Source organism: Hibiscus syriacus, unplaced genomic scaffold, assembly GCF_006381635.1.
Source record: "Hibiscus syriacus cultivar Baekdansim isolate YM2019G1 unplaced genomic scaffold, ASM638163v2 tig00110584_pilon, whole genome shotgun sequence".
In the NCBI taxonomy this organism is placed as follows: domain Eukaryota; kingdom Viridiplantae; phylum Streptophyta; class Magnoliopsida; order Malvales; family Malvaceae; genus Hibiscus; species Hibiscus syriacus.
The window spans coordinates 4,580,466-4,652,554 of record NW_024062792.1 but is presented as its reverse complement, the minus strand read 5'-3'; the positions used below and the strand labels follow the sequence as shown (position 1 = coordinate 4,652,554).

Here is a 72,089-nt window from a genome sequence, read left to right as displayed (position 1 = left end):
ACTTCACTTGCCAAAAATATATATATTAAATTAAAAGACCCACAAATTGCAATATATATATATATAATCTGGAGAGCAGTTGGCAATGTTTCCTTACTCTCCTCTCCTTGGAAGCAAAAAAGTCACATTCAACCCTTGCTTTACTGCCACGTGTCAATATACCTTTCTTGGAAGTCGCCTTCTACTCTTCCACTCCTAACAAAAACTAGCCAGCCAGCCGTGTTTTATAACCTAATCTTTGCTTTGATGCCGTTAAACTGTTTATTATTTCTTTCTTCCAAACTCTTTAAAAACTCCTGTGTAACTCTTTCTTCTCTCATGGAATCTTCAAAAGCTTTACAACCCATTTTGTTCACAACTCACTTCTCCACCATGCTTAAACTCTTCAACAAGAGAATAAAGTGCCTCTGTTCCCGCCTCCGGTGGCCTGTTCGCCGCCGGTCCAAGTTTATCATCGTCATCAAAAGGCTTCATAAATCAGACCCCAAGACTCCGACCGATAATGGGTCTTCAAAATTTCACCAAGATGGACAAAACTCGTCGAGGCCCATACGTATAGCGACTTTCAATGCTTCCCTGTTATGGCCCCCGCAATGCCTATAGCAGATAAGTCTTTGAGTTTAGATTATGACAATGGTGGTTCTCCGGAGGGTAGGCGCTCAAAGTCCACGACTGATGGACCAAAAAGTATACTGAAGCAATCTCCCCTACATCCCATGAAAGACATTTAGAATCTCTCCCGCCAGCAAAAATATGCGAAATCCAGACTAAGGGTGTCTATCGACAACTGAACTTTGCAGAAGAACGTGAAAATAATGGTTCTTCAAGTAGAACTTGGAGAGGCAAATCTCTGTTGAGATCAACAGTGAGTTTTTCTGAAGTTATGACAAATCATGGTTGGAATAACACTTGTTGCGTCTCACTATCGGCTCAATCCACCGTTTCCCGCACGACATACAGCTACAGCTATTGGTGTGAATCTGTTATCCACGGTAAAAATCATAAAAACTGGTTGCGGACGGCTACGCTACCGCAATATCACAGCCGCTATCACATTTTCGGTCTGCAATTTGAAACTGTGGAGTGAAGCTTCTCCAGATTCTTGGTTGTTTTCCCCCAGTTTAAACTTTTGGCTTGGTAGTGGTGGAATGGGTGATTTAAGGTTGGATGTTGCAGGATAATGTTCTGATTTGAAAGCTAATACCCTAGGTTCTTTAGGTCTAAAGGAGTCTTTCTCATGCTCATTTATCACAATCACTTGTATAGGCTTCTTTTCCTTCTAATTTTTGCATAGATTTGGCAGTTACCTGTTCAATCTTCTTGGAGGTGTTTTGTTCATATTCAACATCATCCTACGCTAAACTCGGTATTCGTTGTAAATATCCTTGAGTCTCATCCAACCTTTTATCCAAGATTCTCATCATGTTTTTCCACCTCTCTTTATGATCTTCCCACCATTTAGGAATCTGAATTTCATTTCTTATTTCCTCCTGACTGCTTTGTGCAGCTGCTGGTTCAATAATTTCACACATCTGTTGTGATTTCTTTTGCTTATCCAGCTTGACGTTGGATCTTCAAACCGAGAGAATAGATTGAAGAAGAACTTTCATTCAAAATGCCAGATAAGGTTGGGTATTACATTCCATTTCAGATATATCCAGCTAGTAGAAGTTCTAGCAATATTATTTTTATACAGCTGACAGTACTGGCCTGACGATTGCCGGTAACCGTTAAGCATGATTCTGGTTGATATGCTCTATTGAGTCACTCTTCAGTAAGCCGACATCCACCTTCGTTCGCCTTGGTAACTTCAGCCTCCTTTCTTTTCTTCACTTGGTCTATCTTATCTAGTCCAAGCCGAAAAGAGTTTTGTAACTTAGTCCCCATTGATTTCCGATTAGCCTATCCCCTTTCTCTTTGGAAATCCTAATTCATCAGATGTCAACCCTATTTTATTCCCTTTCCATAGAGAGCCGTAACAATTTCCTCCACACATATCGGTCAAAGAGGATCCACATCCCTGAATCTATTAACAAGCTTTTCTTTAGTAAGTAGCTACTTCATTAAAGGCAAACCTTCCAAATAAAACTCTTAATTTTTGGTGCTACCTCGAATCGCCATAACTGCGTCCAACCATCTCTGACAATTCATTAAATTTATGGTGAACGATACAACACTCTTCGACAATATGTTTCGTGTTTTACAAGGAAAGCCAGGTATGATGTCAGAAATGTTAAAAACAAAATGCATTGTTAGGTAAGCTAAAGGCTAAATGTTTAAGAGGGGCATGTGGAAATTTTTGCAAACAAGGGAGAAACTAAAGCCAAATCCATAAGAAATAAAATACGTGGAGCACAAACAGTTGTGAATGGTTGCTGTTTTCAAAAAAGTGATTCTGAACTTTCTACGCGGACCGAACCTTGGACAGTAATGCTTGTTTGATGCAAGTGTCGGCCTTTCCCTTCAGGGCCTTGCACTGTTGTTTCAAACCAAACCATGTAAATCTTATACGTGAGGCCATTTGTTGTTAATTTGTTATCTTTGCAACTTCCGGTAGGTAGAAACAATAAATCAAGGTGAATTTCACTGAGTTTTACTTTTACTGATATTGTATTATTTATGATTTTAAAAATACTTTTCACCTCATTTTTTGATAAATTATGTATTTAGTCAATCACATAGTCCCGCAATTTTGTTTTGGTCACTTAATTATTTATGTTTAAAATCATGCATATTTCTGTTCTGATATGGTCACTCACCGTTAAAAAAATAAACATAACTATTGACGTGAAATTTTTTATTTTTTTAATGATGACGTGTTATTACCTTATGGTGACACGTCAACATCGCCGTTAATTTTTTAAAGGAGGGTGACTAAAATATAACCCAAGCGTAACGTTAGATATAATTTTGAAGCAAAAATAGTTGGATGATCAAAACAAACATGCGGGAATATGTGGGTGACTAAATATGTAGTATAATACCCTTTAAAAAAACATACCAAAAAGGACTTTTTTTTTTCCTTTAAAAACGTTATTGTTTAGGTACTGAACTGACGGGGATGTTAAATGCAAGGGTCAAAATCAACATATAAGCCATCATTAATACATCTTAGCATAATTTTGAAGATTTGTAGTTTGGGTTCATGAATTCAATTTGTAATACAAGTAGAGAAGTTTGGTTGCTCTCTTGGAAAGAAATTATCAACAAACTCAGAATCTAATTAAAACTGGAGGACCAACTGCCTCTAAACATTAGCCTTTCCATGGTGGGAAAGATAGGTTGGTGGTGAATATGTGGAGGTCATAGATACACTCAGCTAGTATATATACTTTGACCACATATTGGCTTATCAAATGGTCCATTTCCAGTTCTCTTGTATGTTGACAACCATGAAGCTTTTCGGTTGGTAACACTGCCTAGTCAAATACATTCATATCAATCTTTCTTTCTCTTAATTTTCTTTTTAAATATTCAACCTCATCAAACTATTGCACAACTTTATTTTTATTTTGTATTTTCTATATATCTACCGAAAGAGACTAGTCTTTTGTATTATTATTATTATTAGGGTAAAGTATAGTAATCGTTACTGAACTTTTCTAAAGCTTTTAGTTAGGTCCCCCAACTTTTAAAACTTGCAATACAATCTTCTAATATTTAGTCTGTTTGCAATATGGTCCCCGACGTAACTGGCTGTTTGACGCCGTTACACTGCCGTTAGTAAGTTTGCAATATGATTACTGAACTTTTCAGGCTCTTGCATTTAGGTTCCCCAACATTTTTAAACTTGCAACACATTCCTTAATTTCCAAAACATGTAAAAAATCCAATTCGTTCACGATATATCAGTCCCATAATCAACATGACCTTATTAAAAAGAATACGAGCTCACAGGACGCCGAAAATCACAGGTCGGATCAATACATTTCCCAGTAAACTAGTACCAACAGTCTCTCGGATTGAGCTTGGCGATTTCACTATGTCAATACTCACAACAAATTCAATGATTTAAAGAAAAACCAAACAAGAAGATCAAAAAAATTTAGCCTAGGACCCTCTTTCACTTTTATTTTGATGGACTAAATATCTTTAATAAGGAGTATTAAAAGTTTTGATTAAGAAAAAAAAAAAGAAAATTAGATGGTTTTGGTTCAAAACTAACATTGAATATCCATATTGTTGACATTCAGTTCCAGAAACATAAAAATTTCAACAAAAAAACACATAATGCAAGCTGAAAATGAGAAATTGCGAAAGAGGAACAACTTACTTTTGGATGGCCCAAAAGAGAAAAAAAATACCTTCTTGCAAGTGAGGGGAGAGGCTAAGAAATAAACGCAATCGGTGTTAAGTTCCAACAATTCTTCCTCCATTTTTTCTTTGTAAATAAAAAGCTGAAAGACATAGCACTGCTTGGGTTTACAATTTTATATGGCGGAAAATTGAAGAACAAAAACCAAACGAAAGTTCATGTGAGTGAAAGAAACTGAGAGGTGAATCCGTTGTTTGGAATTTCAATATATTTGATCATGTATTGGAAAATCTTTAACAACAGGGATTAAACAAAGAAATTATTATATGCCATTTATACAAAATAATTCAGCTTTGTTGGTAACTTTGAACAATGATACTTAGTTCATCTTAGTATTATTTGTCAACTCTGCATTTTTAACCCCATTTTTCTCAAAAGCATTTCATCGAACATCTATGCTTCACCTTAGATGACCTGTATCTAACATTACACCTTGAATCGTTGACGGTCCCGATAGTCCTTGGTCGGGTCTTCTCTCAATGGACTCTTATTCAAGTCAACACCTCTACATAATTCAAAGTTAGATTAGAATTTCCCATGCATCCCTGACTGAAAAGTTACGTTGGGAATGAGAAGAGAGAAGAGAAAAAAGAAATTCAAGTTCGAAAAAGAATTTGGGGTTTAGAATGAAATTGAGGATTGTGTTGCAAGTTTTAAAAGTTAGGGGACCTAAATGCAAGCTCCTGGAAAGTTCAGTGACCATATTGCAAACGTACTAAGGGCAGTGTAACGACGTCAAACGACTAGTTACGACGTCGGGGACCATATTGCAAAAGGACTAAATGTTGGAGGATTGTATTGCAAGTTTTAAAAGTTGGGGACCTAAATGAAAGTTTTAGAAAAGTTCAATGACCATTAGTATACTTTACCCTAAAAATAAACTACATTCAAAACTACACTAATTCTGACTATTTCTTTTTGAAGTCATTTATGATGGTCTTAGGCCTTAGCTTGCATTTGGTCCCCACAATTTGCAGCATGTGAACTGTCCTCTCACCCGCCAAATAATAATAATATACCTCCATCATTTTAAATCAACTCATATAAGATTATTATAATTTAATTAAAATTTTAAAATTTAGATGTTTATTAACATTTTTATAATTTTGTTTAATTTGACAAAATCAGTTACTAAAACAATCATCGAACGAATAAACACAAAATTAATGATTCGTGAGAAAAGAAAATAATAGTATTGTGTATTATTTATTAATCCACGATATCTACGATGTAGGGACCAACTAAGGGAGGTAGGTCAAGATTGTCGTCTCTCTAAAATTTTAAAATTTTATATATTTTATTGATAGTTTTCTTATAAAATTTTATAAATTTAATCTCTTAAAATTTTATAGAATAGGCGAATGTAAAAGTATTAAAAATAAAATTGAAACTAAATAAAAACAATATATACACTAATTCTCAAATTCAGTTCTGACTTGATCAATAATCTAACACCTCAGCTTTTGATTACAAGAAGGCAAGTGTAGGCAATTCCATGCATATTGCGTAATGTAGTTCTGTTATAGAAGCTAACTACCACCCTTCCAACTCTCTCTATAATTAACCCCAACCTAACTTACATCTACTTTTTTCTCTTCTAATAAATACCCTTCACCCTCCTCTCCTACACTTGTATACCATTTCTTCATCTTCTTCATTTTTTTCATCTTCTTCATCTTCATCTTATGCCAATGGCAAGCTCCTCGAATGATGGGAACTCGAGGAACGTTTGCGTAATGGATGCCTCCGGCCACCTCGGCTCCGCCCTTGTCCACTTCCTCTTGCATAGAGGATACACCGTCCATGCAGCACTTCAGCCCCATGGTCATCGTGGTAATTAGCTACCTTCTTTATCTCCTTTTTTTTATTTGATTTTCTTTGTGCATTTTGACAATTTTTTTGCTGGTAATATCAGGTGAATTCCAATCAGCTGAGGAGCTTCTCCCTTGTGATAGTGAAAAATTGAGGATATTCGATGCAGACCCTTTTGATTATCATAGCATAACGAATGCATTGAAGGGATGTTGTGGCTTGTTTTACTGCTTCGAGCCTCCTTCTGATCATTCTACCTATGACGTATGTTTCTTTGTATCTCTTTCCCTATTATTTAGTTTATCTGTATTATTTTTCTTGATAGGTTCAATTATTTGTATCTTTTCTAGTTTGCAAAAAGAAAAAAAAATTAAAGTTCATTGCATGTTGTACACCTAAAATGGTAGAAGAATTACATCTTTATAAAGAGATGGGAAGAATCAACCATGTGGGCTTGTTTGGTGCAGGAATTCATGGCGGAAATTGAGGTGAGAGCTGCACACAATGTGTTAGAAGCATGTGCTCAAACAGACACAATGGAGAAGGTCGTCTTCACTTCCTCCGTGACTGCCGTCGTATGGAATGAAGGTCGGTCCACAGCCTCGTCCGACCTCGACGAAAAGAACTGGACCGACATCGATTTTTGCAAGAAGTTCAAGGTAACCTACATAATCTTTATCTTCCATTTGAAACCATATTTAGTTTCTTGGGACATCAATTGATCCTAGACTTGAATTTCGAGCAGCTATGGCATGCGCTATCGAAAACTCTTGCTGAAAAGTCGGCATGGGCGCTGGCAATGGACCGAGACATAAACATGGTGACCATTAATGGAGGATTGTTGATGACTCCCGACCTAAACATCACCAACCCTTATCTAAAAGGAGCAGCTGAGATGTATGAAGATGGGATTTTTGTTACTGCGGATCTGAGGTTCATTACCAATGCTCACATTTGTGTGTTCGAAGATGTCTCATCCTACGGCCGATATATATGCTTCAACCATGTGATCAATTGCAGTCATGATGCTGATAAACTTGCTCAGATGCTATTACCTTCCTCTGATTCTTCACCTCCTCAAAGGTTAGCAATTTCCTTCTGGGGTTTTCATCAAAATAAAAATTCATTGAAAGCTTATAAACAGAGATTTAAATAGCAATCCACTATTGGAATAGCAACAATTATATAGTGGTAAAAGTACCATCCGAAATCATTATTATATGCAGGGATGGACCGATCCTCCCCCACTCTCCTAAAATTTTCAAATTATTTTAGATTTTAGATTTTTTCTGTATATTTTTTATTGATAATATGTTTTCGTCCTCTAAAATTTTATAAGTTTGCTCCCCACTAAAATTTTATAAGTTTGCCCCTAGAATAAAATCATGTATCTGTCCCTGACTGCATGATCGCGATACCCGTAATGGCCACAATAACACTCATTTTATCCACAATCACGATGGAAAACACAATCCATACGCAGTTTAAATCTCTGCTTATAAGAGACATAATGGAGCTTTATATTTGTGTGTATAGACTTGTCTGGTGGCATATGGATAGGTGGAATTAATTATTGTTATTAATTTATTGATTATATAAGTACTTTGTGCCCGCAGTTGGGAGAAAACAAGAGTGTATCAACAAAGAATAAGCAATAGGAAGCTGAATAATTTGATGGAGTTAGAGAATGACAAAGTTTTGAGCAATTGAGACTTGGATTGCTGCCTTTGTTATTTTTTAGATGTTTTCAATGTTATGTTATGTTATGAAGAATTGAGTATTTTTTTTCTTTAAAAAAAAGAAGTTTCTGTAAGGTAGGCTATATATTTAGCATCATGTACCCTCCCATTTATATATTCTTTAAAGGAATAGGGAATGGCAACATTTTTTAAAAGAAGTTTGCTTGGTCTTAAGGCTTCTGATTATATTATATTATATATCTCCAGTTGGGAATATCAATATATCTTTAAGCATGATTTATTATTTTATTCATTGAATCCTTTCGCCTGCAAACATACATACAATAAGGCTTTCTATCTGTAACCCAATTCTTTAATCAAATTGTCACTTTTCATTAAAAAAAATGGTGACGTTCTTTTGCCGGCAAATCAGTTAACTAATGAAATCGGAAAAAAAAAAATAGAAATCATTAGAGTTTGTTATTTCAAGTAAGTTTTTTTCTACAAAGATGCCGGAATTACAAGGTGACTTAAGGGAAGACGTCAGAATGACAGGACGACTTCAGGGAAGATGTCGAAATTGCAAGACGACTTGAGGAAAAATGATTAAACAACATGACAGCTCGACGACTTCAGGAAAAACAATTAAACAACACGACATCTTCTACGAAAAACCTTTGTTCACAATCTTGCTGGGTTATGCATAGAGATTAAGAGATGTAGTGTCGTTCAACCGTCTTCCTCAAACACCGTAAATTTCTCCCTAGTTGAAAAAATAAAAGATTTACTGCAACAAAAAGGAAATTTTGTTTTCAATGCCTTATCTGGGCATTTTTACCATTTTCGCTAGTTTGATTTTTACTGTTGCGCATCACAAACAACGGAATCTGCAAAATTATCTAATTCTAAGCAGTTTTTGAAAAAGAAAATCTAATATTTACATCCACTTTCAGGATTAGTTCCTCTTAACAACTAGCTCTATGAATTTCCCAGTATGACATATAAATTCCATAAAAACAAAAAATCGATTCATTACAGAACTGGTTGTCATTAACTGAACAATAGATTACATCTATATGTTCGAAGGAATCATCCTCAGGCACTTGGAGACAGAGACGTGATCGAAGAGATCTTGAACTTGCAGACTTTAGTAGAATTTTGAGGCCGGAATACGACCTCTGTACTCGATCTTACAGTTACTTCCTTCCACTCAGAAGCCGAAGCTCCTCCACTTCGATAATCTCGAGGAGAGTACAAAACCTGAAGCTTTGAATGAGCTGCTGCATCAACAAGAAAAATATAAGATGACTGCACAAGTATATGGCAATACAGCTTAGTAGATAATGACTATACACATCAAGTTCAATGCCTACGAATAATCTTTATGGTACTCCAAATTTTTAGTCTTGTAGGAAACAAGGGAAAAAACAATATCCATAATAATTTCATTGGCAGTTTACCATTTCCAGTATCACAATTTCATTGGTAGTATCTAATTAGAATCTTTCTTAACCATTAACAACGCACGCATGCCCTGCAAACTCAACTGCTCAAACCCAAGATCTCTAGGGAGAACAACACTCCCTTTAAGAAATCTTAAAGATTTTCTAGTCCATAAGAAACAATATATATTTTAAAAGAATCAAACGGGGCAAAATTGCAAGATGACAACAAAATTATGGGGATTACCTAATCCAAACATGCTAATCTTTTGGATGATGAGGCGACTAACTTTCGATCTTTTGATAATTCTCAAAGCTACAACATCCTCTTGCTTCCCTTTAAATTCCAGAAATTCTCCAAGAACATACTTGTTATATTTAAGCTCCATCCTGCACATATCAAGGGAAATCAAGTTCTCTCACGCTTAAATTGGGGATGATCAGAATATAACATTCAAAAGAATCCGAAATCCACTCGTATAACAAATAATTTCATCTTCCTATATGACTGCAAAAGAACCTAATTCCTACCTAATCCCTAACGCTTAATTCAAAATCTCTCGAGTTAGATATTCTTTGCATTATAATTTTATTTACAAGTGTCTGAAAGATTGAAAATCTTGCAATTAGTTAGGAGAACAAAATGAAATTACATAACAGAGTTTTAGTGTCACATAGCAAGGTACATTGTCAAAATTATAGACCGAAAATGACATAATATGAATAAATATAAGGACGAACACAGAATATTATGCTGGGGCAAACTTCTAAAATTTTAGAATGGGACGAACATATAAAATTCTGAGGGAGAGAGGCAAAAACAGATTATCATTAAAAAATACAAAGAAAATATCTAAAACCATCTATATATAATCCACTATGTTAATGAAGTTATGATCAGAATTACTGGTTCCTTAAGTTAAAATCCTGTCCCACATCGGAGCTGTGCTGAGAATAAAGTTATGTTGTTCATGAAAAGATTCCTGCATCTCCTTCTTCCCACCACGAAAGGCACTTTTAATCCATCCAGGAAACATGCTTTTTGGTTCTGGTTTTAATTGCACCCACTGGTCATAAGTGATAACCTCGGATGGAAAATTTTTGTAAAAGGTACTGCAAACAAAATCTATTTAGTACATAATCTTAGAAGGAATTTCCTTTAAAGGGGGCTGGGGAGTTCATCAGTAAATGCCGGAATTCTGGATTTGGAATTACAGTTTTGTACGAAAAATATCCTTCTGGTACAAGAACTCCCCTTTGTTCAATATATTATTCAAGTACTGAAGCTTGTTCTTTAGCCTCTGAAACCTGAAACAACAGATAGTTTATAATCTATCTTCACTTCCCTCTAAAGTTAGAATGCTTTTCTATTGGCAGAAAATAGAAAGAGAATTTTTTTCTCATCAGTGGCAGTAGAAAAGTTTGGCACTCATATTAAGTCTTTCCTTGAACCTATAAGACAACATATATACATTCATAAATGAAGTTAATGAGCATCATGACACTGAGAATATAACCCATCCAGAATAGCTTTTATTGCCAACAAACAATCACATTCCTCACAATAAGTATGTGAACATGCTAGGACTGTAAATGAAAAGAACGACCATTTTGATTTCTATCTGTTTATCAAACTAAATAAACAAATATGATCAAGATTTTGTGAGTTGTTTACTAAACAAACCAAACACAAACAATGCATGTTCAGTTCATTTATGTTCATGAACAAACTCATTTATATTCATGAACAAACTCATTTATGTTCGTTTAATGCTTGTTTAATAACTCATTTACGACTTGTATATTATTTGATTGTTATATAATCAATAATATTGTTGTTTTGTGTTTATTTTATTTATTATGTGATATAATTATTAGCATTTATGTTTGGATATTCTATTTCTAAAATATGCATATTTATGCTTTGTGTCACAGACCGCCAGCCCAAGACCGAGCCCAGTTCGTTCAAGGCTGCCAGAGACTACCTTTGCCACGTTTTGGGCCTTCTAGAAGACCCAGCAGAGCTGGCCCATCCACCTTGGAGAGAGAAGAGGCATGATAATTATTTGAAATTATCTTAGAGATAATTCCCACTAATTATTATTTAATTTAGAGTTATAGATAGAGTAGGGCTCTTTTCTGACCGTTGATGTAATTTAATCTTAACCGTTGATTGTAGGGGGCTCCAACTATAAAAGGAGGCTCACCCCCACCTCATTTACTCACTTCAGATTGAGGAATACAAGTTAGCATTCACTCTAAACTCTCTCTTCTCCATTTGAGCGCCCATCTCTCTATTTTTCCCATTTCCTTTATTTTTGCAACGTTCTAAGCATTCTCGCTTAGTGAAGGTTTGGGTTACTTAGCCGATTTTCGACCTCGAAAACGACTAAGGCCGCACGAGCTTGCTAGCAGCAGTCTAGCCCCGTGACAAGTGGTATCAGAGCCTATTTCTTTTTTATTTTCGTTAGTTCGAGATGGCACCACAACATGGTGAAGCGACGGGTTCTGATGGGAATGAAACCCGCAATGCTGGAAAGAAGAGAGCACCCTCGAAAGATGTTCTCACGTCCATCCAGGAGAAGGTTACCAGGCTCGAGGGTTCCATGACGGAAGCCAAGGTAGTGCTGGATGTGCTAGAGTCCGTAGACCTTGAAAAGCTGGGGTCGTTGGATCTCGATAAGCTGGAGTCCTTGGAGAGTATCAGGGAGGAGGTTCAGGATTCACTCAACGATTTGGATGTGAAGGCAACTGATCGAGGCGATTCCTTAGAAGCCATGGTAGTGGCTTTAAGGAAGGAAGTTGAGGAACTCAAGAGTAAGGGTTCCGATTCTGAGGTGGTCGAGCTAAAGAGGGAGGTCGAGTTGCTCAAGACCGAGGTATTGGTGTGTAAAGCGGCGTTCGGGAATAGCGTAGCCACGGTTGCACCCAAAGCCTTGGGTGACATCCCTAAGCCGGAGAAGTTCAAAGGAACCAGGTCCGCCCAGGATGTTGAGAATTTCCTTTGGGGGTTGGACCAGTACTTTGCAGCCACGGGCATCACAGAGGATGCCAAGAAAGTAAGCATCGCTAGTGTTTACTTGTCAGAGGTTGCCCTCATGTGGTGGCGATGCAGATGCAACGATGTGAAGCGTGGGAACGCTGCCATCGAGACCTGGGTAGAATTCCAAGCTGAGTTCAAGGAACAGTTCTACCCAGAGTATGCTGAGGATGAGGCGCGATCCAAGTTGAGGCGTCTCAAGCAAGAAGGGTCACTGAGGGAGCATGTTCGAAAGTTTGTCGAACTAATGCTCCAAGTCCCAAATTTGAGTGAAGAGGACGGGTTCTTCACCTTCATGGATGGGTTGAAACCATGGGCGAAGAACGAGCTAAGGCGACGAGGAGTTAAGGAGCTCTCTTGCCTTGACGACGGCCGAGTCAATCATTGAGCTTGGCGTCAAGAAGGTGGGACTCCAACCAAAGCCGAAGTTCCGAGGTAGCAGTGGTGATAGGGACAAGGCGTCCAAATCGACAAAGATTTGATGGCAATGCAAGCATCGAATGGTAAGCACTCGGATAGAAGACAAGCAAATATCCAGTGTTACAACTGCAAGGGCCAAGGGCATTTGGCGAGGGACTGTCCGCAGAAGAAGAAACTCTCGGCCATCAAGGAGAAAGAGGGGAGGAGTGAGACTCTAAAGCTTGGATCCATCCTTAGCACCATCGGATAGAAAGACAAGCAAATTATCCAGTGTTACAACTGCAAGGGCCAAGGGCATTGGCGAGGGACTGTCCGCAGAAGAATAAACTCTCGGCCATCAAGGAGAAAGATGGGGGGAGAGTGAGACTCTAAAGCTTGGATCCATCCTTAGCACCATGGAGGTCAAGAAGGGTCGAAAGAAAAAAGGGTTGATGTTCGTTGACATTACCATTGCTGGCCAGAAATTGAGTGCACTAGTGGATACCGGTGCCTCCGAGTTGTTCATGTCAGAACCAGTTGCCAAGAGACTTGGTCTTCATGTCGAGAAGGCTTGTGGTTCTATCAAGACCGTCAACGCCAAAGAGGTTTCGATTGCGGGGGTCACAAAGGGAATTGAGTTAACTGTTGGAGGTTGGTCCGGAACGGAAGCCATCAAGGTGATTCCTCTTGATGACTTCGACTTCGTGCTTGGGTTAAGTTTCTTGGACCGAATCAATGCTTTCCCAGTACCTTTTGCCGATTGTTTGTGCATCCTGGATCCAAAGCAACAGTGCATTGTTCCAGTGAGCCGAGGGCCCGGAGTAGGGGCCAAAGTTCTATCCGCAATTCAATTCTCGAAGGCGGTGGGCAAGGAGGAACCGTCCTTCTTAGCTGTCTTGGTGTGTGAGGAGCCAGCCACAACCAAGAAAGTTCCTGACGTGGTGAGCCACGTGTTGGCAGAATTCCAAGATGTGATGCCTGCCGAGTTACCTAAGAAGTTACCTCCAAAGAGGGAGGTGGATCACAAGATTGAGCTTGTGCCGAATGTGGAGCCACCGCTCGAGCTCCTTACCGAATGGCTCCGCCCGAGTTGGAGGAGATGCGCAGACAGTTGAAGGATCTACTCGATGCGGGTACATCTGACCATCCAAGTCCCCTATGGTGCCCCAGTGCTATTTCAAAAGAAGCACGATGGTTCTTTGCGGATGTGCATCGATTACCGGGCTTTGAATAAGCTCACGGTGAAGAACAAGTACCCGATTCCTCTCATTGCGGACTTGTTCGATCAGCTTGGTGGTGCAAGGTGGTTCACCAAGTTGGATTTGCGATCGGGCTATTACCAAGTCAGGATAGCCGAGGGAGATGAACCGAAGACAGCCTGCGTGACTAGGTACGGTTCGTATGAATACCTTGTGATGCCCTTGGCCTACGATGCTCCAGCACTTTCTGCACCTGATGAACAAGGTGTTGCAACCTTTTCTGGATTGATTCGTTGTTGTCTACTTCGACGACATCATCATTTACAGCAAGACGTTGGAGGAGCATGTTGAACACTTGAAGCAAGTGTTTCTGGTGTTGCGAGAGAACGAGCTCTTTGTCAAAGAGGAAAAGTGCTCATTCGCCAAAACGGAGGTTCCTTTCCTTGGCCACATTATTGGAGGTGGCAAGATCTGGATGGATATGGACAAGGTTCGAGCCATTGATGAATGGCAAGTGCCAACCAAGGTGACGGAGCTGAGATCATTCCTGGGGTTGGCCAACTATTACCGGAGGTTTGTCAAAGGTTACTCAAAAATCGCAGCCCCCTTAACCGAGTTATTGAAGAAAGACAAGGCGTGGGATTGGTGCCCGAAGTGTCAAAGTGCCTTTGATGAAATCAAGCTTGCTATGATAAGCGAGCCAGTTTTGGTGTTGCCAGATCACACCAAGCCCTTTGAAGTTTTCACCGATGCATCCGACGTTGCCATTGGTGGGGTCCTGATGCAAGAGGGACATCCGGTTGCTTATGAAAGCCGGAAGCTCAATGAGACCGAGAGGAGATACACGGTCCATGAGAAAGAGATGACTGCAGTTGTGCACTGTTTACGCACATGGCGACATTACTTACTTGGGTCCAAGTTCGTGGTTTACAGACAATGTTGCCAACAGTTACTTCTAACCCAGAAGAAGTTGTCACCGAAGCAAGCTCGTTGGCAAGAGTTCCTTGCCGAGTTTGACTTGTCCTTGGAGCACAAACCTGGGAAAGTGAATTCCGTGGCCGATGCCTTAAGCCGAAGGTGTGACATGGAGTTTGTGAGTTTGCCGACGGGACAGCTGCGGGAGCGCATCAAAGAGGGGTTGTCACATGATCCGATAGCCCCTTCATTGATTGAGCTTGCCAGGGGGGGCAAGACTAGAAAGTTTTGGCTAGATGGAGGCTTGTTGTATGCTCGAGGACACCGCCTCTATGTGCCACAATTTGAAGGATTGCGAAAGGAGCTCATGAGGGAATGCCATGATTCCAAGTGGGCGGGACATCCGGGGATCCACCGGACTTTGGCCTTGATAGCGGAGCACTATTATTGGCCGCACATGGGCAATGATGTCGAAGCCTATGTGAAGACCTGTCTTGTGTGCCAGCAAGACAAGATAGAGCAAAGGAGACCAGCTGGATTGTTGTAGCCTCTGCCTATCCCGAGAAACCATGGGAAAGTCTTTCCATGGATTTCATTGTTGGTTGCCTGTTTCCGATGGATTTTCTAGCATCATGGTCGTGGGTGGATAGATTTTCCAAGTATGGGACCTTATTCCAGCTTCCAAAGTTTGTCCAGCCGAGGAGGCCGCTCGTCTTTTCCTCAAGTACGTGGTGAAGTACTGGGGTGTTCCAAAGACGATTATCAGTGATCGGGACACAAGGTTTACTGGGAGGTTCTGGAAGGAGTTGTTCAAATTGATGGGATCAAGCTTGAACTTCTCGACAAGTGTTCATCCCCAGACGGATGGGCAAACCGAGAGAGTGAATGCACTCGTAGAGACCTACTTGAGGCACTATGTGAGTGCCACGTAACGTGACTGGCCAAAATTGTTGGATGTAGCCCAGTTTTCCTACAATTTGCAGAGGAGTGAAGCGACCAATCAGAGTCCATTTGAGATTGTTATCGGGCAGCAGCCGCTTACACCAAATGCGGTTGTGACTGGGTACCAAGGGCCAAATCAAACAACATACCAATTTGCCAAGGAGTGGCAAGAACAACATGAACTAGCCCGAGCTTGTTTGCACAAGGCCGGGAAGCGAACCAAAAAGTGGGCAGATCGAAAGCGTCGGGATGTAAACTTTGAGGTTGGTGACCGAGTCCTTGCCAAATTAAGTGGTATCTTGCGCAAACCATATCACAAAGGGCTTGTGCGAAGATACGAGGGGCCATTCAAAGTTTTGAAGCGAGTAGGCACCATGGCCTACAAATTGGAGTTGCCTTCGACCATCAAAGCTCATCCGGTGTTCCATGTGAGTTTGTTAAAGCCATACCATCAGGATGAGGAGGAGCTAGATCGAGGCAAGTCACACCGAGCGCCAGTCGGGGTAAAGGTCTCATACGAGAGAAGTAGAAGCTATCCACGCAGAGAGAGCCGTTCATGGAGTGGGAAAACGACCAAGGCATGAATACCTTGTTCAGTGGAAGGGACTTCCGGAGAGTGAGGGAAGTTGGGAACCTTCCGAAGCCTTGTGGCAATTCCGAGATAAGATTGACCAGTTTCACTCTAGTCGCGCAACGAGGGCGTCGCTAGAACTAGTGGGGGAGAATGTCACAGACCGCCAGCCCAAGACCGAGCCCAGTTCGTTCAAGGCTGCCAGAGACTACCTTTGCCACGTTTTGGGCCTTCTAGAAGACCCAGCAGAGCTGGCCCATCCACCTTGGAGAGAGAAGAGGCATGATAATTATTTGAAATTATCTTAGAGATAATTCCCACTAATTATTATTTAATTTAGAGATAGAGTAGGGCTCTTTTCTGACCGTTGATGTAATTTAATCTTAACCGTTGATTGTAGGGGGCTCCAACTATAAAAGGAGGCTCACCCCCACCTCATTTACTCACTTCAGATTGAGGAATACAAGTTAGCATTCACTCTAAACTCTCTATTCTCCATTTGAGCGCCCATCTCTCTATTTTTCCCATTTCCTTTATTTTTGCAACGTTCTAAGCATTCTCGCTTAGTGAAGGTTTGGGTTACTTAGCCGAGTTTCGACCTCGAAAACGACTAAGGCCACACGAGCTTGCTAGCAGCAGTCTAGCCCCGTGACATTTGCTAGATGATTATTCATGAACATAATTTTAATTGTTCATAAACATGTTATATCATATGTTCATGGGCATGGGCGTTTAAAGTTCACCATGTTTATTTAATATTGACGAAAATATTCATTTAATTTAAACAAACAAACACAAAAACGTATAGTTTGAAATCAAACAAACACTAGCACAATTTTGGAATTCGTAACTGAATATGAACGAGCTTAAATAAACAAACGAACATGAACAAAAGTACATTCTTTCAAGCTCAATTCATTTACATCCGTAAGCATGCCATATACATTGAGTTCCTGAAGAAGCAGATATGAACATGGTGACTTACAGGATCAGGATGACACACAGCCCTGGTACTGCCACCATCACAAGTCCAGCTACCATCCTCATTTACAGAAACGAAGCCTGCTCGATTCTTGACAGAAATAACCGCTGCTTCTCTGAAAAAATGTATTAAATTTCAAGAAGTCAAGAATTAAAAAAGCACCAAAAAATGAGCATTGAGGAGAACTCCATTAATTACACAATCTTATCTTTGCAACACCAAACAAAGATGAAAATAAGGAAACAATAGATGCTTAAAAATTTTCTAAGAAAATGCAATGAAGATGAAAAAGCATAAACACATTACCCTTTAGTAACGAGAACAATATCGATATTCCGTCGAGAACCAGTGTCGGCATCTGGAATACGAAGCCCCACGTACACCTTTCCACCATAAAGTTGTTCAAGTCTACAATGAAGTTGCATCAAAAGAAGCAGTTAATAAAGAAATGAGAGAACTTGATTACGGCCACATAGATTTACCGAAATACTCTGTTAATGTCAATTTTGGTTGCAAATAAGCTAACAAAGTAACCTAAGATAATTTGTGATTGGTGCTTCTGCAACTTAATTTTTTTTTGCTATGCCAACAAAAAATGCAACATTTCCATGTTAACAACAGTAATTGTTCAGGAGACCCTCTTTCTCCTTTACTGTTCGTTCTTGTCATGAATGTTTTATCCAAACTCCTTAATAAGGCAGCTGACATAGGTATTTTTAGTTACCACCCAAAGTGCAAGAAAATTGGCCTGACCCACCTTACTTTCGCTGACGATCTGTTAATTTTCTACAAAGGTAACCTTGAATCTGTCATGGGAGTTATTTATGTTCTTGATTATTTCTATGAGCTATCTAGGCTTAACCTTAATGCTCTCAAGTGTGAGATTTTTACAGCTGGCATCTCCGCTCATTCTACTCATAATATCATTAACTTTTCTGGTTTCCAACATGGACTCTTGCCTATAAGGTACTTGGGAATCCCCTTGGTCACTAGGAAACTCTCTTTAAAAGACTGTCAGCCTCTTTTTGATAATGTTGAATATATTTTGATATTTCGATATAACAAATTAAGTTAAATGAATTTTAAGATTTTCCAAAAAGATTTTCTAAGTATATTCGATATAATTATTCGAATATCAAAATATTATTCCAAATATTTCAAATTTCATTTTTAATCCTTACTCAAGTGTAAAATTAAGTTTTAGTCTTAAAATAATTTCAAAACAATTTTACAAAATATTTTGAACCATTTCAAAGCTAAAATTTCTAGATTGCTCATAGGGAACCGATTCCCCCCCCAAGGGGGTACCGATTCCCCCTGAATGGTTTGGCTCCGAGAATTCCAGTATGCTCGGAGGAAACCGATTCCCCCCACTGTTCAACGGTCGAAATATTTGAATTTTACACTTAGGGAACCGATTCCCCATGAGGGGTACCGATTCCCCCCACGCTCTAAGCTGTTTTATTAAATGATTTCACACTAAAACGACTCTATTATCTCCACTAATCATCCCCAACATTCAGAAGTGATTCAAGGTGTATTTAAGCAAGCTTAGAAGTCATTGATCTATAACAAGAAATATCAAGCAACTAGAATCAAGAGAGAATCAAAGAGAAAACATCAAACCTCAAGTTTGAGCATTTCAAGCCTATTTTTCATTCAATATTCATTTTTGCTTTCAAGAACACTTATTGTGCTCAATTGTATTCATTCTTGAGTGTTCTTTTCTTTGCTCTAGAATTGTGCAAACAATCTACCTTGTGAGGATTTCCTTGTAAGTTTGCAAATTTGTATTGTTCTCTTTGGGAGAGAGTGTTCTCAAGAATTTGGGGTATAATTCTTGAGGGGTTGTAAGGTTACTCTTTGTCCTCAAAAGAAAGACAAATTAGTGATTTTGTGGAAAATCCTTAGTGTGGATAGCTAAGGTAGTGGACATAGACTTTGGTTGAGAAAGCCGAACCACTCTAAATCGATGTGCAAATTTCTTTCAATTTTCTGCAAAAGCTTCCACCAAAATTTTAATTGCCAATTCAGCCCCTCTTGGCCATATTCTTCAATGGATTAACTCAACAATTGGCATCAGAGCCTAACTCATTTGAAGGTTTAATCACCTCTTGAGTCGATTCGGGAAGAGTTACATCGATAATCAAAGTCATCAATGGCCTCTACTTCAAACTTCGACCCCAGTCTCGATTCGATGCCCGTCAACAAGCCTCCTTTCTTTAATGGGGCTAACAATGCCTATTGGAAAAATAGGATGATGTACTTCATTCAAGCAAGTGACATGGGAGCATGGAATGTCGTAGAAGAAGGATACATCAAGCCTCTCACGCATCCAAGATTGTGGAGTGAAGGAGAGACAAAAATGTTCCAGCTCAACTCTATAGCCATCCATATCATATTTTGTGCTCTTGGACCAGATGAATACGGAATAGTTTCATCTTTTACAACCTCCAAAGAAATATGAGACAAACTTCAAGTCACTCATGAAGGTACCGATGAGGTAAAGAAATCTAAAATTAGTATTCTAACGCATAACTATAAAAATTTCAGGATGAAACCAAATGAAGATATCAAAGCTATGACGGATAGATTTTCAACAATTGTCAATGGTCTCAAATCATATGGAGAGATCATTTCAAATGAAAAGCTTGTGAGGAAGTTAGTCTACTCCCTTCCAAAATCATGGTAATCAAAGAAGACAACAATCATCGAGTCTAAGGACCTAACGTGCTTAACTCTTGAAGAGCTAATCGGTTCACTCCTTACTCATGAAATGATGCTTGAAGATGAGGTGGACATTGATAAGATTAAAGAGACATCAAAGGAGAAGGAGAAGAAGAAAAACATTGGAGTTGTTCTCAAATCCACAAAAGATGAGAGTGATTCGGACGAAGATGACGATGTCGAGGAAATGGCATTGTTTGCTAAACGATTCAGAAAAATGATGAGACCTTACCGAGGAAGAAAATTCAAACGAAATGAAGGCCTCAAAAATGAACCAAAGGAGAAGGACCCGATCATTTGCTATGAATGCAAAAAGCCGGGGCATGTCAAATATGATTGCCCACAATTAAAGAGAAATGGTCAATCAAAGAATAAGCACAAGGCTCATGTGGCTACATGGAGCGATGAAGAAGGTTCCGACGAAGAGGAACAAGAAGTAGCAAACTTGTTCTTGATGGCATTCGGGGAAGATTCTAAGGTAACCTCTAACTCATATGATTTTGATTATTTATCCTATGATGAGCTATTAGAGGAATATAATGGGTTGGCTTCGGATTATGAGATTTTTTTTTAAAATATAAAAATGATGTTTCAAAATTGAAAAATGAAAATAAAATCATATCAAAAACCAACAACGATCTTGAAAGTAAAATCAAAGATTTGCAAATTAAACTAGAAGATTTGAAAAGAAAAATTTGGATTTGCAAAATTTACTTTCAAAGGTAAATGAAGATCATCAAAAGAAAATTGATGATCTTAAAGCTTATTTTAATAAAGTTGGAACAAAACGTTTTGAAAATGGAGAAAATTCAAAATCCAACTTTGTTAGAAAAAGTTTTAAAAACTACAATCATAAAGGTCCCCAAAGAACCTCTAATGGAAATATTGTTAGAAGTATATGGGTTCCTAAAGAGCTCATTACTACTAAAGATAAGGATATCCTACACAAATGGATACCTAAGGGGACTAGGATTTTGGAAACTAATGAATATGGACCCAAAAGAATTTGGGTACCAAAAATTAGAAATTAATCTATGTTTGTAGGAAAATGAGCATTGCTACAAGGCACGGGAAACAAATCCAAATTCATGGTACCTTGATAGTGGATGCTCAAGACACATGACCAGAGACAAAAGCCGGTTCATTGAGCTTAACGCCAAAAATGGAGGAGAAGTGACTTTTGGTGATGATTCAAAAGGTCACATTGAAGGTATTGGTACTATTGGTAATACCTCTTCCATACAAATTAAGAATGTTTTATATGTGAATGGATTACATCATAATCTATTGAGTATTAGTCAATTTTGTGATAAGGGATTCAATGTCATGTTTGATATTAATGGTTGTAAAGTCATTGACATTGCATCTAATCAGATTATGTTTGTTGGTTATAGAATAGGAAACATATACATGATGCATTTAGATTCTATTGATATGACTAATTTGTTCCTAGTTGCTAAGGATGAATATGATAGTTGGTTATGGCATAGGAGACTAGGACATGCTAGTATGAGTGTTTTGCAATGGCTAATTCAAGGTGATTTAGTTCGAGGGTTGCCTAAGCTTAAATTTGATAATGATAAAATCTGTGATGCTTGTGCTAAAGGAAAACAAAAGCGAGTTTCTTTTAAATCCATTAATGATGTATCAACTAGTAGAGTATTACAATTGATCCATATAGATCTTTTTGGGCCAACTAGGACTACTAGTTTGGGTGGAAAACAATATGCATTTGTCTTGGTAGATGACTATTCTAGTTATACTTGGGTTCTATTTTTAAGCACTAAAGATGAAGCATTAGAACATTTCATCACATTTTCAAAAATAATCCAAAATGAAAAAGGTTACTCTATAACTAGTGTTAGGAGTGATCATGGCACTGAATTTGAAAATCTTGGATTTATTGAGTTTTGTAATTCTAATGGTATTAGCCATAATTTTTCAGCATCTAGAACCCCTCAACAAAATGGAGTTGTTGAGAGGAAAAATCGAACTTTAGAAGAAATGGATAGAACCATGCTTTGTGAAAAACATTTGCCAAAATATTTTTGGGCGGAAGCCACAAATACCGCTTGTTATGTTGTAAATCGAGTAATGATTAGGCCAATTTTAAAAAAAACTCCATATGAAATTTTCAAAAATAAAAAGCCTAACATTAGCTATTTTCATCCTTTTGGATGTAAATGTTTTGTTTTGAACAACGGTAAAGAAAACCTTGGCAAATTTGATGTTAAAAGTGATGAAGGAATTTTTCTGGGTTATTCCTTAAATTCTAAAGTTTATCGAGTATTTAATAAAAGAACTTTAGTTGTAGAAGAGTCTATACATGTTGTTTTCGATGATAATCCCCTTCCGAGGAAGGATTCTTGTGTGAATGATGATGTAGGTATTATAAATACAAATGAAGTTAGACATGACGTTGAAGAACCATCATCAAAGGAAGAAACAAAAGATGAGGTAACTCATGATCCTCTTGAGAATCCAACCATTGAAGAAAGGGAAGTATCTTATCCAAGAGAGTACAACTATGTCAAGGATGGTGAGATTATAGGTGATCCATCCAAAGGGGTAACAACTCGATCTTTTATTAGAAATATTTGTAATTGTGTTGCATTTATTTCATGCATAGAGCCTAAGAATATTAAAGAAGCATTAAAAGATGAACATTGGATTATGGCTATGCAAGAAGAATTAAATCAATTTGAGAGAAGTAAAGTATGAACATTAGTTGAAAGGCCTAGTAATAAATCTGCTGTAGGTACTAGATGTGTATTTAGCAATAAGCATGATGAGAGTGATAATATAGTGAGAAACAAGGCTAGACTTATTGCTCAAGGGTATACTCAAGAAGAGGGCATAGACTATGATGAACCATACGCTCCCGTAGCTAGGATGGAAGCAATTAGAATGTTATTAACATTTGCATGTTTTCATGAATTTAAACTATATCAAATGGATGTTAAACGTGTATTTTTAAATGGTTTTATAAAAGAAGAAGTGTATGTGGAACAACCTCCAGGTTTTGAAGATTCAAAATTTCTGGATCATGTTCTTAAATTGACAAAAGCACTTTATGGTTTAAAACAAGCTCCTAGAGCTTGGTATGAAAGACTGTCAAATTTTTTAATTGAAAAAGGTTTTTCAAAAGGGAAGGTTGACATTATATTTTTTTAAAGCATAAAGGTAAAGATTTATTAGTAGTTCAAATTTATGTTGATGATATAATATTTGGTTCTACTAATGATGTTCTTTGCCAAGAATTTTCTAAGCTAATGCAAAGGGAATTCGAAATGAGCATGATGGGGGAGCTCTCATTTTTCTTGGGACTCCAAATCAAGCAAAGAAAAGATGGCATCTTCATCAATCAAGCTAAGTACGTCAAAGATATGCTCAAGAAGTTTGGACTGGAAAATGGGAAACCTCATGACACTCCAATGAGCTCTTCTACAAAGCTTGACTTGGATGAAGGAGGTAAATGTTAAATTATATAGAATGATTGGATCTCTACTTTATCTAACTGCAAGTAGACCAGACATTATGTTTAGTGTTTTCTTATGTGCTAGATTTCAATCATGCCCTAAGGAATCACATTTACTAGCTGTTAAGAGAATCTTTATATACCTTAAGGACACTCCTAGTTTAGGACTTTGGTATCCTAGAGACTCTAGCTTTAGCTTGCATGCCTTTTCTGATGCGGATTATGGATGATGCAAATTAGATAGGAAAAGCACCTCCGGTACTTGCCAATTCCTTGGAAATATGCTGATTTCTTGGTTTTCAAAGAAACAAAATTGTGTTGCATTATCTACCACTGAAGCCGAATACATTTTAGCTGGTAGTTGTTGTGCACAAGTTTTATGGATGAAACAACAACTTTTTGATTATGGAATTGAAGTAGGTACCATTCCTATCAAGTGTGACAATACTAGTGCTATTTGTCTCACTAAAAATCCCATCCAACACTCTAGAACTAAGCACATTGAAATAAGACATCACTTCATTAGAGACCATGTCGCTAAGGAATATGTAGTTCTAGAATTTTTTGATACTTTGCACCAATTAGCGGATATCTTTACAAAACCTTTAGACAAGGAAAGATTTTGGACACTTAGGAGAGAATTAGGTTTGACCAACCTATCTTCACTTAGTGTTTAAAATAATTTTAGCACTTTTAAGACTAAATGAAAAACGCTTAGAATAGTAATTTTTGATTGCATTCATTGCTATTAGTTAGGGGGAGTTTATGATTCTTGATGAAAATTAACTTTATGTTGAAATATAGTTTAAAGATTAATTTGATTATTTGAACATGATTAATTTTCAATATATGAGTTGCCAATACCACTAGAGAAAGTTAATTTAGCATGTTGTGTGTTTAAAATTGGATTTTGGTGCAGAGGGAATTGATACCCTCATGAGGGAACCGATTCCCCCTTTGAATGGGGACCGATTCCCCCCTTAGGCGAATCGATACCCCCCTAGGGTTCTGGATTTTAACACGGGCAGAACTCCTAAAAATCTCAAACCCTCTTATTCTCTCATTACCGCCGTTCTCCTCTTCTACTCTCTCCATATCTCCACTTTACCTCAAAACAATGTTTTTAATCGGAATTCTCTTCAAATATCATCTTTTAAACTTGCTAGCATCATTAAAATCGTGCAAACAACATCAAAATCCACTCAATCTCATCTTTCAATGTAAATTTTTCTAAATTCTCTATTTCATTGATTTTGAACATATGACTAGTTTTAATTAGTTATAGATAGAAATAGTGATTGGGCATTGATTGTTTAGTGATTAGAAACTAGATATTACAACTAATTTCATCAAAAACACAAGAATTTTCCAAAATTTTTGAAATTTTTGAAAAAAAATGTTTTTCAAATTATTGTGTTTTGATTGAATTATGTTGTTGTTATGAAAACTATACATATATTGTTTTTCAAAACCTTATTTTTCAATAGTTTTCAAAAACTTTTCCCGTTAGGATTGGTTTAGAGAACCTTGAAATATTGAGGACTCAATTGAGTTTTGGGATTAATTGAATTGCATACTTGTGTTTTCCAATTTGCAGGTTATCCATTCTATTTCGATTTCCTAAACCATGTCCAATCCTAAACGTGCTAGGTCATCATCTAGTCGCTCAAACCGTCAATCCAACCCACCTCCAAATCCTCCTCCTATTCTTGAAATTCCAATTCCTAATCCTAATTCCATTGATCCTAATATGACTATCCAAAACTCGTGCTTAAATCATCCTTGTCCTAGAAATCATCATTTTTGGTATTATCAATATTTTGACTCTTACAAAATTAGAGAAGAACGTATCCCTTCTCGTCAAGCTATGATAGATATCGATTTTAAATATCTTCCTCTTTTACAAGAGTGGAAATTTGATAAACTTTGTGACATTGAACCTATAGTTTACCATCAACTTGTTCACATCTTTTATTCTTATGCCATTTGTGTCAAAAACCGAGCTCAAACTGAAACCATAGGAGTTCGTTCCTACCTCCTAGGACAATTCTTACATATTGACTCGGCTTACATAGCCAAAGCATTAGGATTAGATAATGATGGTATATCAAATGAAAAATAGGTTTTAGGTTCTCGTTATAAAAGAAGGGATAATGCGAGTGTCTTAGACCTTCATGATCATTTTCTTCATCTATTGATTTCTTGGTGGTTTCGACCATCCGGAGGTCGTTACTATACTCTTCATGCTTTAGATCTTTGGTGGTTACATTGTTTCCAAAACAGTATTAAAATAAACCTACCTCAGATTATTTTTGCTGAAATCGGTGAAACTGTAAATCTTGTTCCTAACAAGAAACTCTGTTCATCTCTAATTTACGGTTGCATTCTGAGTAATATTTTTTCTAAAGCCGGGCTTAGAGTAGGTGTAGATGTCGTCTTTCCTCTAAAGAAACAAATTAATCTTCTTTCCTTAACGAGAGCAGGATGGATAAAGGATAAGGAAACCGGTGAATGGGTTCGATCTTCTGAAAATACTCCGGGAGCTAGTTCTTCACGAGCTCCACCAGAAGCTGACGACGATCCCGAGCTTAAACAATTAATGCGAGACATCGATGAAGCCGAAGATGAGCCTGAGCAGCCCGAGGAGCAGCCCGAGGAGCAAGCACAACAAACGAATCAAATGCCTCCATATTTTCAATCTTTTATGGAGACATTCGATTTCCGATATGCTACCACAGATTCGCGCTTCACTTCTATAGAGTCCCATTTATCCACAATGGGAGCTCAACAATTGGAAATTCTCCAGGAGATGCGTGAAACAATGAAGCAACCAACGCTCGTATTAATGAACTCACTCATGAGATGGCCGCTATGCGAGCTCGTTTTCCTCTTCCCGATCCTCCTACGGATGCTTGATTCTGTGTTTTGCTTTAGTACTTTGAACTTAAAGCTTATTGTTTAAACATTTTGAATGTTTTTGGATTGTTTTCTTTTTGTTGTTGGATATTTGAACTTATTTGATGGATTATGGATGTTTGAACTTATATATTTGGTGTGGTTAAATTTCTTCATTATTACATCATTTACATCATGTTAGATAAATGACCAATTTTACCATGTCACATTGTTTATGAATATTGATTATGAAACTAATGGCTAACGTTTCTCTTGATTGTGATCTTAGCACCTTAAACTATATATATAATCAGTTGGCTGAATGATTTCAAAACCTTGTTTAATATCTTTTAAAAGTCTTTTTGATTTAACAAAAAGGGGGAGAAATGTTAAAAGCGTTTTAAAGAGGAGAAGTGTTAGAGTAAGGGGGAGTAATTTCAAAACTTGATTTCAAAATCTTAAAATTACCAAAATGTTTTGTTATATCAAAAAGGGGGAGATTGTTGAATACATTTTGATATTTCGATATAACAAATTAAGTTAAATAAATTTTAAGATTTTCCAAAAAGATTTTCTAAGTATATTCGATATAATTATTCGAATATTAAAATATTATTCCAAATCTTTCAAATGTCATTTTTAATCCTTACTCAAGTGTAAAATTAAGTTTTAGTCTTAAAATAATTTCAAAACAATTTTACAAAATATTTTGAACCATTTCAAAGCCAAAATTTCCAGATTGCTCAGAGGGAACCGATTCCCCCCCAAGGGGGTATCGATTCCCCCCCTGAATGGTTTGGCTCCGAGAATTCCAGTATGCTCGGAGGGAACCGATTCCCCCCACTGTTCAACGGTCAAAATATTTGAATTTTACACATAGGGAACCGATTCCCCATGAGGGGTACCGATTCCCCCCACGCTCCAAGCTTTTTTATTAAATGATTTCACACTAAAACGACTCTATTATCTCCACTAATCATCCCCAACGTTCAGAAGTGATTCATGGTGTATTGAAGCAAGCTTAGAAGTCATTGATCTATAACAAGAAACATCAAGCAACTAGAATCAAGAGAGAAACAAAGAGAAAGCATCAAACCTCAAGTATGAGCATTTCAAGCCTATTTTTCATTCAATATTCATTTTGCTTTCAAGAACACTTATTGTGATCAATTGTATTCATTCTTGAGTGTTCTTTTCTTTGTTCTAGAATTGTGCAAACAATCTACCTTGTGAGGATTTCCTTGTAAGTTTACAAATTTGTATTGTTCTCTTTGGGAGAGAGTGTTCTCAAGAATTTGGGGTATAATTCTTGAGGTTTTGTAAGGTTATTCTTTGTCCTCAAAAGAAAGACAAATTAGTGAATTTGTGGAAAATCCTTAGTGTGGATAGCTAAGGTAGTGGATGTAGACTTTGGTTGAGAAAGTCGAACCACTCTAAATCGCTGTGCAAATTTCTTTCAATTTTCTACAAAAGCTTCCACCAAAATTTTAATTGCCAATTCAACCCCTTCTTGGCCATATTCGTCAATCGATTAACTCAACAGATAAGATTCAAGCCAAGCTTCACAAATGGTCTAGGATGAAATTGAGCTACGCGACAGGCTTGATCTTGTTAAAACTATCCTCTTCGGCGTTACCAACTTCTGGTGCAGGCAGCTTGTACTGCCTCAATCCATCACCAACAAAATTGAGCAAGTTTGTTCTAGATATTTTTGGAAAGGGTCGGATATCCCATCTACGGGAGCTCGCGTTAGTTGGGACTCTATTTGTACCCCTAAGTCCGAAGGAGGTTTAGGCCTTAAAGACATCAAAAACTGGAATAGAGCATGCATGATCCACCTTATCAAAAAAATTCTTGCAGTTGGAGTCTCAAGAAAATTATGAAGCTTTGAAGTGCTGCTCAACCTCTTCTCAATTCAGGAATTACCAGTCCAAAATATATTTGGGAGCAGATTCGACCGAAAAGTAACAGAGTTCACTGGCATAAACTCATTTGGTTTCCCCTCTACATACCGAAGCACAATATCATTTCTTGGTTGGTGGTTCTGGATCGTCTACCCACCAAAGAAAGGTTGCAAAGGTTCGGTCTTGTCACAAACGATCATTGTATTTTCTGCTATGAAGGTAGCGAAACGAGAAATCATCTATTTGCATATTGCAAAGTATCTACTTCAATATGGAATTCCATTCTACATCTTTCAGGCATTCAAAAACCTCATTTAACTTGGTCGAATCTTCTGGTTTGGGCTATAGTGAAATGGAAGGGTAAATCTTTAATTTCTGTTATTCTTAAACAGTATTGGTGTGCATTCTTTTACACCATTTGGGAGGAAAGGAATCGAAGGATATTCAGAGGCATCAACAAATCAGTGGATGATATTATTCTTGTAATTAAGCAGACTATAGGTTTTTATTTAAGAAATAGAACTATCAATAGATTAGATAGCACTAATTTATTTCTTTGTAATCAATGGGGTATAGTTTGATTTTTGATGTATATGTTTCCCATTGTTCTGTTTCTTTTACTGGACTTATTGTAGCAGGTTTCTACTTCCTTCTGGATATAAAATTTTTCTTATCCAAAAAACAATAATTGTTCCCACTCTACATAGTAAAATCATGGACTTTATTACTCCGAAGATTTAAAATATCAATTTTAAATTGTTCATATTCAAACCCATTCTTCCGTTTCACTTCAAAACCTGAGAGAAATTAAAAAAAAAACAAAAACAACAACAAACGAAGTGTAAATTGTAACACCTTAATTTAGAGACTAAATTCTAGAAGTTATAAAGTATTGAATTTAAGTGATATTTTGGAAGAAATTAAGAATTAAATTGTAAAATCGTAAAGTTGGTACACCATTTTATGAAGTGTAGGAATTCGAGGACTAAACTCATAATTTACCCATTTTTCTTTAGGTGAGAATTATAAACCCCCTCCCCCGTCTATTTTCCCAGAATGTTTCCCATTTCCTCTCCCCCGGTCAACTACTTTGAGCTCCGATTTCTCCATCGTCCGGCCACCGTTCATCGATCCGAAACCACCATCGTATTCGTTGTCGATCCGAGAACAAAACCCCTCAAACTTCTTGTCGTGAATCGTCGCTGTTCGCCGTAAAATTCAAATCAAAGTTTCAAAGTTTTTAAACTCCAAAACCGTGAAAATAGTCGATTCGTCGTCGATCGTTACTCCGTTTTCGACACTTCCCGCACCATCGTGTTCCTTGCATCGTTCCGAGTCCACCGATGTCCTTTTTGTCTCCGACGGCGCGTGAGGGGGTGAGGAAGTTAAATTTTTGATGTTTCGGAATTGAACTCTCTACTATTCAAAATTGTGAACCGATGTTGGTATGTGTCTCAAAATCCCTAAAAATAATTTTAGAAATTTTTATGGAATTTTTTCGACCTCCTAGGCCTCCACACGTGCACCCACTCACCACCCCCTGCGAGTGGGCCTTGTGTGGCAACTTGGTGAGCCACTGAGCCGAGCCGTCAAGCCACCAAGCCACTTAGTTGAGCTGAGCTAAGTTGACTGAGCCGTTGACCTGCACTGACCATTGACTGGCGTTGACTTTGTCTAAAAAGCAAAATTTTCGAAAAATTAGATTTTATGTTTTTCGACGTCATGAGTCCGATTCCGAAGTCTGTTTTGCCAAATTTGAACCCAGTAATATGTTTTTCATTAATTTATCACCCAATTCAATCTGTTTTTTGCAATTAAGCTCCGTTTCTGATGAAATTTTTGTTGTTATGTATCTAAGAAATTATTGGACATTAATTTCAAGATCGAGGGCGTTAGAATGGAATTAAATTGGTCAATCAGTATGGAACAGAAATTGAGGTAATACTTTACTACCTCTTTGCATGCTTTATGGAACATGTTGATAATGGGTAAATACATGGATGTATATAATTGGTCAATTATGCCTATCTGTTATCTGCATGACCTGTAGCATCAACTGGTAGTACTGTATTACTGAGTTTTCCAAAGCTCACTCTGTTACTCACATTTTCATGTTAAAAGAATCGTATAGTACATCTATCGACATCAGTAAGAGAGTTCTTTCGGCGTTGCTTGCAGAGTATGGTACATGTGGCATGTAATTGTATTTTATTTTATATATATGAGTCTGAAAATCTGTTTTATCTCTGTATACTGATAAATCATTTTACGAGTTACATGTTTTAATAAAAGTTTTAAATTTTCTGATATTTTTACAGTGGGTCGCTCCGGTGGCCCTAATATGACATCCCAGATCGGATCAGATTACCCGCATAGGTATGAGGGGTTACATAAATTCACAGCCTTTTCCATCAGAAAGAAATGGCTACTACTAGAAAGATCTTTCTAAGAATTCAATTTTCCATTAAACCATACAAACCATAACAGCCTAATACTTGCACAATCAAGCTCAGGTCAGTAACAAGCTCAACTAAAATCAATGAAGTTCCACTATTTTTGTTTTATAAAAATGGTTAGAAAAATCATGAAAATAACAAGAAAAAGAACGAAATTAGTGGAAAAAATGTTGAAATTGTAAAAGTAATACCTATTAGAGACGGAGAAAAATAGCATTGAAATCAGAGGTTTCCAAGTCCAAAACGTCGTTGGAGCCGTAGAAGAAGCGGTGGAACAAGCGGTAAAAGAAAATTACACAAATGATATCCAGCCACATGGTAAACTGCTTAAATCTAATTTTTATCGGCGGAAAATGTAAATTAAGAAAAGAAATTGGAAGCTGAAAAAATCAAAACGTTTAAATCAAGATTGACAAGTTCTGTAATATTTTTCGATGAAACACCTATTAGATTCAAACTTAAGATATCAAGATGAATTGACCCATAAAATTTAATACCGAACAACCACCATCAACGGTAATCGACGGTGGCTCACAGTTACGTCTCACCACCTTCTACTTTTATTTTATAATTTTTATTATTTTATTTTAAATAATAGGCACAATACAAACAAATATCCCTAACGTTTGACAATATATACGATTTTGCCCTTATTTTTTTTGGAATATTTGATCCCTCAACGTTTCATTTTGGGTCAAAAAACACTCTCGTTGGATGAAAATCGTTAGTCAACTGATGATCAACGCCTGAAGCTGACTCAGCAAGAACATGTGGAGGAAGATACTGACGTGGCATGTCCATATCATAATAAATGATGATGTGGCATATCCACGTAGACTAAATTCTAGCATGGCATGCACACGTGTGATGCCACGTCAGCAATTTTTAAAAAAAAATAATTAATAATAAATAATTATATTTTACTAAATTGATATCAACCAATCAGATGTTACCACATGACACATGATTTTTTTGTTAAATTAAGAAATGAGGGATTAAACCTCTACAAAATTTTACAACAATAGGATTTAAACATGGATCTAAGGGATGAAAGGCTTGACGTCCAACCACCAGGCCAAATCACTTAGTTGTTAATGTTAGGCTAATAACATTATTTAAGGTATATTGAAGCCAATTAAACCACCACTAACACAAACACTTTTTTTAAAAATTATAGTTAGATTTAAATTGTTAGAATTATTTGAGTCAATTTAAATTCATATTTACATTTTTAATTAATTTTAAATTTATAAACTTTAAAAAATATAAAAAATAAAACGATTTAATCTTTTGAGTCTGAATCCTAGCTTTGGAACTTCTCCTATTCTCTGGCTGTAGGCTTCTTTGCATTAAACGAAAACGAATTGCAATGAACATCATTGATGAAAGTTAATTTCACTGTGTCTTAAATTGCTTTGTCTCTTTATTTTTCTTGAAGTATCCGTGCCCGACACTCTAAAAACACTTGCACGAGTATATGACCGTCGAAGTACATTAAAAACATGTCGGAGAGATGGTCATATCCGATAATGAAGTTTGAGTTTGAGCATCATTGCTAGGTGTTTCACAATTGGTTATTAATTTTTTTTTTGCCTTCTGGTATGCAGTTTGGTGCAGGAGAACCAACTTGTTGATGGACCTAATGCTTCACACATTACACCGAGGGCTCTTGACTGATGGGAGAAAAGATTAGACAATATTTTTTAAGGTTGACCGTACGATATGCTCGATGACGCTTTTGCTGATACCGTCTTGAAGTACCATGTAGATATACAAGTTTGCTGCAGATTTACACAGTTAAAGACCTCATTTTGCATGACCTTTAAAAACCAACCATGGATTTTTCTTTGTTTTAGCCCTTCAAGGACATGATAGAAGGAATGAGATTAGATTTAAAGAAGTCCAGATATATGGACTTCGATGAGCTCTACCTTTACTGCTACTATGTTGCTGGGACGGTCGGACTAATGAGTGTTCCTGTAACACCCTCAACCCGTACTCGACCTGGATACGAATCCGAATTGTCACATTAACTATTCCCAAAACATTTGCTCTTACTAAATCGATGAAAATTTTAAACTTTCATTAATATTAAAAGTGAAATAATGTACATACAATAAATCAAAAAGTTTACAAAATTGATCAGTACCATTTAACCCTTAAATACATGCCAACATTATTTTTTACAAAAAAAGTACCTACTGTTAAATGGCTTCTGATCTGATCTATGATGCTGTTATGCAGTCTCTATTGCCTACTCATGCTTTTAGGACTTCTTGGATCCTACGTGTAAAACACTCACAAGCTAAGTCATAGACTTAGTAAGGCATATAATATACAATAATGCAATAGTGAACTCATGGAATATGCAATCCTATAATCTCATCATGTAATAACAATTATCATATATCTACTCAACAATGGCAGGTATAATCATACATGAAACAAATAATAACATGAAATTTCATCATAACGATAATTCTTTTTATATCTTTCATTAGACCATGTGCATTACTGAGAACCTAAGGTATGTGAGTGCATTGAGGTTGTGCACCAATGTTGTCACCACAGCTCGTATCAATTTTCACTAAGTGCCATATAAAATTGTCCCGAAGGACCTCGTAGAATTGTACCGAAGGACCACGTAGAATTATCCTTAAGGACCACATATATGTTCAAAAGGATCAAATATATGTCCCGAAATACCGCATATATGTTCCCAAGGATCACATATATGTCCCGAAGGACCGCGTAGAACACTCGACTCTTGGCATGCCAATTATACCTACAGCTCTCATATTATATAACATGGATTTTATTATTTACAGGTTTTACATGTTCACTTAATCAATCAAATCGTTACATATACATGTACTCATATAGCTCATATCATTTCTCATGTAATCACATAGGTTCTATCTCATAACATATATAACATGTGCATATAATCACTTATATCTAGCTTGTGCTTTGTTCTCTTAGGTTCACATTGATCACATAACATATATTATCACATATAAACATGTGTCAGTTAAGCATGTACTCATAATAATCATGACATCTAAATGCTTGTAACTATAGAACCATGAAATCAAACATAGGAAATAGACTTATCACAAATATTGTTTCCATAAAACACCAATTATAATATAATAGGCACTCACCTTAGCCTCACTTAGTCCAAATCAACTCCTATAAATTGTTATCTCTCGATCGATCAAAACTCTTCGACTATTCCAGAACTTGCTTATGTTCGATATCTACACCAATGTACATTTGATACGAATATTAGAATTCTAAACCTTATGAATTGATCATCAATAACCAAGCTAAAAGAAGTACCTAATTCACATTTTCACTTTGAGTAACTATAGAACCATGAAATCAAACATAGGAAATAGACTTATCACAAGTATTGCTTCCATAAAACACCAATTATAATATAATAGTCGCTCACCTTAGTCTCACTTAGTCCAAATCAACTCCTATAAATTGTTATCTCTCGATCGATCGATCTTAACTCTTCGACTATTCCGGAACTTGCTTATGTTCGATATCTACACCAATGTACATTTGATACGAATATTAGAATTCAAAACCTTATGAATTGATCATCAATAACCTAAGCTAAAAGAAGTACCTAATTTACATTTTCACTTTGAGTAGTATCGGTACCCAAGGTATGGTACCGATACTTTCTTTACTGTGGTATCGATACTGTGCTTTGGTATCGATACCCTTTCCCGATTCTGGAATTCTATTTCAAAAATGGTATTGATACTTGCCTAATCGTATCGATACCCTTGGTATCAATACTACCCTTAGGTATCGATACACTTTGAATAACTTATCATCTTTTAGCTTATAGTATTGATATTGTCCATACAATATCGATACCCTACCCCAAATATCACCCATTTCTCTTTGAAGTATTGGTACTGGATGAATCAATATCGATACACCTAGCCCATAAATCACTAATTTAACCCGAAAATTTACTAGTACTTACTTAAACCTTCCATTTTGAACTCCTTTCATGCCACTAAACTTAACTGCACTTACTCAAATCATTTTATATCCATATAACACGTTGTTATCTTTAATATCTCATCAAAATTCTTGAAACCAAAAATCTTGCTAAATTTCCAAAATTTTCTAATTTTATTTCTAACACCTTACACTTCTTATTATAACTGAAGACAAGTCAAATGTAATCTTAAACTTTACGTACTAACTCTGTTTCAAAATTCCATTTAGAAACCTTTTTATTTTCAATTCTCCATAACTCACAATTCTTTTAGTTTCTTCATCCCTTTAACTTTCCATAATCTTTCCTAATGCTCCATCACTCAAAACCACTCTTTAATTGCATGAAATAACCAGCTGAAATTCAAACTCACCTTAGATAAGGAGTTCACGATGAGAGAAGGAAGAATAGTGAAAATAGTTCTAGAGATTTTCTTTTCCCCTATCAAAGCTCCACGTGTATATATTATAACCACAACAAAACTTCTAATTGATTTACTTTCCAAATGACCATTTTTCCCTTCCATTCATCATTCTTTGCTATTCAATCCTTCATAAAAATATTATACTTAAGTCCCTAAACTTTTTAATTTATCTACTTTAGTCACTAAATTCTAAAATTTTATAATTTAGTCACTAACACGGTATTTGGGATGTTACAAATCCCCCTTAAGAAAATACGTCCTCAAATTTTCATTGCACAAAGAGATGGGGGTACAGATTACGCATATCCTCTTCACGTTCCCACAATGCTTCCTCTACTTTGCACTGGTTCTTCCTCATAGGTCAAGTTAGGCTGAACTTCTATCTCTTCTAGTGTAACAATATGGGAGGGATCAGTCCTATATCTCTGAAGCATGGAAATATATAAAACATCATGAATATTTTCCATTTTCAATGGCAAAGCTAACTGATATGCCACAAGTCCTACTCTCTTAACGAACTCATATGGCATAATAAACCAAGGACTAAGTTTTTCTTTTCATCCAAACCTTAGCACCTTCTTCCAAGGAGACACTTTTAGGAATACTTTATCTGACTTGAAATTTAATCTCTTTTCTCTTAAGACCAACATACGATTTCTATCTATCGGCTGCCACTTTGAGGTTATATTAAATCACTTGAACTTTCTCCTCTACTTCCTTAATCAAATCAAGACCAAGAACTTCTCGATCCTTAAGCTCATAACAATTCAAGGGCGTACGACACTTCCTCCTATATAAAACCTCATGGGGAGCCATCTTCATGCTTGACTGGTAATTATTATTGTAAACAAATTTAGCAAGTGGTAAATACTTCTCCCAATATCCTTTGAACTCTATCACACAGGTTCTTAACATTTCTTCTAGAATTTGAATAGTCCGCTCAGACTGGCCATCTATTTGAGGATGAAATGTTGTGCTAAAGTTCAGTTGGGTTCCTAACGCTCTATATAAAGTCTTCCAAAATCTCGATGTAAATCGAGGATCTCGGTCAGAAATAATCAAACCAGACACACAATGCAATCGAATAATTTTCTTGATGTACAGTTCAACATACTTATCCATGAAGAAATCAGCTTGTACTAGAATGAAATGCGCTGACTTAGTCAATCTATCAACTATCACCCAAATCGAATCTCTTTTATTCAAAGTCAAACATAGCCCTGTCACAAAATCCATTGTCACATTCTCTCACTTCCACTGAGGAATGAAGAGTGGTTGCAATAATCCTGAAGGAACTTGATGCTCGGCTTTGACTTGTTGACATATCAAATATTTAGACACAAATTCTGTGATGCTTCTTTTCATTTCCGGCCACCAATATCGACTCTTGAGATCCATATACATCTTGTTTCCACCATGGTGCATTATCAACGGACTACAATGAGCTTCTGTTAACAGATCATTTTTCAACTCCTCATCATCTGGAATCACCAGTCTCCCTCGCTAATATAGATTCCCATTAGGTTACATCTTAAAATCTTTATTTCCTTTATACTTTACTTGTTCCAATCTCTTCAAATATTTTCATCTTCGGTTTGCAATTCTTTATTCGACTTAACCATCTTGGTTGCAGCTTCAATTCTGCACATAAACCACCATCTCCATCTAATGACAACCTTGCTTCTAGAGCTCGTAAGGCTGCAAACGTCTTTCGACTTAGGGCATCAACTATCACATTCACTTTTCCAGGATGGAAATCAATTATCACATCATAGTCCTTTAAGAATTCCATCCATCTCCTTTGCCTCTAATTTAATTCTTTCTGAGTCATTAGATACTTTAAGCTTTTATTATCCGTATAGAGATAGTAGCGTTCCCCATATAAGTAGTGATGTCAATTTTGAGAGCGAACACTACTACCACCAATTCTAAACCATTCGTTGGATAGTTCTTCTCATGAGGTTTCAATTATCTAGAAGCATAAGCTACTACTTTCCCTTATTGCATCAATACACATCCCAAGCCATTATGGGAAGCATCACTGTAAACCACATAGTTCTTACCCAATTCGGGTTAGACCAATACTGGAGTTTCTATCAAAATTCTCTTTAATACCTCAAAACTCTCTTGACACTCAGGATTTCAAATAAACGTTATATTTTTCCTCATCAACTTGGTCAAAGACAAAGCTATCATTGAAAAGTTCTTAACGAACCTTCGATAATATCCTGCAAGCCCTTGAAAATTCTGAACTTCAGACACAATCTTTGGAATTTACCATTCTACAATGGCTTTTATCTTTTGACAATCAACCTGAATTCCCTATGCAGAAATCACATGTCCTAGAAATGCCACTTCATTTAACCAAAACTCGCACTTAGATAATTTGGCATATAGCTTTTTATCTCATAAAATCTGCAAGACTATCCTCAGATGTATACTATGCTCTTCATTATACTTCGAATACACCAATATATCGTCAATGAAAACAACTATAAATTGGTCTAGATAAGGTTGAAATATTCTATTCATAAGATCCATAAAAGTAGCAGGTGCATTCGTTACCCCAAACTACATAACAATGAACTCATAGAGACCATATCTTGTTCTAAAAGCCATTTCTGGAATAACTTTTTCCGGAATCTTCAATTGAAGATAGCCAGAATGCAAATCGATCTTTGAAAATACTGATGCTCCCTTTAACTGATCAAACAAATCATCGATTCTATGGAGAGGTTACTTGTTCTTTATGGTCACCTTGTTGAGTTGTCTATAGTCTATACATAGATTCATAGAACCATTCTTCTTCTTTACAAATAATACCAGAGCTCCCCAAGGTAACACACTTGGTCTGATAAATCCTTTGTCCAATAATTCATGTAACTAAATCTTTAACTCATTCAACTCTTTTGGTGTCATTTGGTAAGGTGCCATTGCAATAGGCGCTGTTCCAGGAATTACTTCTAATTGAAATTCAACCTCTCTATCTGGAGGTAATCCTAGTAACACTGCAGGAAAGACATCGGGGAACTCTCTGACTATGGAAATCTCTTCTAACCCTTTCTTCTTGGCTCTAGTATCTATCACATTAGCAATAAAACCCTGACATCCTTGTAACAATAACTTCTTTGCCGACATCACTGATATTACATTTGCTAACGGATTCTATCTTTCATTGATCACACTTACTTCTATTCCATTGGAACTAATCAGAGTTACTCTTTTCAATCTACAATCAATATTTGTATGGAAATTATATAACCAGTTTATTCCCAAAATTTCCTCAAATTCGTCAAAGTGTAATTCCAACATATTAGCAGGGAATTCAATTCCCTGGATTCTTATGGGACACCCTCGACATACTTGATTAACCCGACCATTATGCCCTAATGGGTTGGTCACTATCACATCACTATTTGTCACTTCTAATTGAATTCTCAACTCTCTAATCAGCTTACTTTTAATATATGAATAAGTTGAACATGGATCAATCAATACCAAAAAACATTTATCATACAATTAGAAAGTACCTACAATTATCTCTGGATCATCACGTTCTTTATTGGTGTTTATGTTGTAAACCCGAGCAGTTGAGCGAACTTTATGCTGAGTAGAGGATTCAGGCTGATTCCTTCCTCTAACTCTACCTCTTTCTCTCTGGACTATCGAAGCAGATCGTTCAGACTGTGCAGGCTCTCTAGCATCATTGGACAATCCCGGATAAAATGTTTGATGTCACCGCATCGAAAACAGGCTCTGGAAACTATTCGACACACTCGGGTATGACTTCTTCCACATAGCTGAAAGTATCTGGCTTGACCCTGATTAGATCTCCCAGTTCCAGACCACATAGATTGAGTATGTCTAGCTCTCATCTGATTTGATCCTCTAGCAGAGGATGAAACTAACTCAGATCTTGCCTGAGATCTTAAACCAGAATCTCTACCCTGCTTAGGTGGTGCTGAAATCGATGAAGCCTCAGTTCTTTTAGATGTATGGGCTCTTTTCTCTCCAAACCTTTCATTCTGATCTCTCTCTAGAGGTTTAGCACGGTTGACTACCTCTTGAAATAAGGACAGGTTCAAGACAATTAATATCTCTTTCATTCGAGGACGTAAGCCCTCAGCAAACCATTCACAGGCATCCTTCTCCATCGGAATAAGTTCTGCAGCAAAGCGACTTAACTTGTTGAACTTATACTCGTATTCATACACAATACGATTCCATTGCTTCAGGTTCATAAACACTTGCTTCATTTGCCTGATAAACTGATCTCCTATAGACTTATGCTTGAATTCTTCCAAGAACAAAGACCATGTCACTTGATTACTTATTATTTTCATGGTGACATTCATCCACCATATTCTCGCTTGCCCACGAAGCAAGGACACTACTCCATTTATTTTCTACACCTCAGAACAGTGGAGTCCTTCTTGCATTATCTTTACATCATTCAACCAGAGGTCCGCCGCAACAGGATCTTCCTCTACTTCACCTTTGAATTCAGGAGCTCCTAGTCCCTTCAATTCTTTCGCTAAAGTTCAGTTGAGTTCCTAACGCTCTATGTAAAGTCTTCCAGAATCTCAATGTAAATCAAGGATCTTGGTCAGAAATAATTAAACCAGACACACCATACAATCGAATAATTTACTTGATTTACAGTTCAACATAATTATCCATGGAGAAATCAGCTCGTACTGGAATGAAATGCGCTGACTCAGTCAATCTATCAAATATCACCCAAATCGAATCTATTTTATTTGAAGTCAAAGGTAGCCCTGTCACAAAATCTATTGTCACATTCTCCCACTTCCACTGATGAATTGAGAGTGGTTGCAATAGTCCTGAAGGAACGTGATGCTCAGCTTTGACTTGTTGACATGTCAAACATTTAGACACAAATTCTGTGATACTTATTTTCATTCCCAACCACCAATATTGACTCTTAAGATCCATATACCATATTGTTTCCACCAGGGTGCATTGTCAACGGACTACAGTGAGCTTATGTTAACATATCTTTTTTCAACTCCTCATCATCTTGAATCACCAGTCTCCCTTGATAATATAGATTCCCAACAGGTTTAATCTTAAAATCTTTTTTTCCTTAATACTTTACTTGTTCCAATCTCTTCAAATATTTTTCATCTTTAGTTTGCAATTCTTTGATTCGATTTAACCATCTTGGTCGAAGCTTAAATTCTGCTCATAAACCACCCTCTCCATCTAATGAAAACCTTGCATCTAGAGCTCGTAAGGCTACAAACGTCTTTCGACTTAGGGCATCAGCAACCATATTCGCTTTTCTAGGATGGAAATCAATTTTCACATCACAGTCCTTTAGGAGTTTCACCCATCTCCTCTGCCTTAAATTTAATTCTTTCTGAGTCATCAGATACTTTAAGCTCTTATGATTCGTATAGAGATAGCAACGTTCCCCATATAACTAGTGACGCAAAATCTTGAGAGCGAACACTACTGTCGCCAATTCTAAATCATGTGTTGGATAGTTCTTCTCATGAGGTTTCAATTGTCTAGAAGCATAAGCTACTACTTTCCCTTCTTGCATCAATACGTATCCCAAGCCATTATGGGATGCATCACTATAAACCACATAGTTCTTACCCGATTCGGATTAGACCAATACTGGAGCTTCTGTCAAAATTCTCTTTAATGCCTCAAAACTCTCTTGACACTCAGGATTCCAAAAAAAAAGGTTATATTTTTCCTCATCAACTTGGTCAGAGGCAAGGCTATCATCGAAAATTTGTTAACGAACATTTGATAATAACATGCAAGCCCTAGAAAACTCCTAACTTCAGACACAATCTTTAGAACTTACCATTCCACAATGGCTTTTATCTTTTGAGGATCAACCTGATTTCCCTTTACAGAAATCACATGTCCTCAAAATACCACTTCATTTAACCAAAACTCGCACTTAGAAAATTTGGCATAGAGCTTTTTTCTCGTAACATTTGCAAGACTATTCTCATATGTGTATTATGCTCTTCATTAGACTTTGAATACACCAATATAGTATCAATGAAATCAACTACAAACTAGTCCAAATAAGGTTGAAATATTCTATTCATAAGATCCATAAAAGCAGTAGGTGCATTCGTTACCCCAAACATCATAACAATGAACTCATAATGATCATATCTTGTTCTAAAAGTCATTTTTGGAATATCTTTTTTCCTGAATCTTCAATTGATGATTTCCAAAACGCAAATCAATATTTGAAAATACCGATGCTCCCTTTAACTAATCAAACAAATCATCGATTCTATGGAGAGGATATTTGTTCTTTAGAATAGAGACTTAACTTGTTAAACTCACACTCGTATTCATACATGGTGCTATTCCATTGCTTCAAATTCATAAACTCTTGCTTCATTTTCCTGATAAACTGATCTCCTATATACTTATGCTTGAACTCTTCCAAGAATAAGGACCATATCACTTGATCATTTGTCATTCTCATGGTGACATTCGTTTACCATATTCTAGCTCGCCCACGAAGCAAAAAGACCACTCCATCTATTTTCTTCACCTTATAACAGTGGAGTCCTTCTAGCATTATATTTACGTCATTCAACTAGAGGTCTTCCGCAATAGGACCTTCCTCTAAATCACCTTTGAATTTAGGAGCTCCTAATTCGTTCAATTCTTTCATACATTCATCTTAGTAGTTGAAGGAGCAAGAGGTTGGAAACGAATCAGAATAGCGTCTAACATCCTAAAGAAAGCTCATTGATCTTGTACATGCACTCTGTGAGGTGTTTGTTCTTTACATTACCTAGTTAGGGCCAGTGAATTACTATTTCCTTACAGTTTAGAATCTCCCCCTTCAATTCGGGAACTCTCATATTCAGACATCTAATAAGACATAATCATATAACACTATTAGCAAGACAACATACTCGTTAATCTATCATATTAGAAGTTGTTACTTTTATGTTGGCATGTATACACTTAAAGACATTCTAGACTTTGGTTTATGCATAGAATTGGCTAAACCATAGCTCTAATACCATTATATGTAACACCCCCAACCCGTACCCGACCCGGATACAAATCCGATGTGTCACATTGACTTTTCCCAAAACATTTGCTCTTACTAAATCGATGAAAATTTTAAACTTTCATTAATATTAAAAGTGAAATAATTTACATACAATAAATCAAAAAGTTTACAAAATCGATCAGTACCATTTAACCCTTAAATGCATACCAACATTATTTGTTACAATAAAAGATCCTACTGTTAAATGGCTTATGATTTGATCTTTGATGCTGTTATGTCGTCTATGCTGCCTACTCTTGCTTTTCGAACTTCTTGGATCCTATAAACTCATCATGTAATAACAATTATCATATATCTACTCAACAATGACATGTATAATCATACATGGAACAAATAATAACATGAAATTTGATCATAACGATAATTCTTTTTATATCTTTTATTAGCCCATATACATTACTGAGAACCTAATGTATGTGAGTGCATTGAGGTTGTGCACCAATGTTGTCACCACAGCTCGTATCAATTTGCACTGAGCCCCATATAAAATTATCTCGAAGAACCTCATAGAATTATCCCGAAGGACCACATATATATCCCGAAGGACCACATATATGTTCCAAAAGACCAAATATATGTCCCGAAGGACCGCATATATGTTTCAAAGGATCACATATATGTCCCGAAAGACCGCGTAGAACCCTCGACTCTTGGCATGCCAATTATACCTACATCTCTCATATCACATAACATGGGCTTTACTATTTACAGGTTTCACATGTTCACTTAATCAATCAAATCGTTACATATACATATACTCATATAGCTCATATCTTTTCTCATGTAATCACATAGGTTCTATCTCATAACATTTATAACATGTGCATATAATTACTTATATTTTATCATATAGCTTGTGCTTTGTTCTCATAGGTTCACATGGATCACATAACATATATTATCACATATAAACCTGTGTCACTTATGCATGTGCTCATAATAATCATGACATCTACATGCTTGTAACTATAAAACCATGAAATCAAACATAGGAAATAGACTTATCACATGTATTGTTTCCATAAAACACCAATTATAATATAATAGGCACTCACCTTAGCCTCACTTAGTCCAAATCAACTCTTATAAATCATTATCTCTCGATCGATCGATCTTAACTCTTCGATTGTTCCGAAACTAGCTTATGTTCGATATCTACACTACTATACATTTGATACTAATATTAGAATTCTAAACCTTATGAATAGATCATCAATAATCTAAGCTAAAAAAAGTACCTAATTCATATTTTCACTTTGAGTAGTATCGGTACCCAAGGTATGGACCGATACTTCCTTTATTGTGGTATCGATACTATTTTTAGTTATCGATACCGTTTCTCGATTCTGGAATTCTATTTCAAAAATAGTATCGATACTTGCCTAATGGTATCGAAACCCTTGGTATCGATTGTACCCCTTAGGTATCGATACTCCTTGAATAACTTATCATCATTTGGCTTATGGTATCGATATTGTTCATACAATATCGATACCATACCCCAAATATCACCCATTTCTCTTTGAAGTATCGATACTGGATGAATCAATACCTATACTCCTAGCCCAGAAATCACTCCTTTAACCTGAAAATTTACCAGTACTTACTTAAACCTTCCATTTTGAACTCCTTTCATGCCACTAAACTTAACTACACTTACTCAAATCATTTTATATCATATAACACATCGTTATCTTCAATATCTCATCAAAATTCTTGAAACCAAAAATCTTGCTAAATTTCCAACATATTCTAATTTCATTTATAACACCTTACACTTCTTATTCTAACTGATGACAAGTTAAATTTAATCTTAAATTTTACTTACTAACTCTGTTTCAAAATTCCATTTAGAAACCTTTTATTTTCAATCCTCCATAACTCGCAATTCTTTTAGTTTCATCATCCCTTTAAGTTTCCATAATCTTTCCTAATGTTCCATCAATCAAAACCACTCTTTAATTGCAAGAAATAACCAGCTAAAATTCAAATTCACCTTAGATAGGGAGCTCACGTTGAGAGGAGGAAGAAGAGTGAAGATAGTTCTGGAGATTTTCTTTTTCCCCTTTCAAAGCTCCACGTGTATATATCATAACCACAACAAAATTTTTAATTCATTTACTTTCCAAATGACCATTTTTCCCTTATATTTATCCTTCTTTTCTATTCATTCCTACATAAAAATATTACACTTAAGTCCTTAAACTTTTCATTTTATCTACTTTAGTCATTAAATTCTAAAATTTTACAATTTGGTCACTAACCTGGTGTTTGGGATGTTACAGTTCCGGTAATGGGAATTGCACCTGAATCGAAGACGTCGGTCAAGAGTGTCTATAACGCTATGTTAGCTCTCGGAATCGCAAATCAGGTTACTAATTTACTTAGAGATGTTGGTGAATAGTATGTCCAACGGTACCGAAATTTTTTAGTTTTCAATTTCTGATGAACCCCTTGCAGCATTTTCTCATAGTTTGTGTATTTCCCTAGTGCTATGAGAGGAAGAGTATATATACGGCAAGATGAGCTGGTGCGGTTCAGGCTATCAGACGACAACATATTCTGTGGACAAGTCAGGGACAGGTGGAGGAACTTTATTAAAGATTAGATAAAATGAGCCAGGATGTTCTTCAACGAGGTAGAAAAAGGTGTTTTTGAGCTAAAGTTGGCAAGCAGATGATCGGTGTGGGCATCACTATTGCTATTGTAATACTCATCCCCCGTATGCTCTTCCGTACACGAGATACAAATGTCACATCACTTTTTAAAACAGTTCCTCATTTGAAAACTTGTAAAATTTTGTTTTTTGAATTCTTAAAACATAAAAATTATTTTTTAAATAAAACAAAAACTTTATTATAATCTATTACAAAGTTCTACTTAATTAAAATTCAGAGCATTTTTAGTACTTTAATTACATGCCAAATAAGTTTTCCAAAATAAACTAGATTGTCCTATTGTAACTGAGGAGTCAACCTTAATTGATGATCATTACTGCTACAGCTACACTCCTTGCTTAGTTAATCTTTGCCTTTACCTACGTGTAAAATCACCACACGTTAAATATGTACTTAGTGAGATATAATATTGTAAAGAAACAAATATGTATACTTAAGCATATCATGGTTATTTGATTTCAAACTAGTTCGTATCATACATAAGGATTTGACAAGTCCCTATTATTGAAACCAAACTTCTTTCATACTATTATCATAAACATCCTTAGTATGTAAAACATACATTTCTTTCTTGTACATATTATTTTTTTCATTTTTCTTTAGTAATTATTTGTTAATCTTAGTTGTGGAATCCTTTCATGTCTTAATGTATCCTTTCATGTCTTAAAGCATCATTTCATGCATTTTAGTTATGACATCTTTTTATGCCTTAATTCATCCTTTCATGTATTTTACTTATGGCATTCGTTCATGCCTTAATGCATCCTTTCATGCATTTTAGTTATGGCATTCGTTCATGCCTTAATGCATCATTTTATGCATTTTAGTTATGGCATCCTTTCATGCCTTAATGCATCCTTTCATGCATTTTAGTTATGACATCCTTTCACGCCTTAATACATCATTTCATGCATTTTAGTTATGGCATCCTTTCAGGCATTCATGCATCCTTTCATACATTTTAGTTATGGATTCATTTTAGAGCAATTCATACTCAAAAACTCATTCATAATATCCTTTCCATACATATAATGATAATATATTAATTACTATAAAACATACATTAACTTAAAACGTTCTAATTTGAATCATTGCAAATATTATTCATCTTAAATAATTACAATAAATGTACTCACCTGATAATCCTGACCAAGAAGATATAGAGAAGTCTGGCTAATCAAAAACTTTATCCTTCTCCTTTTTCTTGCTAGACTCAGGAGCTTGGTTACGATCTACACAAGCATCCATTAAGTACACATAACATACCAATGTTAGTATATTCCTTAGCATTATACTTTAATAATATTCAAAAGTACCATTATTTCAATTTCTATAACAATTTCAACCTATCTTATAGTTCCAAGCTCAATAGTATCGGTACTACTTCCTTGGTATCGATTCGATACTTCTATACTATGGTATCAATACCCTCTTTCAATATCTATAACATTTCTATATTTTGTTTTGCATGGTATCGATACCCTTCTATCAGTATCGATACCCTTCTATCAGTATCGATACTAATATACTATGGTATCGATACTCCCTTTCAGTATCGATACCATTTTGATGTTCTAGATCCATGGTATCGATACTTCTCCTTGTTAGTATGGATACCCCATCAATATCGATACCACTTGTATTGGTACTGATACTGTTCGTCAGATTTCTACCTATTTACACCTATAGTATCGGTACTGTTCTATCAGTACCGATACCATTGCCCAAATTTTCCATTTTTCAGCTCGATTTTCACTTAATTTTACCCTCTAATCTTATACCTTTACCTCCAATAATACTATTAACTCCTCTTTACTTAACCCAACTAACTTTACTTTGTTCTTCCCCTTTTAACATCTAACATCTTCATGGAACATCTCAACTGAAGAATCATATCATTTTTGTAAACATGTTTTTAATCATAACTCATGCTTATAATCTCTTATTCAATCCTTTGAAAAGCCAATTCTACTAATAAACCTCAATAAAAACTCAAATATCAACATATCATTTAAAAACACATTTCCTTAAATCTCATATAAAACATATACCACTTAGTTTTAATCTTTTTTAATGCTTCCTTAAGCTTACATATCACTTAATGTTACAAGAGAACCCAAAATTTAAAGGAATAACTAACTAATTGGAGTTTACCTTATTCCATAGAGGAGAGCACTACCCACGTGAAGACGAAGAAGAGTAGAAAAAAATGGCTTACTTTCCTCTTTTCCCCTATTTAAAATCCCTAATAAGAATATATTTTAAATTCATTCTCCCTCTTAAAAGACCAAAATACCCTATTAATTTATCTATTATACAAATTAGTCTCAACACTATTCCCAATCATTTTCTCATATTTTACCACCTATTCAAATAAATCTTAAATTTTCAAATATTTTCAATATAGTCACTGACTTGATATTTTGGGTATTACAATTCTCCCCCTTAAGAAAATTCGTCCTCGAATTTAAATAAATACCAACAACGAATAGGTATGGAAACTGCATTCTCATGTCCTCCTCTTTTTCCCAATTAGTTTCTTTAACCTTATGATTCTGCCAGAGTACTTTAATTAAAGGAATCTTCTTGTTGCGTAATTCCTTGATTTCTCTAGCCAGGATCCGTACTGCTTCTTCTTCATAAGTTAAATCTGATCGAATCTATTTCTTCTCTAGTGCGATAATGTGGGACGGGTCTGATCGGTATCTTCTGAGCATCGATACGTGAAAAATATTGTGGATCTTATCCATATCCGGAGGCAAAGCTAATTAATATGCTACTAGTCTGACCCTTTTCAAGATTTCCCTTGCACCCAAATCTCAAAACTTTCTTCCAAGGCGATACCTTTAGAAATAATCTATCTCCCACTTGAAATTCGAATCATTTTTAATTTCAAATCAGCATAAGATTTCAGCCGGTTGGAGGCCATCTTTAAAATATCTTGAATAATATTTACTTTATCCTCTATTTCTTTAATCAACTCCAGCCCAACTAGGTCTTGGTCTTTTAGTTCAAACCAATTTAATTTTGTTCGACACTTTCTCCCATACAAAACTTCATACGGGGCCATTTTAATACTCGATTGATAACTGCTATTATACGTAAATTTTTCTAAAGGCGCATACCTTTCCCATGATCCTTTAAACTTAATCACATATGCCCTTAGTATATCCTCAAGTATCTGGATAGCTCGTTCTAACTACCCGTCTGTCTGCGGATGAAAAGTTGTGCTGAAGTTCAATCGAGTACCCAATGCCTCATGTAATGACTTTCAGAATCTTGAAGTAAACCTTGGGTCTCGATCAGATACTATTGATATAGGCACTCCATGCAGTCTGACTATTTCTTTTATATACAAGTCAACATACTTATCCATCGAGTAATCTACTCGAACTAGAATAAAATGAGCTGTTTTGGTCAATCAATCTACAATTACCCATATGGAGTCTTTTTTACCTGGTGATAAAGGTAACCATGAAACAAAATCCATGGTAACTTGCTCCACTTCCACTCAGGAATAGATATCGGTTAAAACAATCCGGAGAGTAATTGATATTCATCTTTCACATGCTGACATGTCAAACATTTTAACACAAACTCCGATACATCTCTTTTAATACCAGGCCACCAATAACGACTTTTTAAATCCTGATACAACTTATTCCCACCTGAATGCATTGTCAAAGGGCTATAATGTGCCTTATAAAGAATATATTTCTTCAATTCATCATTATTAGGAATACATAGTCTTCCCCGATAATATAAACATCCATTGACTCTTAATTCAAAGTCTTTGGTCTCATTCTTTTTTATTTGTGCCATTCTCGGCAAACATTTATCATCTTGACCTTGTAGCTCTTTAACTCGTTCCAAAAATATCGGAATTAACTTAATCTCGGCAATCAAGGCACCATCTTCTTGTAATAACATATGCGCATTCAAAGCCCGCAAAGAGGCAAAACTCTTTTAGCTCAGTGTATCTGCTACCACATTCGCCTTTCAGGGATGATAATCAATAATTATATCATAATCCTTTAAAAGCTCAATCCATCTTCTTTGCCTCAAGTTCAGTTCTTTTTTAGTCAACAAATACTTTAGACTCTTGTGATCTGTGTAAATATGGGATCGTTCACCATACAGATAATGACGCCATATTTTTAATGTAAGCACAATGACTGCCAATTCTAAATGGTGAGTTGGATAATTTTCTCATGATTCTTCAACTGTCTTGAGGCATAAGCTATAACTTTCCATCTTGCGTCAGCACACAACCCAGTCCATTATGGGATGCATCACTGAAAACAACATAGTCTTTTCCTGACTCAAGTTATACCAAAACAGGGGCCTCTATTACTATTTTCTTGAGCCTTTCAAAACTTTATTGACATTTCTCCATCTAGACAAATGGCATATCCTTTCGTAGCAACTTAGTTAGCGGCAACACTAACATTGAGAAGTTCTTCACAAACCGACTATAATATCCAACAAGTCCCAAGAAAGTTCGAACTTCATAAACATTCCTTGGGGGTTGCCAATCCACTATTGCTTGGATCTTGCTAGGATCTACTCTTATGCCTTCTGTGGAGACTATGTGACCAAGGAAAGCAACTTCGGCTAACCAAAATTCATACTTTGATAATTTGGCATACAACTTCTTATCATGAAGTGTCTGAAGAACTACTTGAAGATGAGCATCATGTTCCTCTCTTGACTTTGAATATACCAAAATATAATCTATAAATATCACCACGAACTGATCCAATTACGGTTGGAATACTCGGTTCATCAAGTCTATGAATTTCACAGGTGTGATCCAAATGGCATCACTACAAATTCGTAGTGCCCATACCAAGTTCGAAAAGCTGTCTTTGAAATATCATCATCTTTGATCTTTAGTTGATGGTACCCCCGACCTTAGATCTATCTTAGAAAACACCGTTTCTCCTTTCAATTGATCAAACAAATCATCAATCCTCAGAAGAGGATACTTGTTCTTTATTGTTACTTTATTTAACCGACGGTAATCGATACATAAACGCATAGACCCGTCCTTTTTTCACAAACAGCATAGGTGCTCCCCAATGAGAAACACTAGGTCTTACAAATCCTTTATCGAGTAACTCTTGCAGTTGAGCTTTTAATTCTCTCAATTCAGTTGGAGCCATCCTATATGGAGCCATAGAAATAGGTTCGGTACCCGGGTAAACCTCAATCTTGAATTCTACCTCACGATCTGGAGGTAATCCCAGTAATTCCTCGGGAAAAATGTCCGAAAATTCTATAATCGTGGGAATATTATTTACTTTAACTTCTGGTATTCGAGTATCTATCGCATTGGCTAGAAAAGTTGTACACCCTTTTGACACCAGTTTCATTGTAGTCACGGCTGATATCACATTTGATGGTGATTTCGCTTTTTCACCAATCACTACTATTTTTGAACCTTCTGCATCTTTTATAAACAAGTGTTTCTTATGAAAATCTACCCATCCATAATGTGCAGACAACCAATCCATACCCAAAATGATTTCAAATTCATAAAAGGGCAACTCTATCAAATTTGCCGGAAACACAATCCATTGGATCTTTATAGGGCACTTTCTACATACTGGAGTTACTCTCGTACTGTGACCCATAGGGTTTACCAATATTTTCTCACTAATAATTTGTTCTAAAAGAATTCTTCTAGTTCTAATCAATTTTTAACTGATGTATGAGTGTGTAGAACCAGGATCGACTAAAACAAATACATGCTCATAAAAAAGATGGAAAATACCCGTTATGATTTTAGGGTCATCCCGATCCTCATTAGTCTTAATATTGTAAATTATAGTGATTCCCCGAGTCTCTTGTCTCTGTATTGAATCTGATTGTCCCCTAGATCTACCCCTTCCTCTGCTTCTATTTGAGGCTGGCACCGATCTTTTAGATTGCGTCGAATTGTCCCCAAATTTCTTAGGATAATTTCGAGCAAAGTGACCAGTCTCGCCACGTTGAAAACAAGAACCACTGAGAAGTCTGCATGCTCCACTGTGCAATTTACCATATGTTTGGCATGGCCCATATGCCCTGCCCGAGATAGCAGCAAAAGACTAAAAGTGTCTATTTTTCTGTGAAACTGCTACAGAACTATCTCCATCAATATATCTGGAACTCGAACCCTTGTCGCTTTTAACATGATGGGGAGTGGAAGGAATTCCCACTCTTTTCCCTATCTATAAACTCTACTTCGCAGCTAACGTCTCTTTTTTAGCTCTTTTAATAGCTTTGGCTCGGTTTATGACTTCTTGTAAATTCGACAAGTTCAAAGAAAACATCATCTCTTTCAACTTTGGCCTCAAACCCTCTATAAACCAATCACATCTTGCTTTATCATTTGGAACTACTTCAATAGTAAGACGGCTTAACTTTTTGTACTCATCCTCAAACTCATGTACGACTCGATCACCTTGCTTTAGATTAAGGAACTTTAACAGCATTTCCCGTCTGAACTGATCACCCAATACTTGTTCTTGAATTCTTCTAGAAAGAATTTCCAGGTCACTTGCTCATGTGGTGCATACATTGTAGTATTTGACCACCATACCCGAGTTGATCCTCTAAGTAAAGATACAGCTCCACCCAAATTTTTTGGATCTGAACATTGCAGACTTTCGAGCATACATCATTTAACCATAAGTCAGCGTCCTTTGGACCTTCACCCTCTTCTCCTCAGAACTCTGGAGCTCCCATACTCTTCAGCTCTTCTGGAACCAACATTCTTGGTGCTGGAGAAGCCAGGGGAGGTTGAAATTGAGTTAGTATGGCGTCAAGGGCTTGCATAAAAGTTCTAAACTCAGGCACTGGAATCCCTAGATGTGCAGGTGCACTAGCATTTTCAGAGGGGAGAGGTTGTGCACTATTAGCCTTATAACTTTCACTACCAGTTCCTTCTTGCATATCTTGTTCCCCAGCTCTTCTCGAATTCAAATATTCCGACATCTATTATGACATACATAACAATAACATTACAATTAGTAAGGAGTTTCATCAATTTTACTCTAATGACACCATACCAGTAACATTAACAATCTTTATGGCATGTAATCCCTTTTCTATTTTAAAATAAAACCGGTTTCAACTGAGAATCGGCTAAACCTGTAGCTCTGATACCAATAAATGTAACACCCATCCCCCATATATTCTTTCGTACATGAGATACAGATGTCGCGTCACTTTTTAAAATAGTTCCTCATTTGAAAATCCGTAATTTTTTTTTTCGAATTCTTAAAACATAACAATTATTTTTTTTAAAATAAAACAAAACCTTGATTATAATCTTTTACAAAGTTCTACTTAATTAAAATTCAGAGCATATTTAGTACTTTAATTACATGCCAAATAAGTTTTCCAAAATAAATTGGATTGTCCTATTGTCATTGAGGAGTCACCCTTAGTTGATGATCACCGCTGCTACAGCTGCACTCCTTACTCAGTTAATATCTGTCTTTACCTATGCGTGAAATCAACACATGTTAAATATATACTTAGTGAGACATAATATTGTAAAGAAACAAATATGTATACTTAAACATATCTTGGTTATTTGATTTCAAACTAGTTCGTATCATCCATAAGGATTTCACAAGTCCCTATTATTGAAACCAAACTTCTTTCATACTATTATCATAAACCTCTTTTGTATATCCAACATACTATTTCTTTCTTGTACATATTTTTTTTCATTTTTCTTTAGTAATTATTCGTTAATCTTAGTTGTGTCATTCTTTCATGCCTTAATGCATCCTTTCATGCATTTTAGTTATGGCATCATTTCATGCCTTAATGCATCCTTTTATGCATTTTAGTTATGGAATCCGTTCATGCCTTAATGCATCCTTTCATGCATTTTAGTTATGGCATCCTTTCATGCCTTAATACATCATTTCATGCATTTTAGTTATGGATTCATTTTAGAGCAATTCATACTAAAAAAACTCATTCATAATATCCTTTCCATACATATAATGATAACATATTAATTACTATAAAACATACATTAACTTAAAATGTTCTAATTTGAATCATTGCAAATCTTATTCATCTCAAATAATTACAATAAATGTACTCACCTGATAATCCCAACCAAGAAGATGTAGAGATGTCTGGCTAATCAACAACTTTATCCTTCCCTTTTTTGTTGTTAGATTCAGGAGCTTGATTACGATCTACACAAACATCCATTAAGTACACAAAACATACCAATGTTAGTATACTCCTTAACATTATACTTTAATAATATTCAAAAGTACCATTATTTCAATTTCTATAACAATTTCAACCTATCTTGTAGTTCCAAGCCAATAGTATCGGTACTACTACCTTGGTATCGATACTTCTATACTATGGTATTGATACCCCCTTTCAATATTGATATCATTTCTATATTCTGTGTTGCATGGTATTGATACCCTTCTATCAGTATCGATACTACTATACTATGGTACCGATGCTCCCTTTCAGTATCGATACCATTTTGACGTTCTGGATCCATGGTATCGATACTTCTCCTTGTTAGTATCGATAACCCATCATTATCGATACCACTTGCATCGGTACCGATATTGTTCGTCATATTTCTACCTATTTACACCTATAGTATTGGTATTGTTCTATCAGTACCGATACCATTACCCAAATTACCATTTTTCATCTCGATTTTCACTTAATTTTCCCCTCTAATCTTATACTTTTACCTCCAACAATACTATTAAACTCTTCTTTACTTAACCTAACTAACTTTACTTCGTTTTGCCCCCTTTAACATCTAACATCTTCATGGAATATCTCAACTCAAGAATCATATCACTTTTCTAAACATGTTTTTAATCATAACTCATGCTTCTAATCTCTTATTCAATACTTTGACAAGTCAATTCTATAATAAACCTCAATAAAAACTCAAATATCAACATATCATTTAAAAACTCATTTCCTTAAATCTCATAAAAAACATCCACCACCTAGTTTTAATCTTCTTTAATCCTTCCTTAAGCTTACATATCACTTAATGGTACAAGAGCAACCCAAAATTTAAAGGAAGAACTAACTAATTGGAGTTTACCTTATTCTATGGAGGAGATCACTACCCACGTGAAGAAGAACAATAGTAGGAAAAAATGGCTTACTTTCCTCTTTTCCCCTATTTAAAATCCCTAATAAGAATATATTTTAAATTTATTCTCCCTCTTAAAAGACCAAAGTGTCCTCTTAATTTATATATTGTACAAATTAGTCTCAACACTATTCCCAATCATTTTCTCATCTTTTACCACCTATTCAAATAAATCTTAAATTTTCAAATGTTTTCAATATAGTCCCTGACCTGATATTTGGGGTATTACAGCTGTAACGAACTATATTGGACGTCATTGAAGAAAATGACTATAACAATTTCAGCAAAAGAGCTTACGTAGGGAAAGTAAAGAATTTTGCATCACTTCCGGTGGCATATGGAAGAGCACTTATGGGCACTTCCAAATTGATATGAAATTTGTCATTTTACCTTTAATTCTCTTCATATATATTATCAGAATTTTTTTATTTGTTGTAATGCTGCAAGTAAAATTGGTCAATAACTTTACTATTTTTTTGGTAGAAACCTTAAAAATGTAATTGGCTGTAAATCAGAAGAAATTACTCGAGTATAAATCAAAAGGGAAAACAATTAACGGTAAAAATCACTATAATTTAAATATGAATTTAAATTGACTCAAATAATTCTAACAATTTAAATCTAACTATAATTTTTTTTAATAAAAAGTGCTTGTGTTAGTGGTGGTTTTATTGGCTACAGTATACCTTAAATAATGTTATTTGCCTAATAATACCAACCAAGTGATTTGGCCTAGTGGTTAGATGTCAAGCCTTTTATCCCTTAAACCTAGGTTTAAATCTATGGGTTACAAAATTTTGTGGAGGTTCAATTCCTCCTTTCTTAATTTAATAAAAAAATCCATGTGCCATGTGGCAAAATCTTATTGGTTGCTAATAATTTAGTAAAAATAATAATTTATTATTAATTATTTATTTTTAAAAAATTACTGATGTGACATCACACATGTACATTTCACGTCAGCATTTAGTCTACGTGGATCTGCCACATCATCATCTACTATGATATGGACATGTCACGTTATTATCTCCCTCCACATGTTCTTGTTGAGTCAGCTTCAGGCATTGACCGTCAGTTGAATAACGATTTTCCTCCAACGATGGTGCTTTTGGACCCAAAATGAAACGTTGAGGGGTCAAATGTTCTAAAAAAAAACAACAGGGGCAAAATTACATATATTATCAAACGTTAAGGGTATTGTTTTTGCATTATGCCTAAATAATATTAAAAAATATGTCATACAAAATTAATAATAAAATAATTCAAACTAATCAAATGTAAAAACAATTTAAAAGTTTAATAAATATATTAAAAAAATAAAATTACGATGAATAAAATATGAGAGAATAAGAAATGATGTATTTACCTTAAAAAAAAGATAATGTGATTTTAGTATGTTTTTGCGCGTGTGACGTGGGAGTAAAAACGGGTAGCGCCTCCTTGTTGGATGCCAGATCAGCTTGCTTAAAGCCTTAACCACTAATCAAGAAGAAAATGATGTATTTATATTCGATCCAAATTTAATTAAATTTTAGATAAAATTTTAAAATATGATAATCTTTATAAAGTTATTATAAAATAGTATTTTTTATATATTTTTAATTAATTTAATTAAATTTTAGTTAAAATTTAAAAAACTATAATTAAATTATAGTAAAATTATTTTTTATACATTGCAATATTTTTTTGAACAATTTCTATATGGGGGAAGAAGAGAGAAATTATATTCCTAATAAATATTGAACCCACAAATTAATGGAAATGAAAGATGTCAACTAAAAGCTTTAGCAATCTGTTCTAGAAATTTTTGACTTTAGATATTAAAATTTTAAAAGTAATAAAAAATATTAAAATTTACATTTTGCTATAAAATAGGCATTATGTCTTTATTGATCGTCGAGGGGATGATGTGACATATTAAATTAATAGATAATATCTTATTTGTTCATTCAATCGTATTTAAGTTCTACTCTAGTAGTTAATGGAAAACTTATAAATGATTTTAATATAATAATAGAAACATCCAACATTTAATCTAAACGTTAAAATTGAACATCAGTCTTGATATTGATCGTTAAGTTAACCCTCTGAAAATAGTTCAAAAGTCTAAATCAATCATAAATATTATTTTTTATATAATCCTTTTATTTAAAATCTGAATAATGATAATTAAGAGTTTTAGATTGGTTTAGTTGTAAAAAATATTGTCCAAACTATGTGAATTATGAAAATAATGAAATACACTGACAATTAAGAAGTAGTTGAGATTCATGAATTTGAGTTTATAAGGTCAAGTTCGAATTCTACCACCGTCACTCATAGTGCGCAATCTATAAATTCATATGTAAATCTCAATTGAGTCTTAGGTATGCCCTAATCTTAGACTGAGAGAGTCACCTCTAACCTAAATTGTATTATACCAAAAAAAGAAGTAATAAAAATAAACTCATATCACAATCCAAAAAATAATTAAAAAAATACTTAAAGATAATAGAATTAGAGACTCGGATCCTTCAAAAATCAAATTGGTCCCACCTTCTTGAGTAATCTGAAAAGGAAGGAAAAAGAAAAGAGATGAGCTAGAAGTTTAGTGTGGTATGAACAAGTAAGCAACAAATCGAAATCATGAACAAAATATTTATAACAAGTAATCCACGAAGAATAGCATATCATAGAAAATTATGTTTATATTATTCTAGCAAAATAGATAAATAGTTTCATCATTATAAAAATATCATGTTCATGCACGGACACTGATGCAGGTTAGTAAACCCTTATCTACCTATACCCATCTAATCACCATAACGTGGTGTGTTTCCTATAACAAAATATCAACTTTTCAATAATTAAATTATACCGAGTGAAATGGCTTCTAGAGAGAGAAAATTCTCTCTTATCTCTAGAATTTGATCACCAGTCTCCTCGGTTAGGGTCCCCACCTTGCCCCTCCCCATACAAAAAAAAATGGCCTTTGTCCTCGAGTTTTTTATGGTTTAGGTCTCCGGTCTCGTTTTATGAACATTAATGGTTATGAAGTTTCTGGTCAAGACTCAAGACCTCCTCTTCATCCCTCCATCAAAAACAAACAGCAGCTCCACTGCCCTCTTCCTCGATGGAGGCAATATTAAACAACCACCACCTATTTGGACGCTTGTTGGTAAACCCAAACATGATATGTGTGCTCTTTTCCATTTGATGCATGGGTTTTTATACTTTTTCAAGTTCACATATAGTGGTTCGTATTATCAGAAGAAATTTATATTGTTATAATAAAATTATTTATAACTAAAAGTAATAAATTTATCACGATATATTTATTTTAATAATTTTTATTTAATACTATATTTGTTAGAATAATTTTATCATGTAAAGTATATTGTGACGAAATTGTGTTTGCTATCATTTTATATTATTTATTGTAACAATGAAATTTAGTTACTATAATTAACTTATTATGACAGTATTTTTCACAATCAATTAACTATTTGATCATAAAAATTACGTTTTGTCATAATTAATTTGTATTTTAACATCAAACGTGGAGAGTTTTTGTGAAAAAATACATATTGCAATTAAAAATAATTTCTCATTATTTATATTTCGCCAGTAAATATAATTTACAGAAATAACATATTTGTTAAATTAAAATAACTACAGCAAAACATGTTTTTAGCGACTTTTTCATACATGTAGCGGTGTTTTTAAGCGTCGCTAAAACCCTTGTACACAAAAAAAGGCGTAAAAAGTGTTGCTGAAACAAACGCCACAAAAGGTTATGATATTTAGCATCGTTTTTTAAAAACGCCGCTAAATATAATGACATATAGTGGCGTTTGTGAATGTAAAACTCCGCTATTGACTATGTAAATTTAAATAAAATTTGATTTAATTCAAACCGAATAATAATGGTTTTTAACTTGTGAATTAAAAACCGAAGGAAACAAGTTTAAAAATGGGACCAAATCAAAACTAAACCAAATTTAATAAACTCAAATGGAACACTACAACTCGAATCGATTTTCGGGTTTTTTTCTGGCCGCGGTCCTTCCAAAGGTTAGAATTGCAAATGTTGGATGACATGTGCCGGGTACAGATAAATAAGTTAAATGAAATACGTCATTTTACATTCAAGATATCCAAGCAAATAAGTTATACATTCAGTAATGCGAACCTTTTGGAACCAAAAATTAGCCGCATCCTTCTCTTGACCTAGGCCTATAAAATTGAAATCATCATTCCTACTGTAAATAGTGCTTCTTTCCGAGAGATAAATTAGCTGATCCTTATTTCCATATATAATGGGGTAAGGGGAGGTAGGATAGTAGGCTGGAACTCGATCCCACGACCCCAAGGTTAAGAGTCTTGTGCTCTACCAACTGAGCTGTATAACATTTTCTTACAGGACGAGATGTACAAATGCACTTGATTAATACATACTACGAAGCAAAATCGATATGTTAGCTCGAGCCGAGATGATCATCTTGCGCCTAACATGTACTTGAATTGCAGGTATAGCAGAATATGGAGAAGTAATAAATACACAGGAAAAATACAGTGAGATAAAAAAAAAGCTTACTCATCTACTTTTCTTAGACTATTGAAAGCAACAGTTACGTTCTTAGATATTTCCATGAGAGACAAGCTGTTTGTTACAGCTTCATTGCGATCCGCGGTATGGTGGAAAGATGCTGCTGAGATGCCATGGATGTATAGGCCTGGAACAAAAATCATAAGATCTAACAAAATCAAACACGGGAAAAAATTACAGAGATTAACTTCGTACCGGTTTTGTGGTAGTAATCGTTGCTCTATAATAACCTTGAAATTTTCAGGTTAATAACACCAGAAGAATGAATCAAAATTGAAGCTAAAAAACTTCAATTTAGATTCACAGTTATTTCAACCTCTCATGTCTTTATCTAAAAGATTATAACCATAATGCATAGCACTTTTCTATGAAGATAATTCTGATTAAATTTCTCGAATCTTTATTATATGATATGAATGAACATTTTGAATAAGGAACCATAGCAAAAAAAAACGCAACACACGACAATTAGAAAAACCATCCTTATAAGCACTAGCAACAATATAACATTTTTTTTTTTTTTTGGCTTTGCTCTGGAAGACAAATCAAAACAACAACAGATACTCATATGAACTAACTCTACTTGCAATTAAAATAATTATTCAAAGAAGTGAATAGCATCGGCTTTAACAAATAAAGAGAATGCTCACAAGAAATGCATGCGACAAAAGAAATTGAACAACTTCCACAATAAGTTTTTTTATAATGTTTCTAGTGCTGCTGCTATCTGAAAAGGACTTCAAAGTTCCAAGAAATGGAAAATCTTCCGAAGGACCATTTGATCTACGAGTGCGAACAGACAGCTGCATTACAAAATAAGATTTATCTAAATTAGATATTGGCACCGACTTTGTATCACAATTTGCAGAAACACTAAAATTTGCAATACAGATCGTTGGCAACCATTTACAATAACTTAATAACTAACCTTAGTGTATTTTAATAAATACTGCACGATGATTTCAAGCTTCCATTTAGGGTCATTAAATACCTAAAAAAAGTGTATGCATGGTTGGAAATGCCAATCATGTAATACGTCAATAGGAGCAAAAATCTAAAATTTGAAGAGGAATCCTTTACTAGGTCCTAAAAGATCAAAGTGTAGTTATCAAACATAGGTTCACATAAAATTTTATATAATCTGAAACAAATGCCGAGTCTGGGATATGTTAATATGAAAAATATCCAATCAGAAAGGATGTAAACATAGTTTCCAGAAGATTAGTTGAAGTCTGGAAAAACTAAAATTGAAAAACTGATGAAGTAATGTTTGACAATGATCATGGTAATGAAGTCCTACCGTCAAAATTCAAAAGCAACATACATTTAAGCAAATAGTATGGTCAAAGGACAAGGGGATGCCTATGTGAATCGACCAGATCAGAGGTAGAACTTGTTTGTTGCCACATACCCAGGATATTATCTCCACCAAATAAAAGATATTTTTTATGACCAGATACATATTCTGAGTTGAAATTGTATGTGTTTGTAGTTATATATAAATGACAACCTGAAGAAATGAGGGAAGTACTTTTCTGTGGTAAGTTAGCTCGTCCAAGATTATCTCTACCAGTCGGGTTCTGCACCAAATCCAAAGGTTATCCACCTAATGGCATATACATACAAAACAAAAATATGAAGACAAACTAAATCACCAAAAGCAGAGTCAAGTAATTACCTCAAACCATCAGCACTGTTGAGTTGACCAAGCACGTCGGCTTGTTGCTTAACCCCATTTGCATAAACAAAAGTTGTTAAACTTGTTTTCTTCAAAAAGTTACACACCTATTATTCCCGAAATAGAATCAAGAAGATTTCTTTGCATCAGAACACTTGATACCCATGAGTAGAGAAGGCATGAGGAAAAAGGGTGAAGAAGGCTTTGAGAGTATACGGAGAAGACGATGGAGCTCTGCCAGTCCGAGAAGGAGTGGACTTCGGGGCCGAAGAAGGCGTTGAGAGAATAGGTGAGGGTGTGGTGACCAGGATTTCAAAAAACGATCCGCGATATAGCGGTTTCGCCGCTGTCCGAGTTACCCGCGACGGCCGCAATAGCGTCCACGACGATCGCAATAGCGCCCGCGACGGCCGCAATCACGGTAAATCCGAAATAACCGAAAACTCGGCCGCGACCGTGATTTGAAACCCTGGTGGTGACGGTTTGGTAAACGACGAAGAAGCAGCAGATGTGTTTGGGTAAACAGCGGGGAAAAATGAATTGATAAATTGGTGAGGGTTTCGTAAACGGCGAAGAAGAAGCAGCAAAATAGGTGAAGGGGAAAAAAATGAAAAAGTAGGGTTAAAGGTTAGAAACGCAAAACTTGCAGTGTTTGTAAATACAAACGCCGCTAATGAACTGATAAATTGCGGCGTTTAATGAAAAACACCAGTAAAGTATGTTTCTTTTGCGGCGTTTTAGCAGTGTTTTATCAAAAACGTTGTTAATGTTAACATATAGTGGCATTTTGCCCCCAAACATCGCGAGATATATAAAATTAGTGGCATTTAGATTAGAGCGTCGCTATAAGCACAGCTACATACATGTTTCACTGTAGTGGTTATTTAGCGGCGTTTTTGTAAAAATGCCACTATATATCAGTCTATTTTGGCGGTTTTACTAAAAACACCACTATAGGTACATGGCTATTGCGACACTTACAAAGAAACGCCATGAAATATTTTTATCTTGTGGCGTTTATTTTCAAAACGCCACCATAGGTATACAATTACCAGCGTTTGTAACAAAACACTGCAAAAAGGCTCCTATATATCAAACTTGGTGTAGTCGCAATTGCGGCGTTTATCAACCAAACGTCACTAAAGTATGTGTTTCTAGCAGTGTTTTCCTAAAAACGCTGCTATATATTAGGATATCGCAGCGTTTGTCTAAAAAATGCCACTATATGTAAAATATTAATGATGTTTTCTCTAAAATCGCCACTACAACCGCTGCTACAAATCTGTTTTGTTATAGTGAATATTTATTTTATCACAAAAATAAATTTTGTCACAATTAACTTAAATTATAACATAGAATAAAAAAGGCTTTCGTTACAAAAAGGCATGTTACAGTAAAATTTAATTTCTCATTACTTTTATTTCGTGACGAGATAAATTTTACTTAATTACTTATTTTGACTAAATTTAATATGTTACTACGACTAAATAATTTTTACAACTTATTATTGTGAAATAATATTATTTTTCATAATTTTATATTGATAAATTAATATGTGTTTAAATTGTTATTATGACAAAATAAATTTGTCATAATTTATTATTATGAGAAAATATTGCAAATAAATAAATTTGAAATATGTTTTTATTTAAACTAAATTTAATATGTTATTCTGACTAAATAAATTTATCGTAATTTGTCAATGTTGCAAAAATAATTTATGTTATAATTTATTTATGTTATAAAATAAGATTAGTTAAAATTTGTTATGATAACTAACAATATATTTAAAATCTTATAATAATAAAATTAATATGGAATATTATTAGAATAAACATAAAATGTTTAGAATAAAATTTACTAAAAGCATAAAGTCATTTTCTAGAAATACAAATAAATTAAAATCCATCACGACGATCCATAAATTCTTTCACACCTACATTTAAATACAAAAAATAAATTAGATTAGATTTTTAAAAGTTATTTTAAAATATCATATAGAATATATTTTATTATTAAAAAATAAATTATAATTTTTACCTTGAACTTCGATTTGGCAAAATATCAATATTTTGATTGCTGAAAATAACATTCTTTGAACTTGTCCATATTATAATAAATAAGTGTGAGAAAAGAAAATAAATTAATTAATAAATCAATAATAATATGAATAATACTAATAAATTAATAAATAAATAATATTAGATTAGTCTATAACTTTTTTTATTATTACAAAAGGGATCACTTTTTTTAATGCATTAAATAAAGATATAACTAAGTCCTAAAGAAAAGGAAACCATTGGTGTCACACCCTAAAAATATTAATTTTTGATTATTGGATTGAAGTATATTAATTTGAGGACTAAAATGTGAGTTTTTGAAATAATAGATTGTATTGATGTATTTAAGAAAGTGCAGGGACTTAAACCTTAATTTTGCCCATCTTCCCGTATTGGTAAAAATAAAAGTTCAAATTGTGTGGTTGTTGGGTGTTGAACAAGTAACCCTAGTATAGCAAACCATGCTTCTACCATTAGATTAGGTCATTATATATGAAATGTTTTATTAAAAATATTTCTTAAAGTCATCTAGTTGGGATCTTAAATTCCATTAAAAAAAATAGAAACCCCATTTCCCCTGTGATATCTCAAACCCTAAACCAAGCATCCTATCACTCAATCTGGTCGTCGTTCAGTGCGACGTAACTGCCGCTCGACTCACCAGTAGCCGACGACCAAAACCCCTCAACCCTCGTTCCTGGATCGGCCACCAAACGACGTATAAAAGCCGATCAAGCTCTGTTGAATCACTAGCTATGCCGCTTGGTTTTTCATGAAATTCAGTATCCTCGCTTATCCCCTTGCCTTATCCCTTACACCACCGGATTTCCCAACTCTGTGTGACTAAAACTCGACCGGGTTCATCGCCCATCGTTAGTTGTTTTCATCGATCGCCGGTGTGGGTAAGCTTTCGTCCATTTTCTTTTATTTCTGATGGATTTTGGCTGAATGTTGATGTTGATTTGGATCGATTTTGGCGAGTGTTGAAACCGAAAGTATTCAGACCGTTAAAATTAGCCCTACCACGGTCGCACGCACCGTCACGCACCGACAGTGTGTGTGGGACCTTTTTCTAGCTAAAGAAACCTTCTGAAACCGATTTAGGTGGACCGAACCTGCCCAACCTGGTCTGTTTGACCCGAACCGAGTCAACCCAAACAGACCCGTTGACTTTGACCCGACCCGTTGACTTTGACTATAGGTGACCATTGACTTTGACCAAAAAGTTAAAATTTCCAAAAAGTAATATTTTTTGTTTTTCGACATCCTGAGTCCGAATCTTAAGTTTGTTTCCCTAAATTCAATCCCGGTAAGCTATTTTTTAGCATTATACCTTCCAATTCGATCTATTTTCCGCAATTAAGCCCCGTTTATGATGTAATTTATGTTTATATTTATTCGAGATATGGTTGGATGTTAGATTCAAGTTCGAGAATGATCGAATGGAGTCTAAATGTTTGATCAGTGCAGAACGAAAATTAAGGTAATACATTACCACCTCTTTGCATGTTTTATGGAACATGTTGATAATGGATAAATGCATGGATGTATATGATTGGTCTATTATACGTGGTTGGTTATGGATAGACTCGAACCAAATACGGTTTAAGTGATAAATTGGTTAAGACTCGATTGAATTACATAAAGGAATTGGAAGACTGATAAGAAATAATTTCAAGTAAAATGATTTGTCTGAAGAGCAAATAACCTCAAAATCTCTAAATTCTATTTATCATAACTAAATACTTTAATACTGAAATGACTTAAGTATAAAACTATGAAATTGCCCCTATGAGGTAAAAATGACTCGTACTGACCTGAGAGCGAAAGTACCTTGTGAATTCGTATTTTAATTCGATAAATCATTGTTTCATCTGTTAAATTCTCGATCTGCTCAGATAGTCACTGATAATCGGATCCTAACATTTGAGAAGGTACAAGACTTATAATTGTTGATTTATCAGCAAACACCTAAAGACTAAAATATTTGAAGTGCTATTCATGTTTGATTTATTCATAAAATTTGAATTAAATGGAAAGACATGACGAAAGGAAATGTCTAGAATACCCTTGAATCGTAATTTAAGAAAAATGCCCTTGCACTGTTAAAAGACCAAGATTACCCCTAAAAGCAAAAAATAATGTTGAACGGGTATATCTGACCATTACCAAAAAAGATACATATTTTTTAATAGATTTGAATTACCGAAATTTTTTCAAGCTACAAAATACCTAAAATAACCTCCAATGTTCAAATGATCAAAAAACCCTGAACTCTAAAAGAACCAAAATACGTTGAAGTCTAAGATGATCGAATTAACCTCAACTGTTAAAGTGGCATGTTTCTCTATCGACTTAAAATAAGTAGATATTGTTTTAATTCATGAATAAATTAAACATCACCAAAATATTTGTTCATGTTAAGATCTGGTCGATGTTGATTATAAAGGAGGTTTGTTCAACTAGTACAATCAGTACTCGGGAGGGAATATGTAATGCCCCAAAAATTTATTTAAGGATTAAATTAAAATGAATTAAAAATATGAGGATTTATTAAATTAAATAATGAAAGACGAGGATGAATAGGATTATAGCTTAGACTAAATTGTAAGAAAGGATGATTAAAAGGATATTTTGGTCATTTGGATTAAATTGAATTTAATATTCAATTAGTGGGGAATTAAGATAAGAGATAAGATGAAGAGGGGAATATGAAGTCAACCCTTTCATCTTCTTCTCTTCTTGTCGTGGAAAACTCTCCCCTTCAGCTCAAAGGTAAGTTTCCAATTTAATGGTTATTTCCTTCGATTTTTTATAGGGATTCAAGCTTTATATATTATGGAAGCTAAAGGAAGGTTTAAATGAGATTAAAACTAAGTTATTGATGAGATATTAGAGATTAAAGAAAATGGATTTTTGAGTGACATGATGAAATATGAAGGTTTATGAATGTTTTATGGTAGATTTGACTTGTCATCAATTTAATTAAGAGATATGAAGTGTTAGAATTGGATTTAGAACATGTTAAAAATTGGGTATGATTCTTGAATCATATGTAGAAGAAAATATCTTGAGGTTAAGGATGTAGTAAATGCATATAGATGAGTTTAGATAAAGGTATTGGAGTTAAGGGTATGAAAGGGGTTGGAATATGGAGCATTTGAGCTAGAATTAAGTGATTTTCATGCTCAAAATGTAAATTATGGATAGAGCGCATAGATGCACAAGGAATGTACCAATGCACCAGTGAGAGGATGCATCGATACACTATAAAATGTACCGATGCATACATTAAATAAAAAAATGAAAATAGTTTTTCTTTTAGTTTAAGAAATGAAAGATTTCAATATCCTAATAAGTGATATTGAATGTGTCATTGATGGATGCTTGAGTAGATCGAAATGAAGCTCCCGAGTCTAGCAAAATGAAAGACAAAGATAAAGTTGCTGAGTAATCAGAATTGCGTATTGGAAATAATAGAAAGGCGAACCAGGTGAGTGCATCTAATTATGCACGTACATGTGGTAATAGTTAAAATAGCATGATTTATTAATGTATGTATAGTGATTATCAAATGGCACTATATGTGCTAAAATGATAAGGAAATCATACTGAGTGTATGGATTTCCATATGGAGCACTATATGTGCTAAAATGATAAGGAAATCATACTGAGTGTATGGATTTCCATATGAAGTACTATATGTGCTAAAATGATAAGGAAATCATACTGAGTGTATGGATTTCCATATGGAGCACTGAGTGTGCTAAAATGATAAGGAAATCATATTGAATATATGGATTTCCAGATAAGGCATTATATGTGCTAAAATGGTAAGGGAATCATACTGAGTGTATGGATTTCCAAAAAAAGCACTAAGGGTTCTACAAGGATAAGGAAATCATACTAACAATATGGATTTTCATATAGGGAACTTCATGTGCTAAAAATGGTAAAGGGATCATACTAATGGTATGGATTCTCGAATAGAGCACTTCAGGTGCTAAAAATGGTAAAGGAATCATATTAATGGTATGGATTCTCGAATAGGGCACTTAGTGTGCTAAAATAAGCAGGAAATCATATTAAGTATATGATATTCCAGATAGAGCAATGCGAGTGCTAATATTATAAGGAAATTATACGAATTGTATAAATTTCCTATGGAATGTATGGATTCCAATAACAATTAATAGATGAGGTTAATGGCATTAATAATGCAAATTATAGTAAGTATATTGGTAAAATAAGTTTACGAGCTTATGAAATTATAGTAAGTATATTGGTAAAATAAGCTTACGAGCTTATGAAATTATAGTAAGTATATTGGTAAAATAAGCTTACGAGCTTATGAAATTATATTAAATATATTGGTAAAATAAGCTTACGAGCTTATGAAATTATAGTAAGTATCTTGGTAAAATAAGCTTACGAGCTTATGAAATTATAGTAAGTATTTTGGTAAAATAAGCTTACGAGCTTATGAAATTATAGTAAGTATATTGGTAAAATAAGCTTACGAGCTTATGGAATAATGATAAGTATATGGGTAAAATAAGATTACCAGCTTAGGGATTTAATGGTAAGTATATTGGTAAAATAAGCTCACGAGCTTATGGAATAATGATAAGTATATTGATAAAATAAGCTTACGAGCTTATGGATTAAATGATATGTATATTGATAAGAAATTTTATAGTATTTTGATCATGGTAAAATATTGGATATATTGATAACATGATTTTATGGCATTTTGATTTTGACATTGAAATGCATGAATTGTATTGCACTGTTTATTATTTTAATTGTCTCACTAAGTTTATACTTAGCGTGTGATAATTTTTACGCGTAGGTAAAAAGCCAGTACTAGAGTAAAGATTTCAGAACGACATCAAGCATCGAGAAGTATATTTCAATATCAGTGAGACATCCTACGATGTAATTTGAATTAGATAGTGGCATGTAATTAATAATGTTTAATTATTTTATTGAATAAAGTTGGAAACAAAAATGGAAATTTTATAGTGATGAAAGGTTAATTTATATGTATTTATCAGAATTTACTGTAGCAGTACTGTAGCAGTGCATCGATACACATTTTAGGTTCGAAATTTTGATGCATCGATGCACTGTTCACGTTATTGTAACAGTGCATCGGTACACTGTTCACTATTCATAAAAAATGTTGGTTTTAAATTTGTTATAATGAAACATAATTCATATGATACGATATTTTTATAATATCATTTACCATTTTAAATCACTTTTGAAGTGAAAATGGTTTTAGAAATTCGGGTGACATCTATAATCTGTATAGGTATAATTATACGGGTTATGGGTGTCACAGAATACATGTTCATCTTCTTAAGATCTATTCAACGATGATTCAGAAGATGATCATCTCGGCTAGTGATGTCAGTATTAAAGTGTGAATATCCTCGAAGTGTATCGGTTTGACTGGTTAGCAGTTATCACAGTGCTAGGAGTTGTTCAGTTCGAGTTAACTCGATATCTTGATAAATCAACATGAATCTTAATTACCATGAATCATTGTTCTACCCCGAAGTTCGTTTCCACAAAAAAAATAAAACCAAAAACTCCATTTCCCCTTCGATATCTCAACCCCTAAACCAAGCATCCCCATCATTCTATCTGACCACCGTCTAACGCGCCGTAACCACTTCTCGACTCACCAGCAGTCAGTGACCAAAACCCCTCAACCCTCGTTCTCAGATCGACCGCCAAACGACGTAGAAAAGTCGATGAAGCTCCCTCGAATCCCTAGCTCCTCCGCTCGAGTTTTCACAAAATTCGGTCGTCTTGCTTGTCCCCTCGCCTCACCTCTTGTACCACCGGATTTCCCAACTCTGTGCGACCAAAACTCGACCAGGTTCGTCGCCCATCATCGTCGTTTTCATTTATCGCCGGTATGGGTAAGCGTTTTGGCCCTTTTCTTTTATTTTTCGATAGATTTTGGCTAAATGTTGATGTTGATTTTGATCGATTTTGGCAAGTGTTGAAACAGTGAGTAATCGGACCGTTGAAATTGGCCTTGTCACCATCGCATGTACCACCACGCACCGGTAGTGCGTGTGGGACCCTTATCTAGCCAAGGAAACCTTCTAGAAGTGATTTAAGTGGATCGAACATGCCAAACCCAAATTGTTGACTTTAACCTGACTCGTTGGCGTTTACTAACCCGTTGACTTTGGCCTTTAGTTGACCGTTGACTTTGACCAAAAAATCAAAATTTTTTAAAAGTTATATTTTATGTTTTTCGACGTCCTGAGTTCGAATTCGAAGTTTGTTTCCCCAAATTCAATACTAATAAGCTGCATAAAGGTAAGTCCTTTGTTGTGTGCTTAGGGTAAGTCCTTATGGATGCAGTTATGGAGAAACTGCATAAATGTGTTCGGTTGGAGTATATTAATGTGATTTTAAAATATGTTTTAAGCCACTAACATTTTTAAAGGATATATATATGTTATTATGTTTTGTTGGAACACACTAGTCATCCTATTCTGATCCCCTAAACTTGGTCCTCTGAATATTTCCTCTGAATTGAAATCTTCATGTCTTTTACTCGAAGAAATATCAGTGGAGTCATAACTCATCCCGAAAATCCTGTAGACGTCTGAATCGATAAGGAAAATTGTTATGCTTGCCTATTATTTGCATGTCCTTCAGCATCACTTGGTGTTTCTGTATTATTGAGCTTCCCAAAGTTTACTCTTTTTCTCACCATTTTCGGTTAAAAGAATTGAACCAATGCAGCTATCGATATCAGTATAAGAGTTTCACCGGCGTTACTTGTGGAGTACGGTGTATGTGATTAGGGGGCATGTAGGTTTTATTCTGTTTTTATATCTGAGTCTGAAATTTGTTTTATTTTTAGATATTGATAAATTCTACTTGTAATACATAAATTGTTTTAAACACGCTTTAATAGAAATTTTAATTTTTCTGGGATTTTTACGGTGGGTCGCTCCGGTGGCCCTAATGTGACACCTTAGATTGGATCACCCACATCAGTCTGAGGGTGTTACAAGTGGACTCCCAAAAAAACGATGAAAAAATAGTTAAAGAAAATAGAACACAAAAGAAAAAAAGTCCAATAAATGAAAGAAAATCATAACTTCTTACTCTGAAAACTAAAACAAAGTAAAACCATACAATTACTTCTAGATTATGAAAAATATTTGTAGTAATATGATCTACTAACTACCATTGATCTTGATGAGCTTAAATCTTTATATATGTGGTTCACACTATATTAATTATATATTCTCAAAAACACCACAACAACGACTCCCTAAGAACATTAAAACCAAAATACAATCCTAGGTAAAAAAAACCATTCACATATAACCCTAAGAATGTGGAAATCAAAACACAATCTCAAACCAAATAAATTAATTCAAGTTATATTGAAGGTATATAATTTTTCCCTTTATAAATATAATTGTTCTTTTATCTTTATGCAGTTCACACTATACATTCATAAAACAAGAAGAAACATTTTTTTCTCATTCTACTTTTATAACATGGCCAAAAAATTAAAATTAACAAAAAAAAATGAAATTATCACCTCTCATTGATCATTGACTCATCATTTGTATTGTATTTTGGTTGTTTTTGTTGATTACGATCAATCATAATAAACGAGGTAACTTTCACTCTCTTTCTTTTATATGCAGTTTTCTAGAAAGAAAACAAATATAAACTATAAATTATAGATCATATTAGATTATAGATCAAATATCAAAAAAAAAAGAAAAGAACTTACTGTTTTTTCCCTTCACGTTGAAGAAGAAAGAAAAGGATTAATATAAACCATAAATTATATATCATATTAGATTATAGATCAAATATAAAAAAATAATAATAATAAAAGAATAACTTACTGTTTTTTCCCTTCATGTTGAAGAAGAAAGAAAAAGATGGAGTAATGGCTTAGAACAGTTAAACAAAAATATAATTAAGGTTTGAAAAAATATTATTTATAAGATAAATATAAATAAACTTTTCTCTAAAAGTTAGTTTCCGCTAAGAGAAAAAAGAGGGAAATTTCCCTCCCAAATTACTTATTTATATTTTTTAAAATACATTATTTAATAGTATTATTAAGAAAAACTTCAAAATTCCTAAAAATCATATTCGAAATTCTTAAAACTAAATTTTATTATATATTCTAGATCAAAATTACTTAGTTTAAAAATAAAAAATACAACTAAATTTAAAACCCTTGCAATTCAAAAAATATATATTACCATTTTTTTATCATCTATATCGGTACATGATTTTTTTTATCATTCATACTAAAATAAAATATATTAATCTATATTAAATAAAATAAATAATAAAAACTATATTTAAAATATAATCTAAATACATTATATGAAATTAGATCTGATAAACTTGATCCAAATCGAATATTATATATATAATTAAACATAATCATTAATTTATTATTTTTTCTTATTCAAGGAAAATATTATATATATAATTAAACATTAAAAACTAGATAAAATTTTAATTTATAACTAAGTTTTTCATTTTTCAGCAAATAAATCAGACCGTAAATTTTTTGGACCAACACAATATGAAAAAGGTCACAAACTCTAACAAGTTAATTATTATCCCTGAATGATGATTTAATTTGAATGAATTGAGCCTAAATGATAAGATTAACAAATAAAAAAGTCACGATTAGTTAATTATTTACTAAAATAAATAAATAAAAATAAATAAAAAACAAAAATTGATTTAATTTTTTGTGATTATTTTATTTGTAATAATTATTAAAGTTTATAGTTACAAAATTTGTCAGTATATAAATTTTTTGTGCCAAAAATTGAGTGAAATATTTATGAAGATATATTTCTCACTATAATTAAAATATATATAACTACAAACATAATTTTTCACCAAAAATTTAAATCTCAATATTTGTTGTGATAATTTTTTATCTATAACAATAATTATAAGTTATAGTTACAAAACATGTCATTCAATAACTTTTGTTTTTGTTCCAAAAATTAGAGGTAAACATTTGTGACTATACATTTTGTCATTGCAATTAAAATATATAACTACAAACATAATTTGTCACTAAAAATTTTAATCTCAATATTTGTTGTGATATTTTTCAATAACAATAATTATAAGTTATAGTTACAAATTCTGTCACTCTATAACTTTTGGTTTTGCTCTAAAAACTGGAAGAAAAGATTTGTGACAATACATTTTGTCACCATAATTAAAATATATAACTACAAACAAAATTTGTCAGAAAAAAATTGAATCTCATTATTTGTTGTGACAATTTTTTCTTGTCATAATTACTAAAACTTATAGTCACAAAACTTGACATTATATGTCATATTTTTGCGCCAAAATATGGAGGGAAACATTTGTGACAAAAAAAGGTAACAAAATATATTTTGTCATCATATGCTACACAAGTTTACTAATTATGATAAAATATTACAATGATTTTAGTTTTTCTCACAATTGTATATATTTTTCTAATTTAATGTGACGCTTTCTCACAAAAATTATTAGTAGTGACAAAAATAATTTTGAAAACTTTAAATTTGTTACAATAATAGAAATTTCTTGTAGTGTATGTAAG

At 34.7% G+C, this 72,089-nt stretch overlaps 2 protein-coding genes, 1 long non-coding RNA gene and 1 pseudogene across 4 annotated transcripts; 2 read left to right on the top strand and 2 right to left on the bottom strand.

The window, feature by feature from the left end:
* The first annotated feature begins 5,976 nt into the window (after nucleotides 1–5,976).
* Nucleotides 5,977–7,911, top strand: LOC120133728 (cinnamoyl-CoA reductase-like SNL6). Of its 2 annotated transcripts, none has more exons than XM_039150250.1 (5): nucleotides 5,977–6,145; nucleotides 6,231–6,391; nucleotides 6,595–6,786; nucleotides 6,873–7,210; nucleotides 7,744–7,911. In XM_039150250.1, exons 1-5 carry the CDS (start codon nucleotides 6,001–6,003, stop codon nucleotides 7,835–7,837), a joined length of 930 nt encoding a protein of 309 aa, XP_039006181.1. In that variant the 5' UTR covers nucleotides 5,977–6,000; the 3' UTR covers nucleotides 7,838–7,911. The 2 variants fall into 2 exon arrangements, with proteins under 2 accessions (XP_039006181.1, XP_039006180.1); XM_039150249.1 differs by having other exon boundaries at nucleotides 5,977–6,148.
* A 990-nt stretch (nucleotides 7,912–8,901) lies between these two features.
* On the bottom strand, nucleotides 8,902–10,361 carry LOC120133534. The gene is made up of 3 exons (XM_039150104.1): nucleotides 10,176–10,361; nucleotides 9,496–9,638; nucleotides 8,902–9,083 (listed from the first exon to the last, which is right to left on the bottom strand). The coding sequence occupies exons 1-3, from the start codon at nucleotides 10,283–10,285 to the stop codon at nucleotides 8,902–8,904; spliced, it is 435 nt and encodes a 144-aa protein (XP_039006035.1). The 5' UTR covers nucleotides 10,286–10,361.
* Nucleotides 10,362–17,891: 7,530 nt separating this feature from the next.
* Nucleotides 17,892–54,544, top strand: LOC120133533 (annotated as a pseudogene).
* Nucleotides 54,545–59,482: 4,938 nt separating this feature from the next.
* LOC120133572 lies at nucleotides 59,483–60,445 on the bottom strand. The gene is made up of 4 exons (XR_005517108.1): nucleotides 60,396–60,445; nucleotides 60,228–60,297; nucleotides 59,646–59,708; nucleotides 59,483–59,520 (listed from the first exon to the last, which is right to left on the bottom strand). It is a non-coding gene; the product is annotated as an uncharacterized LOC120133572 (long non-coding RNA).
* Between the last annotated feature and the right edge of the window lie 11,644 nt (nucleotides 60,446–72,089).

Bases quoted from the DNA above. Each gene is read 5' to 3' on its own strand.
- LOC120133728 (XM_039150249.1), top strand. From the start codon at position 6,001: ATGCCAATGGCAAGCTCCTCGAATGATGGGAACTCGAGGAACGTTTGC. The intron at 6,787-6,872 runs GTAACCTACATA...AATTTCGAGCAG, and splicing joins ATTTTTGCAAGAAGTTCAAG to CTATGGCATGCGCTATCGAA. The intron at 7,211-7,743 runs GTTAGCAATTTC...TTGTGCCCGCAG, and splicing joins GATTCTTCACCTCCTCAAAG to TTGGGAGAAAACAAGAGTGT.
- LOC120133534 (XM_039150104.1), bottom strand. From the start codon at position 10,285: ATGTTTCCTGGATGGATTAAAAGTGCCTTTCGTGGTGGGAAGAAGGAG. The intron at 9,639-10,175 runs GATTTTAACTTA...TGATATGTGCAG, and splicing joins ACAGCTCCGATGTGGGACAG to GATGGAGCTTAAATATAACA. The intron at 9,084-9,495 runs GTAATCCCCATA...TTGATGCAGCAG, and splicing joins GATTAGCATGTTTGGATTAG to CTCATTCAAAGCTTCAGGTT.